The sequence below is a fragment of the Amborella trichopoda genome, chromosome 3 (genome assembly GCF_054954075.1).
Source record: "Amborella trichopoda isolate Santa Cruz 75 chromosome 3, AtrichopodaSantaCruz75HAP2 v2.0, whole genome shotgun sequence".
Classification (NCBI taxonomy): domain Eukaryota; kingdom Viridiplantae; phylum Streptophyta; class Magnoliopsida; order Amborellales; family Amborellaceae; genus Amborella; species Amborella trichopoda.
Genome location: NC_142338.1, coordinates 2,170,692 through 2,223,920, shown reverse-complemented (window position 1 = coordinate 2,223,920; position 53,229 = coordinate 2,170,692). Strand labels below are relative to the sequence as shown.

The 53,229-nt window shown below is 36.6% G+C and overlaps 4 protein-coding genes and 1 long non-coding RNA gene across 22 annotated transcripts in view; 3 read left to right on the top strand and 2 right to left on the bottom strand.

Annotated features, from left to right (window-relative positions):
* Window positions 1–3,838, bottom strand: part of SWI3B (switch subunit 3) — a 7,304-nt gene extending 3,466 nt beyond the window's left edge. For both annotated transcript variants that reach the window (XM_088862810.1, XM_006849900.4), the window contains exons 1-3: window positions 3,580–3,838; window positions 2,382–2,845; window positions 1,113–1,490 (exon numbers count right to left, since the gene is read on the bottom strand). In XM_088862810.1, coding sequence (XP_088718936.1) covers window positions 1,113–1,490; window positions 2,382–2,845; window positions 3,580–3,787 — 1,050 coding nt within the window. In that variant the 5' untranslated portion in view covers window positions 3,788–3,838. The remainder of the gene's footprint in view (window positions 1–1,112; window positions 1,491–2,381; window positions 2,846–3,579) is intronic.
* A 3,563-nt stretch (window positions 3,839–7,401) lies between these two features.
* Window positions 7,402–18,913, bottom strand: LOC18439741 (trafficking protein particle complex subunit-like protein). Of its 14 annotated transcripts, none has more exons than XM_020670658.2 (10): window positions 18,369–18,913; window positions 17,315–17,376; window positions 16,838–16,952; window positions 16,626–16,749; window positions 15,956–16,036; window positions 14,528–14,863; window positions 13,231–13,415; window positions 11,607–12,442; window positions 10,249–10,777; window positions 7,402–8,769 (listed from the first exon to the last, which is right to left on the bottom strand). In XM_020670658.2, the coding sequence occupies exons 1-10, from the start codon at window positions 18,707–18,709 to the stop codon at window positions 7,812–7,814; spliced, it is 3,567 nt and encodes a 1,188-aa protein (XP_020526317.2). In that variant the 5' UTR covers window positions 18,710–18,913; the 3' UTR covers window positions 7,402–7,811. The 14 variants fall into 14 exon arrangements, with proteins under 14 accessions (XP_020526317.2, XP_020526318.2, XP_020526319.2 ...); XM_020670659.2 differs by having other exon boundaries at window positions 10,249–10,774; XM_020670660.2 differs by having other exon boundaries at window positions 11,607–12,439.
* Window positions 18,914–25,155: 6,242 nt separating this feature from the next.
* On the top strand, window positions 25,156–32,993 carry ERS (glutamate tRNA synthetase). 4 transcript variants are annotated; one of them, XR_016052689.1, is made up of 13 exons: window positions 25,156–25,440; window positions 26,754–26,872; window positions 27,650–27,771; window positions 28,607–28,789; window positions 29,464–29,582; window positions 29,998–30,046; window positions 30,168–30,273; window positions 30,397–30,499; window positions 30,996–31,059; window positions 31,168–31,282; window positions 31,689–31,789; window positions 32,123–32,279; window positions 32,520–32,993. XR_016052689.1 is itself a non-coding variant. In XM_006849898.4 (13 exons), exons 1-13 carry the CDS (start codon window positions 25,184–25,186, stop codon window positions 32,745–32,747), a joined length of 1,719 nt encoding a protein of 572 aa, XP_006849961.1. In that variant the 5' UTR covers window positions 25,156–25,183; the 3' UTR covers window positions 32,748–32,993. The 4 variants fall into 4 exon arrangements, 2 of the variants coding, with proteins under 2 accessions (XP_006849961.1, XP_011625422.1); XR_016052690.1 differs by having other exon boundaries at window positions 31,677–31,789; XM_006849898.4 differs by having other exon boundaries at window positions 30,168–30,269.
* A 3,056-nt stretch (window positions 32,994–36,049) lies between these two features.
* LOC18439738 (SEC7-like guanine nucleotide exchange family protein) lies at window positions 36,050–48,525 on the top strand. Its single transcript, XM_011627119.3, has 11 exons — window positions 36,050–37,537; window positions 41,786–42,103; window positions 42,381–42,702; window positions 42,844–43,266; window positions 43,377–43,669; window positions 43,801–44,074; window positions 45,022–45,527; window positions 45,626–45,947; window positions 46,079–46,436; window positions 46,553–47,205; window positions 47,688–48,525. Exons 1-11 carry the CDS (start codon window positions 36,432–36,434, stop codon window positions 48,297–48,299), a joined length of 5,187 nt encoding a protein of 1,728 aa, XP_011625421.1. The 5' UTR covers window positions 36,050–36,431; the 3' UTR covers window positions 48,300–48,525.
* A 363-nt stretch (window positions 48,526–48,888) lies between these two features.
* On the top strand, window positions 48,889–49,404 carry LOC148782675 (uncharacterized). The gene is made up of 2 exons (XR_016052691.1): window positions 48,889–48,969; window positions 49,153–49,404. It is a non-coding gene; the product is annotated as an uncharacterized LOC148782675 (long non-coding RNA).
* Window positions 49,405–53,229: the final 3,825 nt, after the last annotated feature.

Sequence of the window (53,229 nt, the reverse complement as noted above, 5' to 3'; positions counted from 1 at the left end):
AATAAATCCCTAAATTGTTTCCAATTTCCAAAACATGGAATACTTAAATTGGGAAGCATGCATGGCTGAACCAACTATAGAAAACCATAGCTCCATCAGGGGTATATCACTACATGTTGTTATGATGGACTCACCAGAACAAGACATGAACACAGTGATGGGCCCCCTACTCTCCATCATTGTCTATCATTTCATCAGTTGGAGATGAACCCAATGTTCTATGCTTTTCTCCATAATCGGACTACATTAGACATCTCCTATTTTGATTACCCTAAAGTAAAATGTAGGGAAAATTGTAGATACCCCCTAAGATTGTACTTTCTAGGCATTCCCCCCGTCCCCATAATAATAATAATACCCTGAACATTCTTGGATCCAGCCCCGCAAGTAAGAAAATTGATTTTTTGACCAAACCCATTTCAACCCATGTTTCTCTTTTTTTTAGCACGTTCCCACTTTCTCTCGCTAAGCCAGTCCGACACATACTTGAACATAGAACTAGTCCGGCAATATAAATTAGTCCTGCACAAAATGTGCTAAACCGACAAAATTTTAATATTAGAAGCGGGTCTAGCATTTGTGCCAGACTGGCACATGTTGGGCATCACATTTGGGGAAAGAAATGTGGGTTAAAACACTGGGGGATGGGGGGTATTATGGTCTAAAAAAATCAACTTTTGTACTTTAGGGGTGGAAGAATAAATATTGTTGGGGTTAATCATGCAATTTAAAAAGGTTTTTTGTGTGTGTGTGTGCCCTTGTGTGGTGGGGGGATATGTGTGCGCCTGTGTGGTGGGGGATATGCCTAGAGAGTACAAATACAATCTAGGGGTATCTATAATTTTCACTGAAATGTATGTCTTCTTGCAAAAAAGCTCATATATAAATAAATAATGCATGTGCATGGTATGTGCCCTTCTTACTTTATTAGTACTCAAGCAGTAGTGTTAATTTTCACTTAAATGTATGTCTTCTTCCAAAAAAGCTCATATACAAATAAAGAATGCATGTGTATGGTATGTGCCTTTCTTACTTTATTAGTACTCAAGCAGTAGTGTTAATAATCATTAAATAATTCCCTCATAATACTAGGGACACAAAAAACACCATACCTGTGCCATTATTGGGTTGCTTGCATCTGCAAGTGGAATGAGACGGCTTCTGTTTGTTGTGGGGCCCTCGGCATTGTTCTCGGATTCCAATTCTTCCTCCCCTAACTCCAAAGGTGCCACGAATTGCTCGCCAAAGGGAAGCTTAATGAACCTGGAAATGCACTCTTTCTCACTCTTGTTACCCACATATTTTGCAACTGATTTCCAGTCATCTCCATATTGTAAAAGGGCCTCTAAAAGGAGCAAAGTATCTTTGTCTGTCCACCGATCTGTCTTTGTCGCTTGGTTGAGTTCAATGCGTTTGAAGTCTGACACCAAGAGTCCAAGTCGAAAGTTGCCACGAACAAAGCATCTTGCACAGAGAGTGATGCAATCAGCCTACATCGAGCATTGAAATAAGTGGCAAAATATTCAATCTCTTAAGCCATGCCCTTTTGAGTTTTCCCAACATTCACTTAAATTTTATTTTGAGAAAGAATACTTACTTATTAGGCTCATTACCATCCAATGAAACAGTGGATATTGATGGAGAGGGAGTGGGTTCCACCACAATAGGACATGACCCAATTGTGGGACATACTCACCATCACCTCGCAATTTTCATCATTTCGTTACAGGTGATGACCCAAATGGAAAATGCTCTTCGCTTTTCCATGGTCTAATGGATTTAGTGTATTTTTTCTTTTAACACTAATTTGAGTGAAACAGCCAAAATTAACAGTTTGAAGAATTCAAATATATGTGTTATGGGATTTCAAAAACATGTATACAAGAACAACGCTGCTATAATTAATAATTCACATGCTGATGGACATTGAATACCAATGTTCTAATTCTTGCCAAGCCAACTTGAAATCACTGGGCCAAAATGTTTGTGCTTCAGTATAATCATACAAGCACGAGCACAAATGCCCGATGAAGGTTCTACCAATAGATTCAGCCAATTAAAAATGAGTGTTAATCAAACACTTCAGATGATTTATGAGCATCAAAGGCTCATCACAGGCTCATTCTCTCTAACTGAAACTCACTCAAACCATTTTAAACTAGATTTGAAATACCCATTAGAACTGCATTTTTTTCAGACACTAGTTGATACTTATGGGTATTTCCTCCCATAATTTTCAATACCCATTTTTTTCAGACAATAGTTGATACTTATGGGTATTTCCTCCCATAATTTTCAATACCCATTTTAGATAATTCCCTGCTCTTTGAACTGATATAGAATTTACAAATGAAAGGAGAATCAAAAGAAATTAAACTGACCTTTTGGCATTCAAAGCAAACCATACTGCACTCTAACTTGCAGCTTGTGCACCACTTCCTCATATTCTCTTTCTTACCAGAAGCTTCAATCCGGCCATTAATGGAGGCACCAACAAAACCAGGGGGAGGGCCTAATGGTCGAATTGCCCCTGCTGCATACTGAGACCCACCCAAAGCCTTTTCTTTCTCTTCCCACCTTATAATTTGCTTTGTTGGGGTGTAATTAATCAAACCCCAATTCTCTAAAAAATCAAAAACCCTACGAATTGTGCCCACATCTCCAACAAGAGCCTTTCGAACCTCAGTTAATGTGATTTTCCTTGATGGACTTTCTCTGTATTTTTTAATGATGAAGTCCCTGTAATACTTATAAACCCTAGGGCTTTTTGAGACTGATTTCCCATCAAAGAACTCTGGAAGCATCCTATGCTCCGTATCATGGATCTTGTCCCAAGAGAACCACCCTGAAAAAAAAAAATGGAGAAAATCGGAGAAGTGATAAAACATAACAACATTAGATGAATTCAGTGGTGAAAAAATTAGGAACATATTTTTAGGTGCCAACACTTCAAAAAGAAAAAAAAAAAAAAACCAAAAATTAGTACTGGAAATTGAGACTACGGAAACTCCAAATAAAAATTTCACCTGAGCGGGGATTGGTTAGGAGAAAACTTTCAAAAAATTTTGGGTTGGTGTTTAAGAGTTGAGAAGGTGAAATTTTTTGTCCTAAAATATCGATTTCAAATTTTCTTTTTTTTTTAAACAGAAAATGGACTCGAAATGTAAAATTTTATAACGTGGACCTCGAAAAAAATTGTGAACTATAAACTGGAAAACGAAAACAAGAAGAAGACGAAAATCTTATGAACTGTGAAATGGGAAGAATTGTGGGAGAGAGAGAGAGAGAGAGAGAGAGAGAGAGACTAATTTTGCGTAACATATATGTAGACTGATTTTTACCTTAACTGGTAAAAAACAAGTAGACTGATTTTTTCAGGTAAATAAATGCAAAATACAAAAAAAAGAAAAAATTCTAATCTAGGGCACAATGAGCATGGAAGAAAACACCAGAAAAGCAAAGACAAACAAAAAAAGCCGTGAATTTGAACAATATGATGACAAAAAGAAGAAGAAATAAGAGCTAATTTCGAAAAAAATCCAAGTTTTAAACAACAAAAATGAGGAGAAATAAACCTACTTGAATGGCTTGGGATCGTCACAACTCCTGAAAAAGGAAGTTGCAATGGCTGTGGAGTTATAGGAAAGACGCGTTCCTTGGATTCAGAGAAGGTGCTGCTCTCTGGTTTTACCGCCGGCAAATGGCCGGAATCTGAGGTTTCCAGCGTCTTTTCCGGCGTATTTTCCGGCTTAATGGCACCAACGTCGCCTGGAGTTTCAGTGGCCATTCTTCTGTTTTCTCGGAGTTTCAAAATCAAGGGTTGAAACTTTTTCCCATTTTGGGGCTTTAAAAGACTAAATAGTCTTAAATACCCTTAAGAATAGGCAAATTACACTGTGCTCTATATATCTGAGAAAATAGTATGATCATAGTGGACCACCAACGTCACTCATTTGCTTGAACGGTGATGAAACAGTATTAAGTTCAAAGTGTATAGTCATCTCACTCCATCACCGTTCAACCTGTTTATGAGGGGTGAGGTTTATATAAGGTGTCAACCTTAGTATATTGAAATAAGGTGCGCCTCAAAACTATACCAAAAATTTATTAATAAGGTGCGCCCTCAAAACTGTACCAAAAATGTAGTTTTAGTGCCACAAACCATGAAAACCTATTCTTGCCCCAAATTATGCAATTTAAAAGGGTGTGCTTTGTATAGAGCTGAGGCTCTAAACAAGCAAATTAGAGCCCACTTTGAAATAGTTCGAGAAATATGGTTTCAATACTGGAAATCTTTGTGATAGCCTTAAAACATATTTTCATCTTTAATTATAAAATTTAAAGCTTCAAAATAGTGTAGATCGTGCAGATCTATGATAACTTTAAAACATTGAAAATTGGTGGTCCAAAAACGCGTTTCAAGATGCCCTATTTTCAAAACTTGAAATCCATTTTTTTCTTAAGTCAATGCATCTTGATGTTGAGATGATCAATTTGAGGATATTTGGGCATCAAAACAACCTCTTCTAGTGAAATTTTTGAGATGGGCTCTAATTTTATTGTTTAGAGCCTTGGCACTATATAAACATTTTTCAATTTATAATTCTAAAAATAGTGATGATCAAGCAATCTATACACTTGAAAATCTTGAAAATAGATGGTCAAGATAATGTGTTAGAAGATGAACTATTTTTAGGACTAGAAATCCCTTTATTTTTGTGTTTATAAATCTTAAGGTCGAGATAATCGATTTAAGGGTTTTCCCGCGTAAAAACAACATAATCTATTGGATTTTTTAGGTGCATCTTACTTGTATAGTTTAAGGTTCGACACCTTAAATAAACTCTTTCCGGAGGGTAATAACCTTATCACAACACTGTTTCATTCAACTAAGACTAATCGGCTTATACTAAATGATTAAAATGCAAATTTTACCCCCATAATTTATTTGTTAAACTCCAAAAGAAAGCATATGAAAGGGCCTTTTGTCCAATAGAAAAAGGTCCTAGCCCCATAAGCTTTTGATTAAGATACAATTATCAGCTTTCCACCATTCTAACTCATGATCGAGTGTTCTAGTGGAAGTTTTGAAATTGAATGGAAATAAGTAGAATGTCGAACAGTTCATTTCTTATGTAGAATTTGATAAAGGACACGGTTTTTATGAGTCTTAGGACTCACACGTGTACATATATATATATATATATATATATATATATATATATATATATATATATATATATATATATATATATATATATATATATATATATATCATTAATACGTAAAACATGAAAAAAAAAAAAAAAAGAAAAAAAAAAAAAAAAAGAAGGGAAATTATTAGAAATATACTTTAACTTTCGTTTAATTAGAAAAAAAAAACTTTGAACTTTCGTATACCTTGTTTACACCATTTTTCCTCAAATTTGGTATTTTTTTACCAACATAGCCCTCACGGTAGTCATATTACCATAATAACTACCACATTTCGGTACTTTAAGACTAAACTAAGTATTATAGTACTTTAAATATCATAATGACCAGGCTAAGCATTACAGTACTTTAAAGACAATAATGCACACTAGGTCTCTTTCTCCCTCATTTGCCACAACAGAACATTATCGTACTTAATGCTTATCATCGTCATTACATTACTTAAAGTACAGTAATGAAAGTATTGTAATACTTAGTCTGGTCATTACGGGATTTTTAGCATAATAATACTTAGTTCGGTAATTACGGTGCTTAAAGTATCGTAATGCAGTAGTCATTACAGTAATACAACTATTGTGAATGACATTTTGGTAAAAAAAAATTGTCAAAATTGAGGAAAAGGGTATGGATGAAGTTTATAAAGTTGAAGTTTTTTTTTCCAATTAAGCGAACATTAAGGTATATTTATGATAAAAAATTTTTTAAAAAAAGGAGAAATTATTAGAAATATACTTTAATTTTTGACAAATATTTTTTTTAAAAAAAAAAAAAAAAACCGTAACTTTCATAGACCTCTTCCACACCCTTTTTCCTCATTTTTGACATTTAAAATACTTCAAGTTATCACAGTATTTAAAATGCCATATAAAATGAGGTACTTATTAAGTACCATAATGCTAAGGCTTCACGATAAACAAATAAAAAGAAGTGTGGATGAGGTTTATGAAAGTTGATTTTTTTTTAATTAGGCAAAAATAAAAGTATACTTCTGATAATTTTCCAAAAAACTAAAAAAAATAAATTTTTGGAGAAATTTTTTTGAACCTTTAGATTTTATTCTTTTAGAGGAACCACAACTTTTCATCCATCTTAAAGATGGATGTTTGATACCTCGATGGATGCAGAAATGCATCTCCCGAATCCAGGACTACTTCCCTTTTGATTAAATCTCCAAGTTTCTTTTCTTTATTTGGATGAGTCAGCCTTGCTTCCAATACCTTGGAATGGAATTTCCAAGTATTTAAATGTTGCGGTTTTGCTTCCCATACCTTGGAATGGAATTTCCAAGTATTTAAGTGTTGCAGTTTTGCTTCCAATACCTTGGAATGGAATTTCCAAGTATTTAAATGTTGCGGTTTGTATAGAGCCTAGGCTCTAAACAATCAAATTAAAACCTACCTTCAAATAGTTTCGAGAAATGTGAGTTCACTACAGAAAATCTTTGTGATAACCTTAAAGTATATTTTTATATTTATTTATAAAATTTAAAGTTTAAAAAATAATGTAGATCGATAGATCTATGAAAACTTAAAAATCTTGAAAATTGACGGTCTAAATATATGTTACAAAATACACTATTTTCAAAACTTACAATCTTTTTTTTTTTTCAACCTAATATCAATTTGAAGATATTAGAGCATCAAAACAACCTCTTCTAGTGAAAGTTTTGAGATAGGCTCAAATTTGATTGTTTAGACCCTCTCCGCTCTATATAAACTTTTCCCGTATTTAAATTCTCGAATTACAGCAAAGTACCATCGCATCATTCACAATTAACATAGACAATAAAAAAACCATTTAACATCGCATGGGTTCTTGTGATCCGATTTGAAATAGCCCATTTTTCTTTTTTCTCAAATAAGCCCATTAAAGAACATCATTATGGATCCTAAATTATTAGAATTTATTACATGGGTAAAGATTGATCCCTCTAGTCTGGTTTGATAGATTTCAAACTATTATTTAGAAACATTTTCCAATATGAAAATTCCACAAGCAAGTTTGGACAAGGATATTTATTATAATTTTTTTATCTCAGAGAGAGAGAGAGAGAGAGAGAGAGAGAGAGAGAGAGAGAGAGAGAGTTATTTCGATATCCTAGCATGACATTCAAGGAACAATTTCAGAGGAATAAAAGTCACAAAGTTGAAAATTGGATAGGTACCAAAATCAAGAAATGGTCCACACTTGTAGAAAAAGAAAAAAATGTTAAAGAGAAATTTTTCTGCAAAAGTCCACTTACAGCATATGATCATTCAACTTGAGAATTTTCTTTCCTCTAAACACACTAGGAATCATCACAACATTCTACTCCAGAGAAAATTCCTCCCCCTTAAAAGCATCTAAAAAGGAGAAAAAAAAATCAAAGAGAAATAGAAATGAATAAAGATATTCACTCTGTTGAGCTAGGTTCCAACTGAAGTGCACTAAAATATTTCTTCTGAGCTGCATCTTTTTTTTTTTTTTGGGGGCTTGTGTTTTCTTTTTCGTTTGGCACGCGGTTAGAAGAGATTGCCCTAATTCATGGAGAGAGAGAGAGAGAGAGAGAGAGAGAGAGAGAGAGAGAGAGAGAGAGAAGGAGAGAGAATTAAAGAGCATCACTGAGCAGAGATGGGTTCTGGTGCAATTCCACCCCCCTCCTCAACACAAGAAGCCCCTTCCAACTTCAAGCTCTGCTGCGAAGGGAAAACAAAGACCATTGAACCTGAACTAGCTGGTTGCAACCCAGCCGAATACCTAATTGCACTCGCACTAACCTGAGGCAACTGTTGCATTCCAGACACCAAAGCCACTGCCATGAAACTGAGCACTTGACTCGAATGGGGCAACACAAACACAGTGTCACAGTGAGACCCGCTTAGCAAAAAGCTCTGAGAATCCACCAAAGAATACCTGATCTCTTGAAGAAGCTGAGTTTGATTTTCTATCCTCACACAGAAAGAGAAAGGAACACCGAGTACAACATGTGGAGGGTATTCTAAGGTCACAATGATCTGTGGTTTCTCCACTTTAACATCAGGCAGTCGATGCCTCGTGGTAACTATGTCAGAATCCCCAACATCTCTCTTCCATCTCACACATGCTGTTCCTACCTCGAGTTCTTGGGAGGTAGAGAGAGGCGACAGAGAGAAAACTTGTTTATAGTCTCCATCAGGCACTAAAAGCGTCATCTCATATTTGGGGGCAGATTTTGGAGTAGCTTCTCTCAAAACACAAGAATTGTCGTCCAAACCATCCCTTTCGATGGTGATGGATATTACCTGCAAGGGCACCTCAGAGAAGTTCTTGGCAGTCACTAGGAGAATAGATGTTTCATTGAGGGGGAGAGTGGTTGAGCGGTCGGTATCTGACTCATTTTTAACCTTGGAGGGTAAGAGTGGGTCTCGCCTAAATTGTGTCAAGTAACGATGGTTGACAACTATGGCTGTTTTGCCCTCGATTTGCAGGCTTCGGTGGACATGCACCTTTTGCACATTAGGTTCCCCGCTAGTTGGGTAGTAGCCCAACGAAACATACAACATTACCATTTTGGGCCTGTGCCATTTGATATCTAACCTGCATTGTCAAAGAAATCAGAATCGGAAATTACACAGTGAGATGGCGAGGGAGATGAGAGAGACTTCTCAAAGCAAAATACTCGATGCTTTAGAATGTTGACATAACCGTTCTCAAAGAAAACCTCCCATGGATTAAAATGTGCAATATATTTCTTGATATAAACTCTATGGGAGAGAGAGAGAGAGAGAGAGAGAGAGAGAGAGAGAGAGAGGGATAAGAGAAGTATTACTACTTAAAAATATACTAGAAAACAGTTTTTAAGAACCAAGGCTTGGATTGGGACTCACTAGGGTCAAGCCCAAGACACCCAGTTCGACTTGGCTGAGTCAGAACAAGACCCGACCGGTCGAGGCTGCAGAACAGTTTAAGAAACTAAGACCAGTTTAAGAACACACTCGGTTGCCAAGACTGGAAAACCCCCAACTTCGGGGATATTAAAGTGCAACTATACTCAGGCAAGTTACTACAGCAACTTGCCCGAGCCACTGCATGGGTTGACAAGTTCTTTGCCTAACTCGGAGAGTCGGTAGAACTCGCCAACATTCGACAATGTTTCTAAAATATAAAGGGGGGCCAGAAATTTGAACCCATTTTTCACATTTCTCTTCATTCAAGGCTTGGATTGAGTCCAAAATTCAGGTTTATGCTTGTTTTTACATGATATGTTGATAGGATGTATCGTAATTTGAGAAAATTTTGAGAGTTCAAAATTTAGACCCAAGTCTTGGCTGAATTTGAAAAGTTGTAATTTCTTTGCAACCAATGATCAACATTGGATGAAAATTGTTTCCTAAGCCTATTTTTAGGTTCTTTATCGAATTATAGGCTTGTTTATCACAAAACATGACTAAAAATGTCAGATTTTCATAATTTGTATATTAGATTTGCTATCTACCCATGAAATTCAAAAGCTTGGATCAACTAAATCCAATTTCAAACCCAAATTGAGTTTGGGGGGTTTCAATTTGAGATACTTGAGAATGTTCTAGCAAGGATTTTCTATCAAATTTGGTTTGGGGGTTTCAATCATAAAGGATTTACATTCACATTTTTACGTTCATAAATTAAATTTTCTATATTATTAACACTTTATGATTTTCTTTATTTTCTATTTCTTATTATGTTTCCAGAAATTTTTTATTTTTTTCCAGCCTTTTCAGACAGGGAAAACTCAGTGAGCCAACACGGGTCTCGCCGAACTGACTCCCTCAGGACCGGGCCCGAGTTCCGCCTCAAAGCCACGTTTGCCAACACTAAAAGAATGAAAAAGAATATTAAGAATAAAACAGAATATTAAAAACAAGTGAGACTCGAGGTAAACCACTAGGTTTCGTCTCAGGACTCGGCAGGGCCCCAATCTGAGCCAACTCGGGTGAGTCCTGAATCAGCTTGGCAATCTTTTTAATGCTGATAAAGAATAAAAAAAAGAGGAGGATAAGAATAACCAGAAAGAATCAACTTCAGTTTTGCACCAACCTGCAGGACCAAGATTCCCCAGCATTGACAAAGGGAATGGAAATCAACCCAAAAGACTGTTGAATTTTCCTGATACTGTCAGAACCCATTTGGAGTTCATTGTTCTCAGATGATCCTGAAACTCCAAGAAGCTCGACATGGTTGGCCTCTGAAGAGATGGATTCCATATCTCTAAGGCTAACTAAGCCACCTCTTGTGTCCACAAGGTTGATCTTTATCTCTCCTGAATAAATTGCATGCCCCTTAGAAATTACATTGAGAGAAACCGGGAAGTTTTCCCCAACCAATGCAGGCCCAGGTGTGGTTAAGATAACATCTACAAGAGGGTCTGGCTCTTCCACCTGTATGAGTTTTTGACCAGAGAAAGAGAGGCTGGGATCCTTAGTTGGAAGGGTTTCAACCCTGTCCTCAAACTTCCAAAGAGGCAGATCTTCCATTGCAGCAGGACTTTCAGCTCGACAACATATGGAGAAGTGGCGCCCTATCCTCACAATGATGGATAAGCATTCAAGTTTGCCACTCTGATCTGCTATGATCACAAAAATTTGTCACCACACTAAAAAGAAAAACAAAGATATATTGAGTTGACAACTGATTCCACGCTGTAAAAAAAAAAAAGAAACAATTGACATAACCAGGTACAACATGAACAAGAAAGAGAAAATCCTAACAATAAACGATAGAAGATAACAACATATAGAAACGTGTATAATATGGAGAAAAAACAAGGTGTTGATTGAGATATTAAAACTAAGGTAAATAATAAAATATGTGAGAACCAGAGTATAACATGTGAATTAACGCGTTTATACACAACCATGTGCATGCACGTGCGTGGGTGCACACATGAGAAAGACTAGTTTTATTTTCATGTCACATGCTGAAATTTGGATGTTAGAATGGACCCATTTCTGTTTCGAGCGGGCACAAGAATCCAAGGTTTCAAAAGACACGAGGAGGCCCCGAGGTGGCCTGACTGGTGCCCAGGGGCTAGGTGGGCGCCCAGAACCTCGGGTGCCCTGTAAGTTTTTTCACTTTGGGGGTTAAAAATAAACCCCATAATGTTTTTATACAACCTTGGGGGTCAAAATGCCCCCTTTGCCCTTTTGAGCGATTTAAAAAAACGAAAAAAGGCCTTACGGCCTTGGGCGCCCGCCCAGATACATGCACCCGTGTAGGGCTGCCTAGGTCTAGGAGTGCGGATTTTTGGTCCAGGCCGCCTAGGCGCCAGGCAGACCGTTTTTTAAAACATTGCAAGAATCCATTTACAATCAAAGCTTGACAAAATCTTAAATAATGCATGAGTATGCAAGATGTCAAAAAAGTGGAATGTGCATAAAGGTTTCCAATTGACTTACCGGATTTGATGTCATATGTGAATCGCCGCCATTTGTTTGTTTCAAGCTTTAGAACCGAAACTTTCTCAACTCTCACATTGTCACCCTCAGGAAAACTTTGGTGACCTCGAGAAATCTGCTCATTGCAAATGATAAAATTACAAGGGGACTGATTGAACTGAATTTCCAATTGATCAATCTCAACAGGATGTGGCAACTGTGATAGGAGTGATAGAGTAAGCATAGTGGGAACCCCTGGCTTAACAGCTTGCTCATGGAAAGCAACACAGGCCAGAAGGACTGCTCTAAGGGGGCTAACGAGATCAATCTCAAGGCACAAGGGATGATCTTCATTTATGTTGAGGCTATCATTAGACATCAAAGCTGATTCTCCTTTCAAAAGATTGAAAACCTCCTCACTTATTGTCACTCTTTGTGAAAAACTAGCAGGACCGATTAGCTCGTAGTCATGTTTATTATTGGAAGAGTCAATTTCATCATTATCAAGAACAGGCAATGCAGCTATTTCTAGAGAGTATTCAATGTAATCTTTTAGTAAACTGAGCCTTTTTGAGCACTCCCTCAAATAACCCAAGATCGCCCACAGCAAAGTAACCCAACCCTCTTGCCTGTAACGGCCTGCAATACTGTCAAAAAGCTTTTTTGCACTACCAAAATCCCCAGAAGCCAAATACTCTCTTGCCATACGGTTGGCACAGTAAGATGCCATCCTTTGAGAATTGAGGGTGGTGTATAGATCAAAAGATTTCCGGAGAAGAGCAATTATCTCATATGAATCCTGGAACCTTTTTGCTTCTTCAATGGCATAGGCAATGTACTCTGCATCACTCAAACTGCTGAATACAAAATGTTGGGGTCAGTGTTTGAAAAGAAAAAGCATCAATGTAAACAGCTAGGAAAAAGGGGGAAACTACAGAATGATACTACATTGAAATAGATATAATGAATGTCCTATATGTAGGGAAAAAAGAAACAGAGAAAAGAGACTTCCATATTGCATTTGCAGAATTTATTATATTGCCCTAACTTTAGGGGTGTCCAGAATACTGTGGTGCTGGCAGTCGCATAAATTGTTGGCATTTTTGTTCTGCTATTATTGTATTACAGCACGTATACTATGCTCCCACGGGAGAACAGATGTACATCTACTCCCTCGGTTAGAAGACCCATTTTGGATGGATATTTTCAATCTGAAATTTTGGGAACCACTTAAGAATCACTAGATGATTATTCTTAAAATAAAATAAAATAAATTAATTTTGAGTTTTCTAACACTTAGATCTCACCCTATAAAATTGGGCAGTCTCTATTCAAACTTGAGACTTTTTTTTCAAGTGCATAGAGGATTCAATTAGGATTTTTTTTTTTAAAACTGAGGTTAATCTATGGGTTGAAGAGTTATATCTCCAAAATTTGGGCTCCTAATATTAATCCTAGATGGAGATGTACAGTACACTCCCATAAGAGCATAATATCTTTTGGCATTGTTTTAAACAGGTGCCAAATAAATGTTTCTCCAATATAAAAATACAAGTCTTATATTATACTCATCTAAAGCATTATGAAAAGAAATGGAGGTGAAAAGAAATGGAGGTGTTATGATGTACTCATCTGGGAAACTTACCTTTGCATTGCAAAGGTATCCCCTCGCTCAAGTAACAATGCGAATTGACCCACATATACAGATGGTACGACAGAGTCTGGGTTACTTTCGATTGCAGCAACCCCTTCGGGGCGTTTGAGTGTTTCTGACATGGACAGTTGGAAGCCCAGAGAAATTTTCTTCTCCCTAAGATAATGGGCAGCTAGCTGTTGAATTAGATTAAAGACAAGTATAAGCAGATTAAGATGGACACAAGCATTCTAGTATGTTATGTCATTAACCTTGCCATATTATAGTCCATAAAAGCTGAAAAATCCAATAAATTCAGAAAGTTATGTAGTACCAGTTTTTTTTTTTTTTTTTTTAAGTAATTATTTAGAACCGGTGTTGTAAAAGCGGTCCATAAAAACAAACAACTAGAAAAAAAACTAAAAGTTTGGTCAAAACCGGCCTGAAATGGCTGGCTCACACCAGTTTAACTGGATCGACTGGTCCAACCTGGCTGGTTCAGACAGGTTCGATGCCCACCCCAATTCGGGACCTATTCCCAGTCTAAAACAAGCCAGTTTGATACGGTTTTAATAACATTGAATTAAATTAAATATGAGAAATTTATTAAATCCAATGAAAAATTAATCATCCATAGCCCAAACTAAATAACGTTGAATGAATTAAAAATGGGCAAGGTTTCTAAAAGGTGTCAACCGTAAAAATGAAAGTAAAAAGCACCTCTAAATCTTGTAAAAGATGTATTTTCAGTGCCGAAACCTTTTCAATGGCCTAAAAAACTATTTTCACCCCTATTTATGGAATTTAAAACTACATAGATGGTGAAGATCGAGCAGATTAATTAACACCTGAAAATTTTAAAAATGGTTCAGATAATATATTAGAAAATGTACTATTTTTAGGACTTGAAATACTTTTTTTTGTATATCCATACATCTCGAGGTCGATCAATTTTAGGGTTTTTCCACATTTGGAAAGACCTTTACAGAGATTTTTAAGGTGTACCTTACTTCTACAGTATAAGGTTGACACCTTATATAAACTTTTTCCATTAAAAATTATCTATCAAAAAAATATTGGTTGACTTAAAAATCAACTCTCCTATCTCCTTGATGGTCTTTCCCAATTTCCTCTCATATGCTTCTGTGTGTGCAGTGGTTGCAGTTGCGCATCTCACGGGCCATGTACTACTGCAGATTAATTTGTTTTGAGTCTTACAGGCCATAATGAAACAAGATAGACAACAATAAAGGATTTCTTACAATAGTTTGAACAATAACAGGACATGTTCATAGTCCAAGATTCAAACCTGGTAATAGTAAGCTGGTTGTAGCTCCCACTCAGTAATCTGCCTCTCAGATGTCCCAGAAGGGGAAACTCCAGCGCTTGGAATTGAACTTGTTTCCAATAATTCTGCAAAGACTAAAAATTGTCTGCTCACCCACTCCCAGTGAAGGAGAACAGCTTCAGGAACTCCTATCAGCCTCTTGTACCATGCGGCATGCTTCCAAAACCACTGGATTGCTTCAAAAACCTTCCCACTATGAAGTAACAAAGTGGAAACCTTGAAATGAAGTTGCTCTGCCACTGCTTTTATCTCAACCAAGCGTTGAATTGGAGGCAACCTTGTTGTAATCCCAATCATCTGTAGATCACGCAAATCAACTCGGCAATGAACAACATGAAAATTAAAAACATCGTTCTTATTTTTCTCTTTTAACGGGAAAAAAGTGCTAGAACAATCGCTGTGGATCTAATTTTTCGGAGAGAATAACTAGTCTAATTTAAACAGTATAGACCCCCAAAATTTTAACATTTCCAAACTTACAGGCACTTTCTGGAAAAGTATAAAGGAACATCCACATATGTCACGTAGACTATTAATCTTTTTCAAGTTTATATACAAGTACAAACTTTATAATAAAAAAAGAGGAAAAAAAAAAAACCAAATTGGAGTAAAAAATTTATGCATGTGCTGACTTATTGTACCAAACATGTTTCCTAGATCTGCTCCTTAATAATTATCTTTTCATTGATTTTTAGTTTTGCTGTGCAAAATATATTTTCAAAATTTTTGCCTTTATTCACCCAACAGTTGTGACAAGTGACAAATTTCCTTAACAATGTATATGCAATTCAAAATTAATGTCTTTCCTTCTTTCTCTATTTCCAGGAGGCAAACAACCCGGAAGCTAAATTAATTAAACGAGACCACAACTGATTTGCAAGTGAAAAATTAGCAACTTCTAATGATACCAGTGACGCTTCAAAGGTGTGCAGCCTCTCTTCCACCAGGGAGATCATGGATACAAAACTTAGTCGAAAGTGGTCTGTATCTTGCCAAAAATAGTTTTACCCATGTAAATATAAATGCATACATCCTCAAGTAAGCCACAATAAAGCAGTATGTCTTTCAAATAAATACTTTGAATTTGCCATACACAAATAAGACTATCCACAGATTTTTGAAGATGTAGGACCTTTGGCCAGTTCCTTTTTATCCACTGTCAAGATGGTCTTTTATTTCCTTATGTGGTGTTTTTTCTTTTTGAAGGTTATGTTCTTATTATATGGTACTGTTTTCCATGTTAGCCATGTGGAAATGCAAACAAACAATGTAATCCGATTGCTATGTATACAATAAAATACTAAACTCATCTATCAATGAATAATACCAGTGTAGCAAATAAAGCCAATCACATGAATGGCCAATTTTCAGGGAAAACGGATAAGATACCTCATGTAAAGCAAAGTAGGCATTCTCATAATATTTCAAGGCCTCAACCCAATCTCTTCGAAACTCTGCATATACAGCAACCTGGTGTTCCAGATTATCCAAAAAAGATAACAAATAATCATTACCCACTTAACAAAAAACAAAAAAACACAAAACACCACATTGCTTTTCATGTGGAGTAATTCACTCCATATCCTAATTAATTCAGTATTTCTTTTCTCTTACCGTGTTTTCTGTTTTAAACTTTTAGAGTGGATAAAAATAAGTTAACAGTGCTAAGATTCTCATGTCAATATGAAATAACTTATCAAAATAGATAACATATTTGCCGTGAAGATAATCCATTACCATCATCAAAGCCTTTTCCCAACTAATTGGGATCATATAACTAAATATTTAAAAACATGTAGGAGAATGAGATAGCCCTGGCTCTTAACCCCAAAAAAAAAAGATAGGCCAAATATTGGGTAACTTTAGTTTTGCGAAATATATCTTTTGGTAAACAACATTGACTACATCATCGGCCAAAAGGAGTAATACCATTTTTCAGCATTATGATGTGTACATCTCATGGATTCGCACCATGAAAACATGTGCAAAATTATCAATCTAAGTGAACTGATAAAAAGAGATTATCAATCTAAAATTACAGGGAAATGAAGGAACATGCCTTGAAGCAATAACGGATATTCAACTCAGGGAAATTAAACGTCTTCTTTTCGATCCGGGTCTTGAGCCTGCGTCCTTCGTCCCTGTAATACGTAAGTGACAATTCCGAAAAGATGCTGGCCAATCTGCAAGATGCTTGAGATATGAGGTGACCAATTTGATCAAATTCTAAAGTTCGAGTTCAAATTGGAAGCAACTGCATCAAAATTTTACCTGCTGAGGGATTGCTTTACTTCCAATGGATCCTTTTGTGCATAAACAATAAGGTATTTGGCATCTATTTCTGCACGCTTCCTCAAAGCAATCATACGATCCTCATTGCCATCATCTGCTTAATAGAAAAGTTCAAGAACGTTTTATATGTGAACAAAACAAAAATACACGATGAATGGCCAATAATCACATCCTTTATAACCACATATCTCTGAAAAACTAGGTCTGAGCTTCCATTAAAATTCTAAATATATTGACTATGTCATGAATGTAGCAATCTTTTAGATTAAAACCACAGCCTTTAGAGAGGAAATGAGCAGTGTATAAACTTGGGAGACAAAAAGATAATAAAAAAGGGGAGAAAGAGAAGTGTGGGCTGCTTCTTAAAAGAAGTTGAAATGAAAAAATGCAACCAAGGTATGATGCAGAGTAAACAACGTGAAAATAATGTCTACAGAACGGATTTACTGTACTAACCCCTGGGACCTGTTTGCACCAGCACCACCACGAGTTTGATGTTTTGGACACGAATCACAACTCTGTTCATGAATGCCAAATGGCAATATCAAAACTAGACCAATAAAACTTTTGCACATCATGAGACTATCTGCACATTTAGCTATATAAGTAAGCCAATGCTTCTACGAAAAATAGACTTCTTTTGTATCAGAAAATCTATTTCAAATCATTTCAAGAGGATGAGAGACAAAAAGAGGGAGAGAGGTTCGTTAAGGTATACTTCATTTGAATCAGCAATTCATCACTCAATTGCACCATAGGACCTTGAATTATTTTGATTACTCGTTGATTAGTCCAATTCACAATTCTCATAGAGAATTTAGTATGATGTATTGCACTGATTCTCTTACATAGACCTACCCTTTTCTTTTCTTTTTTGCTCAATAGACCATTTATTTCAAGCAACAATATCATCCTAAGCACTTCAAAGGTTCATATCTATGAGTTAACCCAATTTTTTTACTTTTTCACACAAATTCTTCTTCACGTAATATGATAGTATGTATTATACTGATTCATAGACAAATTTCTAATCAATTGTTATTGGGTTTAACCAAATTTCCTCATTTTCTTATAATTAATCTCCCATTCAACCAAAACATGCAACTAACCCTTATTTGTGATGGTCCCTTGCACATTTGATACCACATATCAAGACCAGTCCTTTTCATTTCAAAATCACATCTAAAGAATAAAAGAAGCATATAAAGGATAAAAGAAGTCATCTTGCTAAAATAATAAGTGGAATCACTAACTCAATTCCCCAAATTAACCATTAATTGGGCCCAATTAACCATCTGTTTCCATTACAGCAGCTAAAAATCAGTGATATAATCCAAATAACTACAATCATGTATCATTTGGATTTTGGAATTTTGAGAAATATGTTAACGTTATATATATAAGGTAGATATCATTTAGAATTTTAGAGAGAGAAAAATAAGATCCACACTTTATTCCCCAAAAATATAGAAATTAGAGAGAGAGAGAGAAAAAGAGAGACGATCCATACTTTAGGTTTTCTATATCAGTGCAGACCTGAAGCCACTGTGTTGGGTCCCCGAAAACGTGATCCCAGTTAAATAAGGCGGCAACAACAGAGGGGAGACGGGTCCTGTGCTTGGAGAGCCAGTCACGCTTTATGAAACCACCGGGCTGTCGGTGAGAATCTAGGGTTTCCTTTTGCTTGGAAGCCATGAGAGAGATCTTCGAGAAGTCTGGTAAAGCCAGGGTGTTCATGGGTGGGGCTTCGGAGTGGAGGAAGCTGGAAATGGTGGGGTGGAGCTCTGGTACACCCACCAGAGACACCAGCGAGACCGGTGGGGTTCTCAATTCTTCAGGGTATTCCTCCATTGTTAATAGAACTGAGCAGCGAGTGCCTCAGCTCTCTCTCGCTATAGTGATTCAGCTCTCTCTTTCTCTCTCTAACCAGGGTTGTGGAATCCTTTCAGGCAGTGAAGTTCAAACTGGGTTGCAGAAGAGAAAGAGGGTGGGTTCCACTGGGCCAATGATCTCTCTCTCTCCTCTCTCCTACCTGAGATCTCTCTGTCTCTCCTCTCTCCTACGTGAGATATCTCTCTCTCTAAAGTACGCACCTGCGTACTCCTCCTACTCCTGCATGCGCAGTGTGCTCCCGTCGGAGCATATTGTATATTTGCTCTCATGTGCAATACACAGGAAATATAGGAAATATGGGAAGATGTTCGACTCCAAGAGTTTTCAATGAGACAAAATATATTATACTCCGCAGTAGTCTACTGTCCATTCGCCCTCTCTAATATAAGTATTAGAAAACTCTAAATTTCAAATTTTTTTCTATTGAGAATAATCATTTAGTTATTCATAGGTGGTTCCCAAAATTTATAATTTAAAAAAAGAAAAAATTTATATAAGTTTACACCCTTAAAATGTAGAATTAAGGTGCGTGTTAACGTTGAAGATCCCTCTAATTGATCATATTGACAATGAGATGTATTAATATAAAAATAAATAAAAAATATCGAGTCTCAAAAATAGTGCATCTCAAAACACATTATCTGGTTTTCAAGATTTCCATATATTTATATATCTACTTGATTTATATCATTTTTAGAGTTTAAAGTTCTATAATTATAAATAAAAATGGATTTTAAGGCTATACGAATAATTTTTTACAATAAAATTACATGTTATAATAAAATTTAGAGGTGTTTCTTATGATTGTTTAAAATTGCAACCTTATACAAATCATGTTTTTTAGAAAATCCTTCCAAGGTCTTTTGACTAAGGGAGTAGATGCACGCCATGCTCTCGCAGGAATACAGTTTATGCGTTCTTTAATATATTTAAAAAAAAATATGTATATCCCCTTTCTGTAATTGAAACCTCAAATAAAACTTACCAGGAAGCCCAAGAGCCTTCCAGGCTAAAGAGGAAACTTCCATTTCTCTATCTTGTTCTAATTTGTTTGAATGCGACAGTATTTGATTTTATAAACAATATCCTGTTTCATTTTCTTCTTGTATATTTTCTAAATGAAATTCAATCTACCATGCTAGATAGGATGTTTGATATAAGTTATGTTTACTTTAAATACTGAACACGGTTTCTATGAGTCCATGTAGAAATTAATTACCTCTTAAAAATCTATTTTTTAGATGGATTTTTTGAGTTAATTTTGAAGGACATGTAATCTCTAACATGGAGATCATGAATATGAAAAAAATAATAAATAGTAAATAATAATAATTCTATTAATAAAACATTTGGGCTGTTAGTTTCAATTGGGTTTAGATGTACCACCTATTTGAAAATAGATGCTTTATAACTCCAAGACCACAAATGTAGAAATGCGATCCTTGCCGAATAAAACAATTTTTCTTAAATGTTATAAGTTCATTACTGCTAACTTTGTGGGTCTTTGTGGCTCCTATTTGTCCAAATATTCCAAAAAATTGACAACAACCGAGGCATTCCAAACATTATTGGTAAAGGAACTGAGTTCCAATGCTCTAGGAGAGATGCTATAGTCAGGAGTAAAAATGTCAATCAAATTTACCGCCCACATCCATATTTTATCGACACAAGGGCAATGGATGAATAAGTGATCACCATTTTCCTCATCTTTTTTGTACATCTGGGTGATGATCCCTTTCTCTTCATATTGCCAATTATCAACGACTTTCCTTCCAATTTGGATGGTAAGGAGGAATTCATAAGTTTTGGTCTTCTTGTTCACAAACCACCTTCAGATTTATGAGCACATAATACTTGATCCCATTTGACTAAATACAATTTATTATCTCTCTATTGATTGCCCCATAGGGATTCTTTCATAGGCTTTTATATTTTATTGACCATTAAGTTAGACAAGCATAAGCGGGAGAGGGAGTAAATTGGCAGGTTCGATAAAGTTGGTTTTATAGAGCAAAATGGTGGATCAGGATTCGTATAGCTGATCCAATTAATTGAATAAAAACTATGACAGTGATGATAAAATTGCCTTATCCAAATCCCAATTAGCTCTAAGTGGACCAATTGGATAGAGAGGAAGTCCTCAGGATCTGCAGAAGGAAGAGAACCAACTAGCAGCCCATAAATATCTACAAGATCATCCATATGCCTATCAATTTTGTTTTCCTAACATTCATCCTTAAACTTTTACATCATCCAAACATTTGAAAAACAACCATGCATTGGTATCTTTAGTTTTGAAAATAATATTGAGTATTTTAAAAAAATCTACCTACATATGCGGTTTTCCTAAGTTCTTTCCTAAGTTCTTAATACTGATAGAGAGAGAGGTGGCTTTTAATCCTGAATTGAAGGATAGAGTAAAGAAGGAGTGGTATCTATGGAAGCACTCATGTTCCTTATGCTTATGGAACAAATGAAAGATGAAAGAGTTTGGGTGCTTGTACGTAGCATGTGAAGCAGGAGGGGCACTAAGATACTTGATGACACACTTTACACATTGCATGCTTGTAAATGCACACTTAGCCCGTGCATAGGTTCAGGTCACCCACGGCACGGCACAGGTTTGCAAGATTGCGGCCCAACCTCATACCGATGCATCGGATGACCATGTTGTCACATTGCATACTAAATAGCAGTGATTGCTCACATGAACAACCACTTTTGATAGCCACTTACTCTGAAGGGGTCGAGCTCCCCATTTTTAACACCTTTTACTGACTCGAATCTCTATCTCTAAAATTTACAACTCTCTCTCTCTCTAAAAGTCTGTAAGGCAGCTTTGGTGTTCTATAAACTCTCTTATTTCATGCAATAATATGAGTTATTTTTGTGAATTTATGTTTTCATATATTTTTGTGACTTTCTATTTTCAAATATCCTGATGATTTTTTTTGCCCAAGCTGCCCTTTTCATACTATAGGTGATAAATGATTGGATCATTTAGTGAGGATTTAAAGTCCTTAATTAGGCCTGTTTGATAAACTAAACTGAGCATCGAGTTGAAAGATTCAACAATGATAGTATATAGAAAGGAAGACAGAAGGGTCTCCCTATCGCAAGCCCCTAGAAGTTGTAAATAACACCCTTGCTTTGCCACCGAGAATAACTAAAATTTTGGTGCTTGAAAGACGATCCTTTTATTCAAGTTCTCCACCTTGCACCGAAGCCGAAGAATTTCATAATTTCATCCCACTCTAGCTTGAACCTTTTCTATAAAACTGTTTTTTACCCCATAAGCTTTCAAATTGGGGAATGCTTCTATGTGACCCTAACCACATAAAAAAAAATGTGGTTGCTACTTTACAGCCATAATCATAGGATCTAAAATAAAGGCTGGGATAACATCGACCAAAATGTAAAAAATGTGACTGCTATGTTACAGCCATAGTCATAGGATCTAAAACAACGGCTGGGATAACATCGACCAAAATGTCACGCATTTCAAAAAAAACTTGGGAACCGGCTCTCATCTATTGCCCTTGCCCTTGTCTTACACATCTCTCTTGGGCTATACTCTCTCTTGGGCTATACTCTCTCTATTCTCATCGTCTCTCTCTAACTCTTTATTCCCCACCCGCGGGGAACCTAACCCTCTCTGAGGCTCCTCTCTCCCTCTAGCAAAAACGAAGAGGAAGAGGAAGAGGAAGATAAGAGAGCTTTTGTTCATTTGATTTTTTGTCCTTAAAAAAAAAAGCAATTCATTTGATTTTTTATCCTTAAAAAACCATTAAGATGAACACAAAAAACATTAAGATGAATAATAAAAATAAAAAAATTCAGATGAATACAAGCTACAATTGCCCAAAAAAAATATTCAGATGAATATAAGCCCCAATTAACCAAAAAATATGACGTTTTTAATTAACCAAATCCATTAATATTATTTTATCTTTTGATGAACAAATCATAGCCCAAACCAATGGCCCGTAGTCGCTCGCACTATTTCCACCTGCAACATCTAGCAGTATCGACCCCTCTCTCTCTTCTCTACATAATAAGAAAGAAGTAGGGCTCCAATGGAAATGACAACCCAAATTCCTGCCACTTCTTTCCATTATTGTTAGAGAGTTTGACATAGGAAAGGGCCAAAGAGACAATGGGATAGAGAGAATGGAGAGCGAGATAAACATACTTTTTAGTGGGATAGAGGAAGGGCTACCGGCTGAAAGCTAGCTCCCAAGTTCGAGATCTAATTTTGTGACCATCAAACTTGTGTCAAAGGTAAACGGTCTCATTGTATATAATCCAGTTTTGTGCATTCATACTAATTTTCCTCCTTTTATTTATTATTTTTCAAAATATCCTCACTTCATACATTTGAAGTCAAAAAGATAATTCTTAGCTTCAAATCTTCACAATCTATAGCCACTTGTCTCCAAAAAATTTGAGAAACTATTGGCTTCGTAATTCAAGGTCTGAAATCATAATATTAAAAACTTGACTTTCGACAAGGGTCATATGTTACAGTAAAAACAAAAAAACCTTGTTATGTGGACCAAGAAGGTTTGAAATCATAGTTAGAAAATCAGAGACCATGGAGGCTTGAAGTCGCTCTGGAAATTTGCTCTAACTTTGATTTTAAGTTATCACTTCAGACCTAGAAAATCCCAAGTGGGGCATTTTGGAAAAAGTAAAAAAATAAGAGACTTGGATATGAGTTTTGAAAAAACAATAAAAATACATTTTTATAATAACATTAGTTTAAGGGGACATGAAAATAATTTTCAATTTTTATAATTAATCAATTAAGACAAGGAAGATGGTTTTCGTAATTTTAATTAATCAATATGCTAATCCAATATTATTTGCAACATTCCAAAGAGAAGTAAGTAGGTGTGCACCCCTATTTAAATACCACTTTCTCTTCTTTTTCATTATTTATTATTATTTTTAAATTAGTTACTATGAATTATTTATTCTTTATATTTATTTATTGTTTCCAAATACCCGTCCCCATAGCTGAGGAGCATTCCTTCTAAGCTACTCCTGTTTGTGAGCTATGGTTCAATATTACGATTTCCAATAATGGAATCCATGTTTTGGGTTATTAAATAAAAAACACGAGTGCTCAAGTCAATTCATAAATAATCAGAGTTAGCCCACCTCTAAATCTTGCTAAAAGATGTATTTCCAGTGCGAGAAGCCTTTCCGATGGCTTAAAAAGCGATTTTCATCTTTTTTTTCCGATGGCTTAAAAAGCCATTTTCCTCTTTTTTTTTCAATGGCTTAAAAAGCCATTTTCATCTTTAATTATGAAACTTAAAGTTACAAAAATAATGTAGATTGAGTAGATCTATAAACACTATTTTATTTTTTTTTAGAAATGAACTGTCCAAATAATATGTCACAAGATGTAGTATTTTTATGAATTGGATTTTTTTCCTTGTTCATGTCTTGAGGTCTGACCAAATTCTAGGGTTTTTTGATGTTAAAGCAATCTTTTCTATACATTTTTGAGATGCACCTTACTTCTAAAACAAAAAAGTTTGTACAAGGTATCAACCTTTCTATACTATTGAAGTAAGGTGCACCTCAAAAATCTAGTAGAAAATAGGGTATCTATGTTGAAAAACATTCTAATTGATTCTCGAACTCGATAATTTCAAGTCCTAAATAATACATCTTATAATAAATTATCTTGACCATCTATTTAAAGATTTTCAAATATTTATAGATATGATCGATTTATAATATTTTTGAAATTCTAAATTTCATAATTAGTATCGAATATAGTTTTTCTAACCATCATAAATTTTTCAATACCAAGACTACATCATCCAAAAAAATTTAAAAGTGCACTTTACTTGTATAATATAAGATAGCCACATTGTATATGGAAAGAGTTGACATAAGTTTGCAACCTTATATTATAGAAAACATATGCGTAAAAAATCTACTGAAAGAAGTTATTATGATGCTGAAAATTCTTATGTGATTATCTCGTACTCGATATATATTTATCTTGTAATACATCTAGACTGTTTATTTCTCAAGATTTTTAAATGTTTGTAAATCTGCCTGATTTGTACCATATTTTTAGTTTTAAATAAAATAAAGTTCTACATCAGGAATTTCGGACACCAAAAATTAGTTCTTCCACAAGCTTTGGAGGTGCACCTTATTTGAATTGTTTAAGGTTGACGCCCTACATAAACTACACCCGTTCTAAAAAAGCAAGCTATGTTTCTTTCGCTCGAGTGACTCAGTCACACGCGCGGCCGCCGCCACGAACCATGCGCAGCGCCCTCCGCATCCATTTTCATATCCTCTCTCTAAAAACTCCCAAACTTTCTCTCTCTAAAAACTCTGTAACTTGCCTCCTCTCTCTCCAAACCCCTCGTCTCATCTACTCCTCTGTCTCTCTCTCTAGCCATGGGGTCACTGGTGGGAGCTCCATGGCTGAGAATCAGAGCTCTCCCCGAAGTCTCCTCCTCTTTCATGCGCCCCTCTCTTCACTTCAAATTCGAAACCCATTTCCGCAAATTCCTATCCGTCTCTGCATCTTCAAATCCCAATCCTCCTTCAAATGGTGGAAATGGAGAGGTTCGTGTTCGATTTGCTCCTTCGCCCACTGGTAACCTGCACGTGGGTGGAGCCAGAACCGCCCTCTTCAATTACTTATTTGCCAGGTTCATTGTTCCCCTTTTCTTCTTCTTCGTCTTCTTCTGTTCTCTCTAATGCTATATCCTTTTTTTTTTTAATATTCGTTTTATTTTTATTAGAATTTCAGTCTAGCATGGAAGGCTCTATATGAATTTGATTGATATAGAATGTTAATGAGTTTGGTTTCAAAACCATACATTGGATTTAGCTACACTGTACTACAATTGGTTTCTAGAGAGAGAATTTCTGAAATCACTTGTAGCTTACTAGTAACAGGTCCATTATCCCTATGCGCACTAGAATTGGATTTTACTGGGCTTCATTATGGTTTGGATTTAAGTAACTAAAAAGCACTGTTTGGAATCTGCGGGGAGTTTAACTCGGACTTGCCTGAGTTACTTGGACCCAGCAGGCTGCCGAGTCTAAAGTGAAATTTTGGGAACTGAGTCGCACTGTTTCCCAAGGTTTTATGGCTAATTTTCTGACTCTGCTGAGCCTTGGACAGATTCTGCTGACTCCAGTTTCCTAATTTGGGCTCGGGACCCTGGATGGTCCCTACCCGAGTATGGGTGCGTTGTTTTCTTATGTACTGAAGGAAAGGGGAAATCTCATAAAATGGGTGGACTCTTTGTTCTTTTGAGGTTTTAATGTACTAACTATAGTTGGTTATTTCATTGGCTTATGCAGGTTGGTTGAAGTTTTATCTATTCATATCGATAGCCTTCCTGAACTTGTTTTTGTTTCCCTTGGTTTTTGTATTTGCACACATGGGGTTTCAATTACAAGCAATGTAATGACACATAAAAATGCAAAATAATGAGAAAAAACCTTAGAATCATGAATGGCATTTATCATTAGGTAATTTTCCTCATTGACAAAGAGAAATCGTATTTCATTAAATTGGTCGTCATTGTCTGTTGATATGTGTTATCTGCTAGTTCTTAAGGTCACTTGCCTGTTTCTGATTTCTAAATCTAACTTGCTTGACTTCTTAGAACAAATAAAAGTACTCGTGCCTTTAAGGAATTAAAAACGATTTTGCACGGCATCCACTTTTTGGTGGGTAAGCTGGGATATTATCCTTGGATTTCATGCTAGATAAGGGATAAAGCGTTGATATGAAACAAACTTTGAACCTTCTCAGTATGTACAACAAGTAAGAACTGTGTCATGATAAGTGCACGAGTTATGTTTGAGTTTATTTCTGTTGTAACCTGGAGATATATCCAATGGAGATATATCTCATGCTCCTCTCCTCTTTACTTTGGCTTCTTGGGGTAAGGGTTTGGGGGTAAATAGATTGTTCGGTAATAGCTTACAATGTTCAATATTATTTCAGGTCTAGGGGTGGTAAATTTGTTCTTCGAATTGAAGACACTGATTTAGAGAGATCTACTAAGAAGTCTGAGGAGGCAGTGTTAGAGGACTTATCTTGGCTTGGCCTGGATTGGGATGAAGGTATAATAGTCGTACTACTACTTTTTTAGGATTCTTGTTGCTCATGTGAAATTCATATTCTTTTATTGTTAATAATAAAATTCATTGAAGGACCACACTCTCCTTTTATTAGGGACAGTTCATCATAAAAAAGGTGATCTACTCTCCTGTTACACTGTAGTGATAGATAAGCATGGAATATGAAAATGCTTGTGCTGGAGATCAGCACTAAGAATTGAATATTCATTTGTGCCTGAGATCAGCACTCATTATTAAGAATTTATCCTTGGCCTTTAGACTAAAGAAATTTGCAAGTCTAGGGAAACTAATCTCCCCTAATGGCATGAATTGGAAATACTTACCTATTGTTTCAAGTAAATAATTGCAGACGGAGCTATCAAGGGGTTCTTCCATTAGGTAGGTTCCTTGTCATCATGGTTGATTTTGATCCTCGTCTACAAGGCATTTCATTGGATGGATTTGCCTTATAAAATTATCTTGTTAGTAAGCTTCGTTAAACATGTAGGAGTCGAAATCACCAACATTATTCAGAAGTGTTTATTTTACGTTAAATAATGATTATTGTTTTAAAGCGGAACTAATATCAATATTTTGGTTATGTATTTTATTCCTTTTTGTTTGACCATTATGAGCAACTTTATTTGAGTTTCTTGGGGTTCCATTTGTTGCTAACAAACTTATGAACCATGCCATTTTCGGTGAGCTACCTGTTCTTTTTAGCTCTTTGATTTCTCTACCATGCATTCAACAGAATATGTGAATTTGCTATGTGGGCAGGTCCTGGTGTTGGTGGAGACTTTGGTCCATATCGACAATCAGAAAGGAATGCTTTGTATAAACAATATGCTGATAAGTTGTTGAACACTGGTGAAGTATATAGGTGCTTTTGTTCCAATGAGGTAATTGTCTTATTGAGTCCTTCTATAAAATTTTTTGTTGGAGGACCTTGTAGTACTAATACAGAATTGAAACCTATTACTTTTAGTGACTCTTAGAACTTGTTAGTTCTAGATGACTTTTGATTTGGGGTATTTGATCTTATATAGTTTGTTTGTTACACTCCAAAGGTCTATCTAAATGTTGAGTCCAGAGTTGATGAGTTTTAATACTGTATCCATGTAGAAAGAGATGTAGCTGCATGCTGTCATCATTCTCTTTCCTATGGTATACGTCGTAATTGGGGGATGTTTGTGGTTGGAGAGGTTGGGGTGGGGTGCTGGGGTTTCCGTGTTGGGGGGCAACATGGTCACATATGAGGAAAATGGGGTTGGCCTTGCAGAGAATAAAAAAACTTTAGACACATAATCTATGTAGTTGAGAACCTTTCATTTGGCTGTAAGGTATGATTCCTTGCTTTGTCCGATTGAAAGTACGTTGATATGTAGATGCTGGGCATGGTGTTTTAGAAACAAAGGTTGTTTTATTCAATGAAAGCGTTAGCTAAAACTTAGCATGGCGAGAACTGTAACTTGTAGGAGAATTACTGTGTAGCCCTGTTGAGCCAGTTGGCGTTTCAGTTGCATTTCCATTTCAATCCTTTTCTACACCCGTTATTGATGAACTTGCTATGGTGATTTCATCTCTAATACGATGTAGAAAGTGAATGCTCACTCTATGAAGCGTGGGTTGCTATGTTCTACATTGTCATTTTTGGTGTTTTTTCTTTTGATCGAACTTCACTTTAAAATGATTCGTTTGCATTGCAGTACTGATGAAATGATATAATTTTATTAGGAACTTGAAAAGATGAAGGAGGTTGCTAATCTAAAGCAACTGCCCCCTGTTTATACAGGCAAGTGGGTGACCGCTACAGACAAAGAAATACAAGAGGAGCTGGAGAAGGGAACACCTTTTACATACCGCTTTCGAGTTCCAAAGGAAGGATCCTTGAAAATTAATGATCTAATCCGTGGTGAAGTAGGTTGTTTTGATTAAATGTTAATCGGTTGAGTTTGTCATTAGCTTGTTTTCTTCCTTTGGTTCATTGCGAATCGTCTGTGTTTTAAATGAGGTTCCTTTATGTAACATGAATAACAACTTGCCGTAAATCCATGTTCATGTTCTTCCTCAACGTCCCCAATAGCTTAACTGCTTGCCATAGAGTTGCTGCCCAAGGTGCATAACTTATATAACAGGTCATTACAAAATGGAAATGTTCAAAAGGCTTCTTGTTCATTCTTCTCTGCTCCAAACATGCACAAATTCTCACATCCACTAAAAGTGCCTGACCCTCTGCCCAAGTTAAATGTCCAATTCACAAGGAACATGTATTGCACCTTATAAAATCTCATTCTCACCATGAATAAATCCTCCAAGCCACATGAATAAGCTTCAAAATTCCTGTTGTTGGAAGGAGATATCTTGTCTAATGATAAGAGTTTATAGGATATTACTTCTTCATTTATTAAAAAAAATAATAGGAGATATTTCCTTTTAGTTCTCAGTCAAAATATATGTATGTATTTTTTCCGTTTTCCTTTCCATAAAAAAACAGAGATATTTCCTTTTACCTTTTATTTATCTAGTTCATGTATTGATGTCAGTTTCTTGTATTCTTTGGAAGATGTCAACTTTGTTTGAAATTTTTAAAGGTTTGTTGGAGCTTAGACACACTTGGAGACTTTGTTATATTAAGAAGCAACGGTCAGCCAGTCTACAATTTCTGCGTGACGGTGGATGATGCTACCATGGCCATATCACATGTTATAAGGTGTGTTATACTCTTTCAACACATTAATTTTCTCTGATATGTTCCATTTTGAAGGGAAAGTTTATAGGTGACAAAGTATCCTATATTATGCAACTAGGAAATAAATGATGGACAGTGATGAGAGAAATCAATGTGAAGGTCGCAAGTTTCATTTTATTGGTGCCAGTTTTCATTTTCTTGACGAGTGATGTTTGAACACTTTAGGTGGCAAGTTTGAGTTGATAGGCGACAAGTTTATTAGATGATGTGTTCAGATAAATTAATGTATAGCTCATCCAACGTGTATAGGTGACAAGTTTCATTTCTTGACAAGTGATATATATATATATATATATATAGTTTCTATCTATGTTTGTCGATGAGCTTAGAAATTGCATAAATATATTTTTGTTGGTTGCATGTTGTTTGGTTTCAGAGCTGAAGAGCATCTGCCTAACACTTTGAGGCAGGCATTGATATACAAAGTGAGTTTTTTTGTCTCTGGAAAAATTCCATATGTTGTCATCCTGGAATTTACTGTCTTCTGGTCTGTATCTTCTTAAACATACTGTAGGTGGTTTGACTACGAGTACTTGTTTGTTCCAGGCTCTTGGATTTCCTATGCCTAAATTTGCTCATGTGTCTCTCATTCTGGCTCCTGATCGAAGTAAATTGTCTAAACGTCATGGAGCTACTTCAGTAGGCCAGGTAGGTAAGCATTTTGTTTGTGATCACTTCTAGTCTCTTGTATTTGTTGATTACTTTGTTTCAAAGGAAATAAGAATCTTCTAAGTGTCTGCTTTTTTATTTTATTTTTCTTCTTTCTTTTTGGCAGTTCAGGGAGATGGGGTACTTACCAGAAGCCATGATGAACTACTTAGCCCTTTTGGGTTGGGGGGATGGTACAGAAAACGAATTTTTTACCATGGAGCAGCTTGGTTAGTTGGCTCTATTATGATTACTTCATTTCTTTTTTGTGTTGAAGTGAAAATGTAATGATAATGAGTGGAGATTCTGTGGTCTGAGTTTTAGATGCTGACTGTCCAATATTCATTCAATGCTACAAAGAAATGATGGATGGTGATTAGATAGCGGCGGACCCAAGCGGTAGTAAACGGTTTGGGTGGTTCCTACTCTCTTGCCATTGTCCATCATTTCTTAGGAACCAAATGGACCATGATTTCCTGTAGTCCTTTGAATTGTAGTATATTTAGTCCTCAATATAGTGGTTTTACTAGTTAGAAGGGCAGGATACGTCCTTTTAGCTAAGCCACAGTTCCTAGTCTCTGAACTGATTAGTGAAGCATATTTTATAAGCATTAGGCGTACTGCACCTTCCTACCTTGAAGATATATAAAAGTGGATAAAGTGAGCTGCTTTTTTTTTGTTTCCCTTTTCCGGAGGTCTTCTCACTCACTACTTTGGGGCTTGCAGTTGAGAAGTTCTCAATTGACCGTGTCAACAAGAGTGGAGCAATATTTGATATGACAAAGCTAAGGTAGACCTCTCCTTTATTTTTTCTGATTCCAACCTCATTGCTTTATTTGTTTCAGTGGAGTACTGAGGCAATTTTAATGTTTATATGGAAATCAACCATCTTCTAAAGATGGATGAATGGGCAACATTTGAGGGCCCTTCCAACAGACAAGTTAGTGAATCTTCTTGGAACTCGCTGGAAGAGTACAGGGATCCTTTCAGAATCTGAAGGAACATTTGTTGAAGTAAGACCCACATATTTTGTCATTTAATTTCTTGGGCAATATTTCTACTGCATTTTATGGGAATGGTGTTCTTGTTTGGAGAAGTATATGATGATCCAATGGACTATGATATGTTGTCCTATCCTAGTGTAATAGTGATTAAAATTACAACGTGAACCTTGGAAATTGTTTGTTATAAGTTGATCTTTCTTCTTTTGATTGATTTGGTAAAAGTTGATATAATTTATAAAGGCAATGTGCCCATTTATAAGCCCTTATACCTGAATCTTTTGCCAAAAACTACTAAAATTTGCAAAATAGACTACTAGTTCAAATCATTTCTAAAATTGCTATCCCAAATTCTGATGAAAATTTTGCTTCTTTATCAACCAAGCATGTGCTGACTCCTGCAAAGTGGAACATACAGGAAGCAACTGATTTGCTGAAGGATGGGATTGACTTGATCGCTGATGCAGATAAAGCCCTCTCAAATTTTCTCTCCTATCCCTTGCATTCTACTCTTGCAAGGTATCCTTTGTGGCTTATGTCGGTTTTTTGGGTCAAAGCTTGCATAGTTAGATATCAGATCTCTCTCTCTCTCTCTCTCTCTCTCGTGTGTCTGCTCACTCACACATACACAAGCACACATGCATACACATGCATGTGCTGGGAAGTTGTATGCTTCCTTTTCTTCTCTTTTTTTGGGTACAGATGCTCCCCTTTCTCTCTCTCTCTGTCATATGCATGCATTCAATCAAAGTTATACTTTCTCTCACATTCTCTCTGAATCTAGTATCTATAGATCTGTCTATCTGCACAAAAAAGCTTGTGTGTGACTGATACTTTTGGTGCCTCTTGTAGCCCCGAGGGTAAAGCAATTGTGGAAGACAAGCTTTCTGAAGTATCAGCCGGCTTGCTTGCAGCTTATGACAGTGGGGAGCTTATCACTGCCCTTGAGGAAGGTCACTCTGGCTGGCAGAAGTGGGTGAAGAGCTTTGGAAAGACACTGAAGCGCAAGGTCAATAATTTATTTAATTCACTGAGTACTCTGCATCTATAATGAACATGGAGAGAGAGAGAGAGAGAGAGAGAGAGAGAGAGAGAGAGAGAGAGAGGTCAATGAATTTCAACTGTGGCAGGGGAAGCCTCTATTCATGCTTGCCTCTGTGTGTGCGTTTTTGTGTGTGTGTGTGTGAGAGAGAGAGAGAGAGAGAGAGAGAGAGAGATCACACTTATCTTTGTATCGAAATTGTGGCAGGGGAAGTCTCTCTTCATGCCCGTTAGAGTGTTGCTAACAGGGAAGCTTCATGGTCCTGACATGGGGGCTAGCATCCTCGTGCTTCACAGAGCTGGCAGCTGCGGGGTAATCATGAAAGAAGCAGGTTTTGTGACATTGCATGAGAGGTTTCAAATGTTAAGGGAATTGGATTGGGAAGCATTGTCCAAGGAATCTATTGCAGAGCCTGCAGCAGCAGTGTCCCATTAAGTTTTCAAATGACTTTTTACTCTCTCTCTCTCTCTCTACTGACGTGGCCTTATTGAAAGTAGGGCTATTTCACTTCTCAAATGGGAGTACTCTGCTTGGTTGGGCCATTTTTGGAAGTGTTAGGATCATTGTGAAAATTAGTGTGGGTGAGTGCTTCTAGCGTGTATTTGTTATTTGTATGGTTATTAATGCTCCTAATCACTTGTACTTTTTATTTAGTAGTGAAATTGTTGTTCTTGTATGTTATCTTTGGGAAATTGTTCTTTTCGTATGGGATCATGGTATAATTACCATGGAGGTCCCCCTATTGCTCATGATGGATGTTTAGGTAGGTTAATTTCTTGTGAAAAGTAATAAATGATGTGTGTAGTGAGTTTTTTATGAGAGAGAGAGAGCATGTTGGCAAAGTTGTGTGGGTGTGTGTGTGTGTGTGTGAGAGAGAGAGAGAGAGAGAGAGAGAGAGAGAGAGAGCATGTTGGCAAAGTTGTGTGTGTGTGAGAGAGAGAGAGAGAGAGAGAGAGAGAGAGAGAGCATGTTGGCAAAGTTTATTTTGGGCCTGTAGACTTTTGGCAAGGGTTGCTTCCATAGTTGTTTTCTTGAAGATTGGGATCATAGAATATTATAAAGGGCAAGCTCCAAGACAAAAAGAGATTTGTCTTTCTTATTCTATGTTGAGAGATGTATTTGTTTTTTGGCAACATTAATATTACATTTGCTAACTCCCCTTAAAATGTTCCCACCATCCTCTATGATATTTTAATGTTAGTATCTATCAACAAATACAAATCTTTGACCTCCTCCATTCCTATCACCTCCAAATATTTTAAGAATCCCATCCACTTTCCCTAAGCTTTAAACAAAATAATAACCCATTAGCCTTAAGTTTTAAACAAATAAATATGTCAATAGTCTTTGATCAAGACTACTAAACAAACCCGCTAATAAATCTCAACCCAGTGGCAATTTTTCTCTTTCTGTTTTTTCCGTCGAAGATAGAATTTAAAAAGAATAAGGTTTTGTGAGTCAGCCCTCCCTTTGAAAAATTCATGTTTGAGATGTTTTTCGGATTTGAAATTTTAGATGTTGGTAATCTCAAATATATTGATCATGAACTTCAAATAATAATAATAATAACATTTTTGTCTTTAATTCATTTTAAAGATGGACATTTGATGCATCAGGAGATCCAACATAACCATTATATACTCCTGAGGAGCATATCTTGGGCAGGAGTATTGTTTTAGGACCGATGTTTCCTATTTACCAAGCGTCCAACCGGAAAAATTTGTGAATGTGCTTGAAAAAAATAACATCCTATATGTACTATTGCAATGTTTGTTCAATATTAGGATGTTATTCTTCTCAAAATGAGTTCTTTCGATTGGGGTTGGATGGGTTATACCCTCATCAGTCGAGCACTATTGTTGCAATGGGCATCCCACCTCTTCCAAAAAAAAATATGGAATGGGATCATATTGTGAAGGATATCAATCGAAGCAATTATTTGGTGGGTATGGAAAGAAAGGAACAACGGAGCATTTCGAGATAAATTGCAGAATTTCTCCATGATCAAAAGGGATATCATGACTACAATCATCCCAGGGGCTATATCGAGACAGGAATTTAGAGGTCTTTCGAGGGCTGACTTGGTTGTGAACCTTGAACAGGGATCTCTGCTAAGGAAAAGGAAGGTTCAAAAAGAAATTACTTGCCTCCTCCAGAAGGATGGTTCAACTCAACTTCGATGGTAGTGTGATTCAAAACTCAGAGCTTGAAATAGAAGGACTGTTGAGAAATTTTGAGGGTAACGTAGTGTTTTCATTCTCAGGCCCGTGTTGGACTTGCTCTGTCAATGAAGCAAAACTTCTTACAATGAAACATGGAGCCTTATGTCTCCTACCTGCCACGAGAAAGTCATAATAGAAGGGGATTTGGCAACTGCCATGGCTTCCGGAAAAGAATTTATGGAGATCCATACAAATAAACATTGCAGCAGGGAAGTAGAAATTGTGCACAACTATAGCGAGAGAAACGAGGAAGCAGATTCCCTGGCAAAAGAATGGGGAACAAACAGATGATCCTAATCAAAATATTTGATTTAAGCATGACAAGCTGCAACAGTTGTAGGTGAATGAATATGCAACTCAAGGAATTTATGTATTTTTTCTAGTTCTTGTAATGTAATTTTGTCATATTTGGTTTTTTTTGTTTTTTGTTTTTTTTTTCCACTATATTATTATTTTTGGATTGTCTATAAAGATACCACATCATGATTGTGGCTTCTTTGTACAAAAAGTAAATGATCTTGCTATTTTTTTAATGGTACATCCTCTTAATTATCTTACTTAAACAATTGAGTCAATGTTAAAAAAATTAAAATAAATATTAAATACTGTATTGATTTCTAGATGGTGAGATTCAAGTATTAGATCTCAAATTCAAATTTTTTGATTTCTAGATGGTGACATTCAAGTATTGGATCTCAAATTCAATTTTTAAGAAAATAATCACTCATGATTCTAAAGTAGATAAAAATCTAAAAAAAAAGAATCATACTCTGTATGTGCCTAAGAAAGATAACACCCTAAGCAGTGATGTAGAAAACGCTAAGTTGGCGGAAATCGTTCAGTCCAATTAGCCACTCCGTTCCAATTCTGTCAATATATAGGAAATCATCCGAGTTTAGAAGAGAACCGGCGATTAGTTACAGTAAAAATACCATTTTGCTACCGTAAAAACATCAATACTCCAATCTGAACCGGTTTTTGGCCAGTTCGCTATTTTTGCAGATTTTTTTGTTGGTTCACTATTTTTTTTACACAGTAAAGCGAAGATCCAGACTGTCGATTCACCAATTTGGCCCAATTTTTGCGATGCCTAATCGTAGGTCACCGATTTTTTTTTAAATCACTAATCCTAAAGGAACGCAAAGTCTCAAAAAGGAATTCATATTCACCGCTTGGAAGAGATTAACATCAAAAGAAGCTATCCAAGTTTCAAAGGATGTGATCCAAGTATCTAGGAACTTGAAATCCATTATCTTTTGAAAATGGTGATTCTAGGGTAAATAGCTTAAAATCAAACAGAGAAATCTCTTCCAAAAGTAGGGGGTTTGCCAAGAGAATAAGTGGAGGGACTACTAATAAAAGAAAGCAATTTAAGACGGGCGGGAAGCTTAATTACTAAAATGCCCACCCTCTCGATCCATGATAATTTATTTATTTTTAATTACTACTTTTTTACGTTGGATCACGCCACGGCTATCAACGCACTATAAAAGCTGAACCGGCAACCCAGACTCTCTCGCATTATTTTTTCCTTTCTTTGATCTTTCGCGCTTTAAACCCTAACCCTAATTTTCATTGAAACAGGAAACCCTGTTTCTTTGTGCCCTAATTTTCCTAATTTTCTGCCGCCCTAAAGTTTGGCTTTGAGTATTTCTCTTATCTCCATTGCAATGGCTTCCTGTAAGGTGTAAGCTTCACAGTGAGCTTTGAAGGTTTGGACTCGAATTCTGCTGCATTGGTGATCTCTTAAAACTAAATTTTAGCCCAAATTGTTATCTCTAATGTGTAATTACAGCTCAATGGCGATGTATGGGCTCTGAAATGACTTTTTTGGCCATGATTCTGAGCTGGAATGGTGATCTCTGATCTCTAATTTTTGTTTGAAACTGATGCGGGAATGGCTTGTTCTCAAACAATAGGAGGTCTTTCCAGGCCTGGTCGAGTGCTTGGTCCATCACTCGATAAGATCATTAAGAATGTTGCTTGGCGTAAGCATTCGAATCTTGTACAGGCCTGCAAATCCGCCATTGACAAGCTCCAAACTTTGGAAGACCTTCAAAATCCTAATTATTCATCTTGCATCCCGTTATTCTCACCTTCTGATGCAGGCGCAGTCCTTGAACCTTTGATTCTCGCTCTAGAATCTGGATCTGTGAAGATTATTGAACCTGCTCTTGAATGTCTTCAGAAGCTGATCTCCAATGGCTTGATCTATGGAGAAGTGGAAAAACCCGATAATGAAGAGAATCCCCCTGCAATTTTCAGGGTTTTGGACTCAGTCTGCAAGTGTCTGGCCTCGGCTGATGAAGCTCTCGAGCTAGGTTCTTTGAAAACTATTCTCATTTTGGTTAGATCAGGGTCTTTCTCAATTCGTGGTGATTTTCTGGTTCGTGTCGTCAAGAATTGTTACAATGTGTATTTAGGGAGCACAAGCGGGGTTAATCAGCTTTGTGCAAAGGCATTACTGGCTCAGATCATGGTGATTATGTGCGCTAGAATGGAGGCTGATTCAGTTTCAGTCAAAGTTAAACCGGTTTCAGTTTCAGACATTTTGGAATTCTCAGATAAGAGTTTGAGCGAATCAAGTCTGGTTCAGTTTGTTCAAAATTTCATCAATGGAGTAATTGAAGGGGGGGAAGGATGTTTGGGTCCTCCTCCTTCTCTGAATGTTGTTGAGGGTCAGGGTTTGAGCCCGACAAAACATGAAAGTGCAAAGATTGATGTGGTAGAAGTGAATGAGGGTGAGAAGAAATGGGGGAATGGCAAAATGTCAGAGTTTGGAGAAGGGGATTTGGCAAATGGGAATGAAACCGAGGATATGGAGGGTAGCAAGATAAGGGAGGATGTATTTTTGTTGTTCAAGACATTGTGCAAGTTCTCGATGAAATTTTCAACTCAGGATAATCCTGAAGACCATCTTCTCATAAGAGGGAAAGTGTTGTCCTTGGAGCTACTGAAGGTCATGATAGACAATGCATGTCCATATTGGCGAACTGATGAGAGGCAAGTACCACATTCTATACCTACAAGGACCACATTTAATACCACATAGACAATGATTTTCCAAAATAGATTGCAATGCAGTGATAAGATAGAGCTCTAATCATATACTTGCATTTTATATTTTATTAACCATTGATTTTGGAAATGCTGTAAAGAAGGATATAAGAAAATGATGCTACCTGAAAAACTAGACAAAGATACTCCCCTTTCTACTCTTTGTGAAGCATATAATACTTAGTTCCTCAAAAAATCATATTATCCAGTTCTACATTTTAGATTTGTGATATGAAAGATCTCTCTGATAATTTCTATGTGAATGACTATATTGATAATATTTTACTAACATTAGATGTTACCAATCCTAGACTAAAAAATGTAATTAAAATTGAAGCTTATGAGAATTGGGTTCCCAAAGTACTAAACTTACTGGAAAACCCATTATATGGTTAATTAATTCCTGAACCTTTTATGCTTCTATATTGTTCGCATAACATGTGTATCATTCAATGTGTACCTATATTCGTACACATCTCTGCCCATGTTTGTGTGAATGGAATCACAAGTATATATTGTCTCCTTTAGCATGTTAACTTGTATCCATCTCTGTCACTGCATGCAAATGTATTATTTTGTCTATCTTGCATGTGTAACTGCTTGTACTTAATAACATCACATCACATCCTTGTGCATGCGTACATTCCTGTAGAATCAATTGTGTGATGTGGTTAAACGCAGACATGGTAACATGCAGAATTATGAGTATAGAAATTGTCACAAAGGACACAACAATTATACATTTCTATCCATTATCATGATAGGTGGTTTCCAAGTATTATCTCTCCAAGTGGGGTTCTTGTTCAATACTAGGAAGATTGTGGGTGGTGCATTCATGACCAATGAGTGCCTGGACTCATGGAATCGGGAAAAAAAAGACAGGAAATAGTTTCTAAGGTACCTGTGAAGAGGATTGGGGATTTGGTTGTGAAGGGGGTGCTTGGAATGTTTGCCCTTTGCTTCTTTCTTTGTTATAGTAAAGGGATGTGTGAAAGGTTTCTTCAGTTTCTCTTGAGTGCACTCCAACCTCCCGACAATAGGATTTTTCAATTTTCCAACCGTCAGTCGCAGGTGTCTAGTTCCTTGACACTTGTCTTTCTCATGCTGTGTAGTATATGAGCGCCAAAGGGGGGGGTGGGGGCAAATGTAGACACCCTCTCTGAACTGACTAAATTTTTGAGTCCCTGAACCCAAAGCCTAAGGCCCGAAGCTTAATTATTCCCCATCCCAAAATCTTAAGCCTTAATTTCCCATCTCCCATAGGAAATAAGCTTATGCAGCCTAAAATACCACTGTGGACTACCTAACCAAGAAAGTCCATAGTGTACCGTCTACTACCGTGACCCGCACTCCCTAGACCACTGATACATCCTAAAGAATCCCAACCAAATCTCTACCACACATCTAGCCAAATCAAGCTAAATCCTTATCAAATTAGCTAAATTCCACATACCCTCACCAAGTTTAGCCTGAAGCTACCTAGTTTAGCTTAAATGCACCTAACTAATCCTTGATCATACCTCAAACCTACCCAAAAGTACCCTAATCAGGTCCCAGCCTTAGTTTCCTTAATTAGGTACAGTTAACCATAAAAAACAGGAAATCAAACTTGAGGGACCTAAATCAGAAAGTCAACAGGTCCGTAAATGGGTAAGGATAGGTTTACTGCCCATTATCCTCCATGACTGTTGCAAGGGCTCTTTCAGGCAATATGCAGGTGATGGGGGGAAATTTGGCTTGCTGGGGGCTGGTCTCATGCAGTGATGCAGAGCGTGTCACTAGATGCATGCATTGCATTGCTAAAAGATCAAGCAATCAGATTTTTTCACATTATCCTCTATGTTAATTAGAAGCTTTTTGGCTATAAATACCCCTGCTCTGAATATCCTGACTCTGAGGACACCTTTTTTTGAGAAACTTCACCAAAACCTTGCTAGATTGTAACTCGAATCCTGACCTAGTTTCCTAGACCCTGACCTTAGAACCCTGGCTACTATAATTCCAGAACCATTGAGCATACTATCTTAACCTAAACCCCAAAGAAAGGGCATTTTGGAGCCCACATGGCCATGACCATACTATGATCCTAAGTCCAATATACCTACTCGCCTTAAAGTTCAAGTGCCATAGTCAAACTATTGATCGCAACTAGTATCCTTCAATGCAGAGAGGCAACAACACGAAACCATCGGTTTGATGCATGCTCCTACTCTGGGAGCTGGGCTAGTGGGCCCAGCTTCAAGTAAGGTGTCTCCTATCTATCCTCTTAAAGTTTTATTGCATTTGCACCCTTAGTTCTTTTCTTCCTGCTCTATCTTTCTAGTTCAAGCACTTTCATATTGGTGAAGCCTTAGCCGGTGCAGCCGGCTGCCAATAGAGAACAGATCGATTAGGACTATTCCCTCCAACCGTAATTTAACATCACTCTAATTTAACATTATCTATCAATTTGTTTATCTTGATCTTGTTGGAGCACAAATTGTAGAAAGGGTCAGTCTATATGCCTCACTTGAATTTGGCTGTAATTAATTCGATGAAAAATTTATACTAGCCTGCTGAACAGTATCTCCAACAAGGGAAGTCTAATGCAGGATAGGCTGATACATATTTTTTTTTCTTTATTTAATTTTAGGATGTATTTTTTGGGAATTTATTAGGGTTTATTTTTGTGGGCAATTTGAAAAATTAGTTAGGTCATTATTTTTTTTGGTCAAAGGTGGTATTGTTTTAGTTAAGGAAAATATCAATTAAGGCAGTGTTCAATGCCTTACGATGTCATTAAGGTATCAAATGATCTCAATTAACATTTGAGGCGTTGCTTTTTCATTTTCATTTCACTTAGGTTCCTCCTCAAAAAAGAAATTTAAAAATTCCAAAATTTCCCTTATTTAATATTGGGAGGCCTAAATAATTAGGGGCATTTAATTTGACCCCTTAAGAGGCCCCAAGCTTATTGACAAAAATGCCCCTATTTCTTCAAGATTACAAATAAGGAACACACAATTTAGGATTAATAATGAGGAACAATTAGGGGTATTTTTGTCAGTTGGCACCCAAATGCTTTGCATGTATCAAATGACATGAATACCACTATCTTTTTCTCATTAAGAACCTGAAGAGTCTTATTTGTAGCCCTGAACAGATTTTTGCCATTTGCTTGGGGCCTTTTCGGGGTCAAATTATTGAAATGCCTTTGATTGTTCAGGCTTCCCAACCTTGAACAAGGGCAATTTGGGTATTTTTTTGAAGAATTGCTTGAGTAAAATCAAAATGAAAAAAGCGATACCTCAAATGTTAATTGGGATCATTTAACCCCGTTAATGATTTTGAAAGGGGTTTCAAGCTTTCAATGATATTGTCCTTTTGTAATTATAATTGGTGGTTTGATTATTTCATCTTAGATTTCAATTAGGAGTCCAGTTTGAATTAGACTAGAATTAGGGTTTTCTTGGAGTCTAAGATAGGTTTAGTCTATGACTCTATAATCGAGGTTGGTATAGGGTTTTGATTCAGAGTTTGATATTATATATGTTTTGAGAGTTTGGTTAAACCAGACACAAGTTTGAAGTTGGGTTTGTAAGCTTTCATCATTATTTTCAATCAATTCTTTCTGTTCTTTCAATGAGTTGTCCACTACATTAGTGCTGATTAAGGGCAAGCTTTGAAAGCATTTCTATGAGACCTTACATACCAAACATAATAATCGGTGGTGCATGGCAGTAATGAGTCTCATGTGGAACAAATATTAATATTTGTAGCCTTCATGGCATCTTTCGGTGTTTGGACCGATTAACTATCAAACAATTAGCCTCCTACAAAATTTGGAATGGATTATCTTTTCTGATCCTCGTTCCCATGTTTTCTGAGCACTTGTTTGGTTGTCTCCCGTCTCTTTAGACTGTCTCTACTTTGAAGCGAAGGCTTTGGGAGAACCTAGTCATTGAGTTATCAAATTGTTGCTTCTGTTGGTTTCCACTATATCTGATACTTGTATTGCACTTTTTTAATATAACTTAAACAGATATTCTGAGTGAAGGGTACACAAAATAATCAGCTTACATAGGTTTGTTCATTTTATGTACTGGGCAGTGTGATGCAGTAGCAAATCCTTACATTATAATTTAGTTTTCATGCTTATCTCTTTTTATTTATGGGCCTTACTACATCTTTTGTTATATGATCTTCTTTACGCAGGTTTCTCAATGGTATCAAACAATTTCTCTGCTTATCATTGCTGAAGAACAGTGCACTTTCAGTGATGAGTGTATTTCAACTCCTGTGCTCTATCTTTGCAAGCCTATTGTCAAGGTTTAGATTAGGGTTGAAGGCTGAAATTGGCATTTTCTTCCCCATACTTGTACTCCGCATTCTTGAAAATGTGCTTCAACCAAGTTTCTTGCAGAAAATGAGAGTTCTGAAGTTGTTGGAAAAGATGTGTGAAGATCCACAAATAATCATTGATATATTTGTGAACTATGACTGTGATGTAGAATCTCCAAATATTTTTGAGAGGTATTTCACAATTCAATATCTGAATTTTGTATTTAATACCTTGTGCTAATCTTATGGAAAAGGCTTTGTTGATGATGTTGATCTTATGGAATAAGATAATTGATATTATATTCATGCGTTTCAAATTTCTGTGCATTTATCTTGTTGCCTACTCATTTTATTTTTGTTTGACTCTTGATATAGATTTGACTCCATCTTCTACTCAGATGCATTTTCTTCATAGTAATTTTCTAGGTACATGTATTAAATCACGTTTAATTCCATCAGATATTTGCAGGATTGTCAATGGCCTGGTCAAAACTGCTTTAGGTGTGCCTCCTGGTTCAGCAACAACACTGACTCCAGCCCAGGATATTGCTTTTAGGATTGAATCTATCAAGTGCTTAGTTGGTATCATCGAAGGAATGGGAACTTGGATGGATCATCAGTTACGAATAACTGATGTGTATCAATCAAAAAACTCCGATGTCGATTCTTCTGGGGTTGAAAATGGTGCGGAAGGTACTCCCAGTGACTTGGAGCTGCATTCTGAAACAGTTTCTGAAACATCAGAAGCTGCAACTCTAGAGCAGCGTCGTGCATATAAACTAGAACTTCAGGCATGTCTCTGTGATTTATTCTGGAGTAGCCACTTTCTCTGAATTTCTACTTATATTATTGTATATATTTTCCTCTTATAGATGTCAAGAAGTTTGATTTCTAGTTAAGCTTGACCGTGTATCTGAACTGATGAAATGCAGAAAGGTATATCCTTGTTCAACAGAAAACCTAGCAAGGGCATTGAATTTCTCATGAATTCCAAAAAAATTGGTAGGTCTCCAGAAGAAGTTGCACTGTTTCTGAAGAATACTGCTGGTTTGAATGGTACTATGATTGGAGATTATTTAGGTGAAAGAGAAGATTTTTCTTTGAAAGTAATGCATGCATATGTGGACACATCAAATTTTGAAGGGATGAATTTTGGCGAAGCCATCAGATTTTTCCTTCAAGGTTTCCGATTACCTGGTGAAGCACAGAAGATCGATAGGATCATGGAGAAATTCGCAGAGCGCTATTGCAAATGCAATCCAAATTCTTTTACGAGTGCAGATACTGCTTATGTTCTTGCTTATTCTGTGATAATGCTTAACACTGATGCTCACAATAACATGGTAAAAAATAAGGTTAGTGCATTGCGATACCTGTGTGGTGTCTGTGTGATGGAACTATCAAAAAACAAGCTTGAAACTGAATTTCAAATCTTATAATGATCATACTGTATCTTTCTTTGTAGATGTCCAAGGCAGACTTCATTCGAAACAATCGAGGCATAGATGATGGAAAAGACTTACCAGAAGAGTATCTTGGTTCGTTATATGACAACATTGTGAAAAATGAAATAAAGATGAATGCTGATACTGTAGCTCCACAGAATAAACAGGCAAACAGTGTCAACAAGCTATTAGGTTTGGACAGCATTCTCAATTTAGTCACTTGGAAGCAAGTGGAAGAAAAACCATTAGGCACTAGTGATACGCTTTTGCGGCATATTCAGGAGCAGTTTAAAGCTAAGGCTGGCAAGTCAGAGTAAGTTAAGGCTCGTTTTTGTCTTGTAAATCAAGTATCTCTTTGCTACTTTGACAGTTAACCATCAAAAAGAGAGAATCTATTTGCATTTTGCAACTTTAGATGAAAATATCACTTTCATAATATTGCAGGTGTGTCTACTATGCTGTCACGGATGTAGCAATTCTGAGATTCATGGTGGAAGTTTGCTGGGCTCCCATGATGGTTGCATTTAGTGTAACTCTTGATCAGAGTGATGATAAGATTGTAACATTTCAGTGCTTGCAAGGCTTTCGTCATGCAGTTCATGTGACTGCTGTGATGTCCATGCAGACTCAAAGGGATGCTTTTGTTACCTCAGTTGCAAAGTTTACATATCTTCATTGTGCTGCTGACATGAAACAAAAGAATGTGGATGCTGTAAAGGTATGGGTTCTCATTTCGTGGGATTAGCATTCTTGCCGTTTTGAGTTTATGATTCCAATTTTTTTTAAAGTCTATGTGAGTGGGTCAGATATCTGTCAATGGCACTATGTTCATCATTTCCCCTAAATATTAGCTTTTGAAAGACTAGATGCTCTGTGATCTGGACGTAAATTGTTGACTTTTTCTTTTATACACTGTATATCGGGTGGTGTATCCAGCCATCCCGAAACTGCGTGACTGTGAGATTTGTATATGTGTGACTGTAATTTAAATAGTTTATCAAGCTATTGTCCAGAAGAGTGGTGGCTCTTTGCAAGCTATACCTTTTTGAATGCTATGGTGTTTGGCAGTCCAATGCACCGATAATGACTTTTACTAATGTCTACGCTCATGAGAATTGAACCTGGCTGGATCATCGAGATGCTACCTTGGCATCTCTCTGTATGTTTTATTTTATTTTCTGTTGTACTTTTTTCTAGATGGTTTTTTTTGCCAATTGAAGGAAAAGACTTGAAAGCCATACTTTACCTGTTCACTATTAGCATGGTTCATGCATATGCTAGCATTGTCTTTCATGGGAACTTCCTATTGTAGTGCTTCTGTAATGTAACCATTTCGTACATCGTAACAGACATTACCTTAATATGCTACACCTAGTTTGGTGCTTATAGCCCTTCCTTTGAAGCAATATTGCCTCCTGTGAAATTAAAACGGGATCAGAACACTGATATTGCACATAATTTTCTTAGAATTTCGTTCCCTGTTAATTTATGAGCTAACAAATTGCACATATTTCTTTAGAATAATGCCTGGCTACTATTGGTGGTAAAGTCACCACAATGTTACAATTAACTCTTATGCTTTTTTTTGTCAATGATTATTGCTCTTGTATGGAGTGGTTGCCTTCTTGTTTAAGTTGACTTATTTCATGCATTCCCATTCTACAGGCCATCATATCCATTGCTATTGAAGATGGAAACTATCTCCAGGAAGCATGGGAGCACATCCTGACCTGTCTATCTCGGTTCGAGCATTTACAGTTACTGGGAGAAGGTGCCCCGCCAGATGCATCGTTCTTTGCTGTACCTCAAACTGAAGTGGAGGAAAAACCTCCAAAATCACCTATGCTTCAGTTACTTAAGAAGAAAGGACCAGTTCTTCAGAATCCATCTGTAGTGGCTGTTGCTAGAGGGGGTTCATATGATAGTACAGCTCTGGGACTTAATGCTTCGGGGATGGTAACTCCAGAACAGATAAATAACTTGATGTCTAACCTAAACCTATTAGAACAAATTGGGACTTTCGAGCTGAACCATATATTTGCGCACAGTCAAAGGTTGAACAGTGAGGCAATAGTTGCATTTGTAAAGGCCCTTTGTAAAGTTTCTATTGCAGAGTTGCAGTCTCCAACAGAGCCTCGGGTTTTTAGTCTCACAAAAATAGTTGAAATAGCGTAAGTCATCTTTTGATCTCATGGAAATTACATGAGAGATACAATGTGAATGTTGGGTGCCTTTGTTTCTCACTGAAAACCTACATCTTAATCTGCAGGCATTACAATATGAACCGAATCAGATTGGTGTGGAATCGAATATGGAATGTTCTTTCAGACTTTTTTGTTGCAGTTGGATGTTCAGAGAATCTCTCGGTTGCTATTTTTGTGATGGATTCATTGCGGCAGTTGTCCATGAAGTTCTTAGAACGTGAGGAGCTGGCAAATTACAACTTCCAGAATGAATTTTTGAGACCTTTTGTTACTGTTATGCAGAAGAGTGGCTCTGCTGAAATTAGAGAGTTGATTGTTCGTTGTGTTTCTCAAATGGTCTTGGTTCGTGTCAACAATGTGAAGTCAGGCTGGAAAAGTGTTTTTATGGTATGTCGAAATTATTGTGTGCTTGACCAGTAATTAATTTTATGATTTCATTATATTATTTTTCCCCATATTGTCTTCTTTTCTCTTGCCATTTGTTCACTTTAATATCATTTACAAATATTCTTTTACAGGTTTTTACCACTGCCGCTGCAGATGAACGCAAGAACATTGTCCAACTTGCTTTCGAGACTATTGAGAAAATTGTTCGTGAATATTTTCCTTACATAACAGAGACTGAGACAACAACTTTCACAGACTGTGTTAAGTGCCTCATTACGTTTACAAACAGCAGATTTAATAGTGATGTCAGCCTCAATGCTATAGCATTCCTTCGGTTCTGTGCTGTAAAACTTGCAGAAGGAGGACTAATATGTTACGAGAAGAGCAAGGATTTGGATTCACCTACAAGTGTGAATGGAGATTTGCTAGACAAACATAAATTTACAGAAAAAGATGAGTATGTGTACTATTGGGTACCTTTGCTCACAGGTAATTATCCCATTACCAGTTATAGGTTATGTAGTGTGCATGAAGCTCCTTCTTCACATTCCTGATGCACGCTTACTTGTAACAAACTTTGGTACTCGATATGATTACTCTTTCAGGTTTATCAAAGCTCACATCAGACCCAAGATCTGCTATAAGGAAAAGTGCATTAGAAGTTCTTTTTGACATTCTTAGAGATCATGGACATCTTTTCTCGCTAGCATTTTGGATCAGAATTTTCCGATCTATTGTTTTCCCTATATTCAACAATGTGCCACTCCATAGGGCAACTGCCCAAATGAATGAACTTAATGAAGATTCTTGGAGCTCTGAAACTTGTGCAGTGGCAGCCCAACTTCTTGTAGATCTGTTTGTAAAATTCTTCATTGTACTTCGATCATTGTTACCCAACATTGTCGCCATTGTGACAAGTTTGATGAAGAGCCCCCACCAAAGATTTGCTAGTGTTGGAATAGCTGCTTTTGTTCGCCTAGCAAGCAATTTGGGCAGTTCCTTTTCAGAAAAGGACTGGGAAAGCATTCTGATGTCTTTCAAAGAGTCAGCTGCATCCACTATACCTGAGTACCTGCAAGTCGTGAAGTGCATGAGTGTCGTTGAGATACCTGATACTTCAGAGGCAAATTCTGAAAATGAATTGTTTTCTGATCAAGGATTGACTTGGGATTTGGTGGAGGATGAGAGCCTAAGGTTAGCAGCAAATGCAGTGGCTAAAATGAAGGCTCATGTTTCTGTGCAACTCCTTGTGGTTCAGGTACTTACTCAATCGTTTTCATTCCTTTTCTTAATTTGTGCCTCAAAGCTGCATTCTATTTCTTTTACATTTGCACTAGTGTAGATGGGTGGATTTCTGACTATTTGTCTGCTATTGATATCGCCTTCCCATGTTTGCTTGGAATAGTGAAACCCTGTGTAGAAACCCCTTTATTTTATCATATTCTTTGTTGAAACTGAATTGTTTTTATGCTCTTTATCATATTCTTTGCACTTTTCAGTAGATAATTCAAGATTGTGATGCCTACCTATGTTTATTCGAAGACAATCAGCATACATGTTTGGCTATCAATGAAAATTTTGGACGGCTAATGGTCAAGACCCCATTTGACTCTTACCATGCCATAGTCCATCCATTGGATTGTGATATAAGTTTGCCATTTTCAAATTTCACCATTTTATTACCGAGAACATCTTTCTTACCTAAAAAGATTGAGGACATCTTATCTTTCTCTTTTTCAGGTCATCACAGAGTTGTATAAGGCACATCGCCAGCATTTATCAGCAGCCAACATACTGATATTCTTGGAAGTGTTATCTTCTATAGCAACTCATGCGCATGAAGTAAACTCCAATGTCACTCTAAATCGGAAGCTTCAAAAAGTGGCCTCCTATTTAGAGGAATCTGATCCACCTGTTCTCCACTTTGAGAATGAATTGCACCAAAATTATCTCAATTTCTTGCAGCTTCTTCTCACCGACAACCCATCTCTGTCACAGGAGATTGGTGTGGAATCTCGGTTAGTTTCGGTTTGTGTAAAGATTCTTGAACAATACCTGAACTGTGCTGATTCCAAATCAAAGAGGGAGCTTCAGAATAGCCAGAAGGTCCTCTATTGGTTAGTTCCCTTGGGTTCTTCAAAGAAAGAAGAATTGGCCGCTCGAACCCCATTGGTGGTGATTTCGTTGAAAGTTTTGAGTAATTTTGAGAGGGAATCATTTACAAAGTATTTATCCCTCTTCTTTCCATTGTTAGTGGATTTGATCAGATGTGAACACAGCTCAGGAGAAGTTCAGCGTATTTTAAGTGACATTTTCCAGTCCTCCATAGGTCCAATATTAATGCACTTGTGATATATCCTTCATTGAGTGAGGTACAACCATTCCTTTTTCCCTTCTTTGGGTTCTCATTTTGTAGGGTAGGAGCCAAATGTGGTTATTGTACAGTAGGCATTTATTTATATGGATATCGCCTAAGTGAATCAGCTCCGCATATCTTTGAGCACTTGAACGTGATGCCATTCTGGAAATAAGTTGTGAAATCCAATTGAATTCTAATATAGTGCAGCCATATCAGTCCTATCAGATGCTTAATTTTTTCCTGCCCTTTTGGTTTAGTATGCCTCTATCTAGATGTCAATTTTATAATTGCTTATTATTTTTTGGTAGGTATAATTACTTGTTATGGGGCAGAATTCTCATATTTTCTTCTTTAGTGGTATCATTACAGATTTTATTTGTTGTATTTTAAGGTTAGGGTTGTGGAAGTTCTATTTGGTACTCTCATTTGTGAGGCATATCTCAGTATGGCCCAGAGGGCATCTGATAATTCTTGTTTATTTCCCTAATGGACACTAGATTATCTGACCTCAGTAATGAGTTTCAAACATCGTGTACGATGCCATCTTTTATTTTTGAACCAGGTTAGTGATTTCAAATTTCAATAATGCCTAACGAAACATGTGTTGCCTTCACAACAGGACATTGATATCTGATGCATGGTAGGATTTTTAGAGCTCTTGAGGTATCTAGTCCAATTCTATATGTACACTTTCTGTTCTCATCCCTTTTGAAATGTGGATTGAAAAGGTCTTTAAAGATATTCAAGACAGATTGAATATATCACCATCCACATTGTATTACTATCATATATTTATTTTCCCATGACTCTATCTCTTGCTTTCTGCCTCTCTCTTCTTCATGGTAGGTAAGTGATGGGATTGGAATCGATGATGTTCTGTTGCAGTTTCACAGCCTGAACTACCGAGCCGCGAGCCCCTGGCTGTGGCTCCTCATCATTCCGACTTCCAAGTATCACATCTCTTCCTTGTTTTCCTGTATAATATATGTTTTTTTATGAAAAACAACTTCCTTATGCTCGCATAAGGAAAATTGGTTAAATTTGGGAAACAATAATTAAGAAGGAAAATAAATGCCAATGGGTTTATGTAACGGTTCATCAACATGCCTTTTGTTACAAAAAATGGCAAACTCATCTTCCCTCACTTTTTATCAAGGTTTTAAAAAACGTTAGGCGACCTACCTGGCGCCATGCGGTGCAAATTCTTAGTTTTTTTTTTATATATATATATATATTTGTTATCCAAATATACATATATGCATATATTTGTGTCAAAATTTTTAATTTATTCCAAAATTTGAATTATACAAAACATTTAAAAGTCTAATAGGCTACTGTAAGGACTCCCAACTCTCAAATTCAGAAATTCTCCATATTGGCATGTTCCATATCCATAAAATAAACCATAATAACATCCAAGATTCCAAGTCTCTAACTTTTGAAGTCATCAACAAATTGACTTTCAAAATTATAGAAAAACCAGTAAACCGCACAACGAAGTAGTCCAGAAAGGCAAAAAAATTACAAACCACATAACTAAATAAAAATCGTTCAGACGCCAAATGTCTAAAGTCTAAACCAAGATGGTGCAATAAAGTATTAAAGTTACTTCAAAAGAAGAAAGAAGAAAATTAAGACATCAATAAAAATCAGAATCATCATCTTCATTGTTTTCATCTGTATCAGAATTGAGGCCGTCATCATCTGAATCATCACCCTCTTCAACATATTCTTCTTCGAGAGAGATTCTTTTGAATCTACCTCCTCCTCCATTTTTCTCTGTGAAGTACCAACAGAAGAAGTTGTTCGAGTGACCTTCTTGGGATCATAAGCTTGCCTTGAAGCCTCCTCAACCATTTCCCATGTCAAACCCTCTTCAGGGAAGACCTCCTCAGTACCAGGGTCACTAACTAGCCAATCTGAAGCATTCTCCATGTCTTTCGAAGAGATAGGGTCCTTCTTTGGTTGGTTTTTCATCTCCTTGAGCATTTGATTCTCACTAACAAAAACAAAGTCATTGAGCTTCCTTTGCTCAAGCCTATTCTTCTCTTTGTATGCATCTATACAGAAAAATAATGCATAAATAACTACTATAGGTCTATGATCTTCTTACCTTTTATGAATCTATATTACAAAATGAATATGAACTTATAAACAAAAAAGCATATAAAATTTTATTCCTTTAAAATAGTAAAATAGTAAAATATCATCTCAAACAAACTCCAATTGCGCTCACAACTAGAAGAGATAGTTGTCAAACTCAAGATCCGCATAACCATCTTCTGGAGGTTTGGAGCGTTACTTCCATGTTGTCTCGACCATTGGGATGCAATATGCGGGTACCTTTTATAATTAATTTAGATATTTAACATTATCAGTACTTGAAAGAAAATTATAAATTTATATTTTACAAAACAAAAGTACATAAGTGAAAAGAATATTACCTGGTTCGTCTTTGTTTCTCTACCTTAATGTCATATCTTTCCCAAATAACATCAAAAAACACTTGTACGAAATTAGCTCTTCAATTGATATCTTATTTTGGATACTTGGATCAGGAAGTAATATCTCAATGGACTCATTAAAACTATCCATAATTACTTTTTGACTCAATATCTGCATTTGTATAAAAGAATTTAGGGTTCAAGTGGTACCCCGCTGCATGCAATGGTCTATGGAGCTGTCTATCCCATTTATCATTTATAATCTCCCAAATTGGGACATACTTTGCTGCATCATTGCTTAAATTCTCTGCAATCTCATTTTTAGCCCTTTCCATTGCATCATATGTAAAGACCACGGAAGGATTATCAGCATCAACAAAGCGCAAGACCTTCACCAAGGGAAGAAATACTAATATCGCATGCTTCACCCCACGCCAAAAATATTTCGAAAAAATAATATATCGTGTCTTCTTACCCTTGGCATCTCTAGACCACTTACACCTACTCCACTCATCTGAAGCAAACATAGACCTTAATGCGATCTTCCTCTTATACATGCTCTGTAGACTAAGGTAAGTAGTGGTAAATCTAGTGATCCCAGGCTTCACTAGCTCTCTCTTTTTTGTAAACTTGCGCATCATGCTTAGGGTAAGTATGTGAGTATGTGACTGTATATGAAGATTGTAACTTCCTTAGCCTTAAAATAATTCTTTTAATGGGAGGCAATTCACCAATTGCCTCAAGCATAAGATCTACACAATATGCAGCGCAAGAAATCCAAAATATGCGAGGCCTCTTTTGTCGAAGCAAATGACCTGCAGCTAGATTGGGGGAGCAGCATTATTTGTGACCATTTGAATTACATGTTCCTCTTCAACCTCCTCAATACCCTTATCAATGAAAGAAAATATATACTGCGCATCATGAATATTATTGGAAGCATTGATTGAGCGTAAAAAACTGTACCCGTGGGAACTAGCTGTTTCAAATCAACAATAAAGGCATTGGTTTGGAACTTCGAGCTCCAAATCATTTTTTTATACACAAAAACATTGGTTTGGAACTAACAACTCCGAACTGATGTAAGAGACGTTGGTTAACACCTGTTAGTTCCAAATTAAGGGCATTTTGGAAGGAAAAACGAAGAAGTTATGAATATAAAATACAAAACATCTAAATATCAAGAACATTTTAATTTCCGCCGGGTATATCAGCACAAATTACCATTGTTTAAACATGCTATTCAAAGAGGAAAGGAACATCCTTCTTATTTCCAAAAGAAAAACATATGCCGCAACTTTGAAAAAGCTTAATTAAGCTGCTTTAGATTCAAGCTGCTTGTTATCTTGTGCGTATGAGCTTCTCTTCGCTCTTGAAGCCTATTTCGAAGAAAAGACCCAAAGCCCAAAGGAGGGTGTTTGAATGATAAACTGGTGGCGTCTAATGCCAGATCACATGCAACTCTTGCTTTAGTTCAGCAGCTTATTTGTCACATTATGACTGAGGTTATCCTAACTATCCATTTAGATCGTATAGCTCGGAGATGAAAGATACAAGTAAAATATATACTAGAGGAGTTTCCCTTAGAAAAAGTTTATTCAAGCTGCTTGTTATCTTGTGTGCATGTGCTTCTCTTTGCTCTTGAAGCCTATTTAAGAGAAGACAACAAAACCCACAGTACGATCGCAACTGTTTGAATGATAAATTGGTACCACATGCAACTCTTGTCTAGACCAGCAATAGCTTAGACTAGCCATAGCTACCCACCTGCAATAGATTTCTCCACCCACCTGCAATAGATTTCTCCACTAGCAATAGCGTAGAACAACAATAGCTACCCACCTGCAATAGATTTCTCTCCACGTGAAGAGCGAGCAACTCTTCTTCTTGCTCTGATGCAGGGGAAGAGTGGCTTGAGCATAGGTGTGAAGACCTAAAATCAACATCATTCTACTCGTAAATAGCCTCAGTAGAACCTAGCGCTCCTCCCTGATTCATGAATCATTGGATTGACCTTCCCGATCAATCAAGAGCTGAAGTTGGCTGGGTCTCGTTTCCTAACCAACGGTTAAGGTGTCAACTATATTATGTAGAAGTACAATGCACCTCAAAGATCCACCTGATAAAGGTTTCGTGATCTACTCGATCTTGAGATATACAGATGTGAAAAAAATGATTTCAAGTATTAAAAATAATGCATCTTGTAAAACAATATTTGGACAAATTATTTTCAAATTTTTCACAGATTTGTTATGAAATTTTAAATTTCATGGGTGAAGATAGATGTTAGCCCATCATAAATGTTTATTAAACTAAAACTTTATATTGTATGAAACTCTAGAGGTGCGCATTACTTATTATTTAAGGTTGATACGTTGAACCACTAGCTATTGCTTTGAATGCTATTTCTCCTGCAGGAGCAAATTATAGTCTTACTCTTTTGAGTGCAAAAAATCTACTTTAGGGGGACCCCAAATGC

Excerpts from the sequence above, each read along its gene's own strand:
- LOC18439741 (XM_020670658.2), bottom strand. The coding sequence starts at position 18,709 with ATGGAGGAATACCCTGAAGAATTGAGAACCCCACCGGTCTCGCTGGTG. Across the intron at positions 17,377-18,368 it reads ACTGATATAGAAAACCTAAA|AGTTGTGATTCGTGTCCAAA; the intron begins GTATGGATCGTC and ends ATTCATGAACAG. Across the intron at positions 16,750-16,837 it reads GTAAAGCAATCCCTCAGCAG|ATTGGCCAGCATCTTTTCGG; the intron begins GTAAAATTTTGA and ends AGCATCTTGCAG.
- ERS (XM_011627120.3), top strand. The coding sequence starts at position 25,184 with ATGGGGTCACTGGTGGGAGCTCCATGGCTGAGAATCAGAGCTCTCCCC. Across the intron at positions 26,873-27,649 it reads TGGCCTGGATTGGGATGAAG|GTCCTGGTGTTGGTGGAGAC; the intron begins GTATAATAGTCG and ends CTATGTGGGCAG. Across the intron at positions 31,790-32,122 it reads TTGCATTCTACTCTTGCAAG|CCCCGAGGGTAAAGCAATTG; the intron begins GTATCCTTTGTG and ends TGCCTCTTGTAG.
- LOC18439738 (XM_011627119.3), top strand. The coding sequence starts at position 36,432 with ATGGCTTGTTCTCAAACAATAGGAGGTCTTTCCAGGCCTGGTCGAGTG. Across the intron at positions 42,703-42,843 it reads CATATAAACTAGAACTTCAG|AAAGGTATATCCTTGTTCAA; the intron begins GCATGTCTCTGT and ends GATGAAATGCAG. Across the intron at positions 43,267-43,376 it reads ATAACATGGTAAAAAATAAG|ATGTCCAAGGCAGACTTCAT; the intron begins GTTAGTGCATTG and ends CTTTCTTTGTAG.